The following is a 69,118-nucleotide window of genomic DNA, read 5'->3' on the forward strand; positions in this document are numbered from 1 at the left end:
AGCAACTTCCAAAACTGTCACTTCCACCCAGTCCAGGGCTGGGGCCCATCGTACCTTCTTGAGTCACCTCCACAGGCGGAAGCCCCAGGCCACTTGCCTGACCCCATGGGTTGCCCCAGCGCTGCTCCACACTCAGGACTACATGTTCGGAAGATGGGGAGGAAGGACGGGCTTCCAGAGTCAAGAGACAGGAAGGGAACACTCACAGGTAGGCAGCAGAACTGGGACCAAGCCTGGAGGCCGAGTTCAGCCGGGTGGTACCCTGTCCCCATGTCATTGAAGAGGCATGTGGGAGACCAGAGGAAGGTTGCAGAGCTACAGGAAGAGATGGATGCCAAAGTCAAAACCACTCCAATCTCAGGAAGGTCAGTCTTCCCCTGGATAGGACGCACCCTCACTCCAATCCTCCTATACCCTCAAAGATGGTGTTTCAAGGTATAGATTACAGTTCAGAGTGGGTCATCATTAAAAAAAAAATTGGGGTACTTGGGCGGCTCAGTCAGTTAAGCATCTGGCTCTAGTCTTTGGCTCAGGTCATGATCTCACGGTCTGTGGGTTTGAGCCCCACGTCAGGCTCTGTGCTGGCAGTGCAGAGCCCGCTTGGGATTCTCTTTTAATCCCTCTCATGTGCGCTCTGTCGCTCTCTCAAAATAAATAAACTTTAAAAAAAAAAACATTAAAAACAAATCAGTGGGGTATGGCTAGAATTTTTTTTAATACCTTTTTTTTAACATTTATTTATTGAGAGAGACAGAGACAGAGTGTGAAGAGGGGAAGGGCAGAGAGAGAGAGGAGAATCACAGAATCCGAAGCAGGCTCTAGGGTCTGAGCTGTCAGCACAGATCCCCACGTGGGGCTCGAAATCACGAACTGCGAGATCATGACCTGATCCGAAGAAGGATGCTCAACCAACAGCCACCCAGGCACCCACTTATTTTTTTAAGCAGGCTTTTCCCCCAGGATGGAGCCCAGTGTGAGGCTTGAAATCAAGAGTCAGATGCTTAACCAACTGAGCCACTCAGGTGGTCCTTAAAAAGTAAAATAGAATAAGGAAATACCAGACATTACCACACGTGGTAAGGCTAAGTTCTATTTGGTCAAAATTAAAAAAAAAAATTTTAATGTTTATTTTTGAGAGAGAGAGAGAGAGAGAGAGCACGCGAGCGAGCATGAGAGGGATTAAAAGAGAATCTGAAACAGACTACAGGCTCTATGCTGTCAGAACAGAGCCTGAAGCAGGGCTCAAACCCATGAACTATGAGATCATGACCTAAGCCGAAGTGGACACTTAACCCACTAAGCCACCCAGGCGCCCGTTTGGTCAAATTTTATAGGCATTCAGGTGCGATGTAAGATGCATTTATTTCATTCAAAAAAAAAAAAAAATCTGAAAAATGAGTTTTTTTACGGAATTCATTTCTAGAATGGGACATCTCACATAGTGTTCTGTGTTAACTTTGGCAGAGTTTAAATCAGCAGTCCCATAAAGAAAGAAAACTTTTGCTGCAATTTATTTTAAAAGGGAAGGCCCTTTTTATTAAGCTTGTACATTTTATTCTCTTCCTTTCAGAAGCCTAATAAAAAAAAAAACTTTTGTCACTGCTTGCTTAAAAAACACACATACACACACACACAAATCAAAAAACAAAGGAAGCTATTAAAACATTACTTTCGTGCTGGGAAAGGACACTACAGGATTCAAGGTAAGCAAAGAAAACTAATACCTGGGGCAAAGAACTAAACTGAAGAGCGGCCCACTCTGGTCTGGGGCCAGACCACCGCAACGGGAGACAGAGCCCTCCTGTGAGAGGGACTGCGAAGCAGACCCAGCCGGGAGACCGGGGGTGGGGGCAGGGGGCGGGGAGGGGGGCAGCCCTCTTACCTTCTGGAGAAACAAACAGACCCAATCCCCTAATGATCGCACAAATACAAACCACTCACTCCATTTTAAAAAGCACACCCATTCTATACTCGTCTCCCCTCCCTTCCCAGGTGCTCTTCATCGACAGGGAGACGCGAGGAAGGCGGCCTCTTGCCGGCCGGGCATTCACAGGACGTAGGTGTTCTTCACCAGGTGCTCCTTGTCGTCTCCAGAGCTCCAGACGGTGCGGAGGGTGCGCTCCTGGCTCCTCCGCGCCACGCGCATCAGGCAGACCACGGAGGCCCCCAGCAGGACGATCAGGACCATCACAAACAGCCCCACCAGGACCACCGCTGGGGAGGAGAGAAAGGCCTGAGGACCGCAGGCTGAGGACCACAGCAGGGCAGGGAGGCACACAGCTCACGAGGGGCACGGGCTGTCCACGTGGGCTGAGGGCAGGGACCGGCAGCCCTTGCGCCAGAGCGCCTCCTACTTCCACCTGGGAGCGTCTAGACAAATGACACCGTCTGCCAGGGGAGTCCTCAAGGAATCTCTACAGTCTTGAGAAGCAGGTTACTGAGAGAAGGCGGCGTCGTGCTGTGTGCACACGGAGTGGGTATCTGTGTTCTCTCTGAACAAAACAACCCCACTTCAACTCTGTACGCTCCTACCAGCTCTCAGGGCAACCCATACGGGAGTCCCGAGCCGCACTGTGTACCAGGATGTAAAAAGCACACACCTCCGGCAAGTGTGTAAACATAAAACCCCAAGGTTTTGTGTTCACACAGCACACTGGCCAGCTAGAGAAAGATGTGGCCCTGCAGGTGGCCGGGGTGGCTGGCTGCCTGTGGGATGACGTAAGGGCGGAGGCCAGGGCGTGTTCGGAGTGGTGCCGGGAGGGGACCCTCATGCTAGCTGCCCAGGTAAGTCTAAGTGGTTGCTCCCTCTCAGTCTCACTGGTTGGCGAAGATGCTCTTTTCCAGGTGGGGCTCCACCTAAAGAATGTGGCCTTCGGTGGCAGCTACCTGGCCCCGTCCCCCCATGTGGCTACAGAACCGACGGGGGCAATTCCTTCTCTCTACCCCACCTTCTGCCCCCCATGCCGGGGAAACCAGACTCTAGCCTCGCCCCCCTCAGCAGAGCAGGACTGCAGGCCCGGTCTGGGCTCCTCAACAGGGAAATATGGGAAGAGAGGCCAAACCAGTGTAGCGGGTCCTTGGTGCAAACACTGCCGTCCAGTGACTCAGGCTCACAAGCAGAAACAAAAGTGAAGAGGAGGCCCGGTGTCTGGTCAGACCAGACTGCCTGGGGACAACAGCACTGGCCCTACCTCGCTCTGCCCACACACAGCAAGGGCTCTCCAACTTCCTGTCACCAGGGACCCACTCAGTACACCCCACAGCAGCCAAGTTCCCTCCAGACCTGGACCAGTCTCGGGCCCATGTGCAGCAGACCCCACGAGTCCTACAATAATAGTAAGACTCGCCCCGCAGTCACCCTGGGGCTGCCTGGGCACAGACCGGCTCATTCCAGCCGTTTACCTCACTGCGCGGTGGGACAAATGTCCACAGTATGTTCCAAGCTGCCTGACCATTCTCGTGCAGAAACATGACCCTCAACCAAAAAGATGTCTGCAGTGAAGGACTGTGTGTGAGAGACAACGTGAGCCTGCAAACCCACAGCTGAGCTGGGTCGGGGAAGGCAGGTGGAGGGCCGGAGGCCTCTTACCTTTGGTGCCGCGGGGCAGGACAGGGTACAACCGGTTGCCTGGAAGAGAGTGCACAGCCCTCGGGTCAGCTCAAAGCCCGCCCCTCCAGAGCTGCCAGTGGCGAGGCGTGCCCAGGGGGCCCTCTCTGAGGGGCGTCTTCCTGCTCTTTTGAGGGTTCTGAGGCCTTGCCACCCCAGGTGGGGACCCAGGACAAGTCTGGGCCACAGCCGGGCCCAAAGCCCCCCGGTTCCCTGTACGTGAGCCAGAGAATGGCAGAGTCCAAATGACGGCATTTCCAAGGCCTTCATTTTGGGGATGGGGAAGGGGACCAGCGGCCTCCCCCACCCGTTTCCTGGCTTTAGCGATCAGCCGGGCTCACCAGAGCAGCGCTGCATGCACTCCTCCTCGGAGAGGTAGCTGTTTTTATTGCCCCGGCACCCTCCGTAGATGAAGTTGTCACAGGAGTTCTTCTCCACGTCAAAGTACCAGCGTGGGAAGGACGCACGGCAAGGCCCGGTGACTGCTTTGGCAGTGCAGTATTCTGGGAGCGACACAAGCCCAGGAGAACGGATTAGCAGGGCCCAAACGTGAAACGGAGCTGGGATGCTCCAGAGCAGTCACGCTGCTGCCAACAGAGAAACAGCTCTCTGCTAAAGGGACTTATAAATTACAGACGTGGCCAGTCTGGCCCAACTGACACTCCTCCGTGTTTTCAGATCTCCTTCCTTTACAGCCGGACTCTGCTGCCAGAGATCCCTCTATGTCGGGCACCGTTCTTGGCCTCCAAGAGATCTGTCGTAGGCCCCTCATTTCATACTATGGGGGGTTGGAGGCAGAACTACAGCGACCTGCGCAGAGCCACACGGGTGGTGAGGGCAGAGCCTCAGGCCACCCCGCCTCTCTTAGTCAAAGTCCTGCCTACATGCCCCACCACCTGGGGCAGCCATGGGGCATCCTTGTGAGTTCTACCACCTGGGGAAGGTCAGGAAGCTCTTCTCTACAACCTCCTTAGTGGAAATACTCGTGTGTCTCAATTCCCAACTAAGTAAGAAAATGTTTTTTTCCCCATAAATATTTTTTAAAAGTTATACCTTCATAGTTGAAAATGTCACTGGAGAGGTCATCAGAATCCTGCCTTCTGGGAACTAAAACACAAACATTCAGATCAGGGAGGCCAGGCTGGACACAGGACACGGAGCCTGGCTGGGGCTGAGTCTAGAGGGCCCACTGAGGGAGCACGGTCCCCAGCAGGAATGGAGCCCCCTCCACGGTCAGTTCTGTCACCTCCCATTCCTAAAGGGCTCTGCAGCACTGCAGCACACGCTGGAATGAATGCTGGATGGGGAGACCTGTTTTATGCCTCAGGGGTTACTATGGAAATTAACCCCAGCCACAATTTCTGGGGCGATGAGGAAGAAGGTCTTGTTCATTCTCTGACAGGGAGGCCCCTCCCTCTCCTGGGGATATTTTCTTCTGAAACAGGCTGGAAACCAGAGTTATCATGCCAGTACCTGAGGTTTTGGGTGACCTTGGAGGCCTTCCTGGGAATCAACAGTAAACCCAGGCAAAGCAGTGGCTGGGAGTCACAGGATTCCTGGCTTAGCAAAACTGGAGAATGACTCTACCAAGCCAGCCGACCACTGAACTAAGCAGTACTCACTCGCACGTGAGCACCGATGTCAGAACCAGGGGTGCAAAGCCAAAGCTGTAATCAGTGCCTAGTCACTGGCCCTGGGAGCTGTCTTCAAATGGGGTGGGGGTGGGGGGCAGATTCCCTCCCTCCACAGCAAGTCTCGCCCAGCAGAGCCCACTGCCTGGGACCTGGCCTTCAAGAAAGCTGGGCTGGACTTCCCAGTGCATCTGGACCACTCACCCCAGGCTCCCGATGCACGCAGAGTCCTTTAAGCATAAAGGAGGAATGGGGCAGCTGCTGTCAGCACTACAAAGCAAGCTAACACAAAGCTCGAGATGAAGGACTACAGTGGGAATGGAGGCGGGGGTGTCAGAAGACAGAGGACTCAGCACAGGAGGGGGACAGCGAGGAGGACAGAGAACAAAGGAGACAGATCAGGGAAGGAGAGGTGGGGTGGGGCAGTGAAGGCAGCACAGCAGGCAGAGGCCAGCTCAGAGAGAAGGAAGGGGCCTGGGCTGTAGGCAGCAGCAACATCCACGGTCCCTTGCCCCGTAGGAGGGAGCAGAGGCCAGCTGGACGCACTGTAGAATCCTTAGGCCCTCCTGCCTGCTGGACGATGTGAACTCCCAGCCTAAGGATGTCAGCAAGGAGCCAAAAGCTGGCAGCCCAGGCAGAAACCCTGCTTCCCAATTCTGGATAAACAGACCAGGAGGGGGAAGCCCTTGAATTGTTCCCAAATTACAAATGTCCTTTCATGGTCCAGATGGCCCTCATTGCATCCTCAGTTGTTTTAGGAACCTACCACTTAGGACAGAGGAATCTGCTCCATTCCTGGCGGAGGCCACGTCATCGATGGTGTTCTCTACACGGGGACAAACAACACAGTGAGAAAGTGCACCTCAAGACTGCCTGGTGAGACAAAACAAGCGCAGTCCCTGAGCAGCGATGGTCCCCATGCGCCTCTCATGGTGACTACTGTTTCTCCTTCATGTGGGCCCTTTGATGTACATGCTGGACCACAAGGCTGCTAGAGCTTTGGAAATAAGGAACCAAGACTGCTCTTGTGGGTTGAACTTTAAGATCAACTTCCTGGGAATCAGAGCAAAGATGTATGAAGTGACCTTAAAAAGACAGAATGGCCTCCAAGGCTAAATAACCTGTTTAACTGCATTAATTCACCTAATGAATTAAAAAAGTGAGGTAGGTAGGGGCACCTGAGTGGCTCAGTTGGTTAGGTGTCCAACTTCAGCTCAAGTTATCATTTCACGGCTAGTGAGTTCAAGCCCTGTGTCTGGCTCTGTGCGGACAGCTCAGAGCCCGGGGCCTGCTTCAGTGTGTCTCCTGTTCTTTCTGCCCCTCCTCCCCCCTTTCAAAAATGAATAAATATTAAAAAAAAAAAAAAAAAGTGAGGTAGTGTGAATGTATTTAATGCCACTGCACACTTCATAATGGTTATAATGGGGGCGCCTGGGTGGCTTAGTTGGTTAAGCATCCAACATTGGCCCAGGTCATAATCTCACGTTTTGTGGGTTTGAGCCCTGTGTCAGGCTCTGAGCTGTCGGCACAGAGCCTGGAGCCTGCTTCAGGTTCTGTGTCTCCCTCTCTCTCTGCCCCTCCCCACCCTATACGCTCACTCTCTCTCAAAAATAAACTTTAAAAATTAAAAACAAAAACAAAACAAAACACGGTTATAACAGTAAATGTTATAGTACGCAGGTTTCAGCTCACACATACATATGAAGTTATGGGGCGGGGAGGGGGGTGTTGAGAGGCTAATCCGCTAAGGAAGTACAAGAAAGGAGACGCAGGCAGGGTCCAGGAGGGACAGACCTTGTGTGGAGGCGCGGGGCCGGCCTAACCTGATGCCACTGAACATTCACCTCGCAAAGCAGCTCCCCTTGTTCTGCCTCTCTCCACATCAAGCAATCTCCTGGGAACCCGGCCGGGAGGCTCGCCTACATGGACTCCGGGTGCAGCGGCACAGAGACCCAAGTGTCTGGTCCCCGGGCAGTTCTGGCTCTCATTATAAATTAATAAACGGACATTCTCATTCGGCTTCCCACAGAGCCTAGCTGCCTGGGAGAGAATGTGCTGGCAACAAACTCCATGACTAGCTGCTCTGGCTGCTCCAGCTCTCCTCACAGACTCCCGAGACAGCACCTCAACAAGACCTGCGGTGGAGACACACTCAGGTGCCAACCAATGAGCTTTCTGGGCCCTCAGACTCCGGCCCACTTTGAGGGAAAGAGCTGCCCGCCTTCTCCCAGCAAAACACAACCACCCGTGAGCCCTTGTGGCAACATGGTGAGTGCCCACTGTTCACTGCTTGTGTTCTCATAACTTCAACTGTTCTCCTGAAAAAGTAAAGAGAAACTAGAACAGGAAGGTACATTTGCAACAGTCAACTCTTGACAGACAAGGTAGCAAAAGGACCAAAAAGGTAGCAAAAAAGATTTCCCTTTAAGTCCTGCTCCCATGCAGGATCACAGCTGACCATAAAATACTGTGAGTGATATTTTCATCAGTCACCACCTGGTAAGGTTGCCAGTTGCCCCCCAAAAGGTGAGGGACTAGCCTGTACGATCCAAAGGCAATACCCAGCCACCTCAGCTCTCTAAATACTTGTTGAGTGTCCGCTGGGCAATGACACACAAAGATCAGTAAACTGTTCCTTGAGGTGGTCACTGTGGACATGTGTGCTCACGCACTATGTTTTGAACCTCAGGCCATAGCCAAGGCCACTGTTGTTTATCCCCCTTTAGGCACAACTTTAATAAGCATATTTGATTTCTGAATGCAGAGCTCAAAGCCATAAAACCCAACAACGATGCAGGACCTGCCCCTGGCCCAGGGCGCAGAGGCAGGTGGCAGGTGGGAAGCACTGAGGGCACCGCTGCATCCTCACAGAATCCTGATCCAGGGCCTGAACGGTGATGCCAGGCCAACAAGAAAGGCTGAGAAAAGTCATATAGCAACTTTAGGGAGATCACCAATGACACTTTTTTGGCCAGCCAAATCCTCAGGTCTCTAGAGCCTTTGGAAGCGATCAAGCCCCAGAGGCCCGATGTCTCACTGCCACAGCTCTCAAGGAGGCCCTCAAGGCTCAGTTCAGAGCCGGGGCGCTCTGCTGTGGGGCTTTGGGCTCTTATTTAAACTATGAGGCTCTCAAAGTCAACATTCTCCTGACTCCACCGAGTCCCTCACAGGTAAGGCCTGGGAGAAGGACAGACTCCAGAAAGTATGTTCAGCTTTTAATTGGACTCACAACTTGGCCGGCTGGGTGAGCTCCTCAAGGCATTTGCTCCCAAGGTAAAAAGAACCCAAATGCCCAGGGAACAAGGAGGGCAACCTGTTTGAGTGGCCCTCTCCTATGCCAGGCCTGGTGGGGTACTTGCACTCAGCAGTGGGAACAGGGAAGTCTGGGAGTAGAGGCAGTCATATCCCCCTCCCCCAGCTCAAGCCTATGGCCTACTCTTCTGGGAAGTGAAGGGAGAGTACTACTGTGAAACCACTATGTGGGCAACCTTCAAATTGGGCCCGCTTCTGCTTTTTAAAAATATCTCCCAGGGGCGTCTGGGTGGCTCAGTTGGTTGGGCGTCCAACTTCAACTCAGGTCATGATCTCACGGTTTGTAAGTTCGAGCCCCATGTCGGGCTCTGTGCTGACAGCTAGCTCAGAGCCTGGAGCCTGTTTCAGATTCTGTGTCTCCCTCTCTCTGACCCTCTCCTGCTCATGCTGTCTCTCTCTCTCTCTCAGAAATAAACAATAAAAAAAATAAAAACAAAACTATCCCCCAGGTTCAGCTGTAAGAACTAGCACAATGCAAAAGGCATCGCATCGCAAGTTATGAATGGTCTCTAAGTTATACCATTTCCCCAAGGACCACGGTCTTACCTGTGACACCAGCACATTTCTCAAGACACTGCTTCTTGGTCAAGTAATTATTGTTATTCCCTTCACAGCCGCCATATACAAACTGCTGGCAGGATCCCTCAGTGACATTGTACCACCACCTAGGGAAGGAGGCCCGGCATCTTCCCACTTTCTTCGAAACTCGGCAGAAGTCTAAAACACAAAGCAGAGACCAGTTGGCTTCACAGGGCAATCCTGCCACTGGAGAACGTGCTCAGACCTGTAGGAGGCGGCCCGCTGTTCCCCATAGCCCGAGATCCAGCACAGCTTCTCCGTGAGCTGTTTCTAAAGTGTTGCTATTAGGCTTACTTAGTGATTCCTTCCTTGTACAGGAAAGAAACATCTAATAACAAAGACACCAACCCACGCAACTTAACTATACTTCAGCTGCACGGTGATTTTGTCCCTAACGCCACTTATCAAAGACATACAACATCCAGTGTAGATATATGGCTTTCAAAGGCAAAAGTACATATCAGACTTCAGGATCCTTCCTGATATGTGCCCATCACACCAGGCGTCAAGGGGGAACTTAGCATTGAAAGACCAGAACTGGCAAGGTGAAGTCAGGAAGGACCTGGACCTGTCTTAACCTTCCTTATCCACAGTTCGCCCAAGTCAGCCACTCCACACTCAAATTTCCACAAAAGCCTCAAAAGGAAGCTGCTAACCCTTTTCCCCCCAACTCCAAAGGCGCGGAGGGCCCTCCTCTGCTCCAGCACTTATAATGGCTCGCATCTGAGCTTTCTGAGAGGGGCCTGGGTTTCAAGGTGCCCCCAAATCTGACCCCACTCTAGTACTAAACAAAAATGTTATAGAATTCCGGCCAGCTAGGGGTGCCTGGGTGACTCAGTTGATTAAATGTCCGACTTTGGCTCAGGTCATGATCTCAGTTTGTGGGTCCGAGCCCCACGTCGGGCTCTGTGTTGACAGAGAGCTCAGAGCCTGGAGCCTGCTTCGGATTCTTTGACTCCCCCCCTCTCTCTGACCCTCCCCTGCTCACGCAGCCCTCCTCTCTCTCTCTCAGAAATAAATAAAACATTAAAAAAAAAATTCTTAAAAGAAAAAAAAAATTCCAGCCAGCTACACTTACCTCCAAAAGGCCTAGATAACTGCTCTCTCTTAAAAAGACAGGGATAAGCAAGTGTTGGAGGTATCACCTGCACCAAAATGACTTTTTCCTGGAGAAATCAGGAGGATGGAAAGCAAGCTGAAAAGGGAGTGACCTGACAATGTGATTCAATGTCTGCCTAGTACCACCTATCATCTTGGGATCATGAGTCCAAACCACCTCTCCCCTCCTGGTCTCTGGCAGAAGGGCATCCCAATCTGCAAGGTGCTCAATTAACATCTCAAATAAGTACCTCCGGGCCCACTTGGTTATAAGCTGTCATTTACTCCTCTCTGTTTTCCAGGTTGTTAGGTTTATTTCGCTAACTAGGGGACAGCTTTCGAAAGCAGAGGGCAAGATCTTGTTTCTCCCAAAATGTGTTGCAATAATGGGCGTGAAACTGAATGTTTGACAAAACATCAATCTATGGATATAAAAGGCTGTAGTACTGGGCAAAACAAACACCTCACGGAACTCCCACACACATCACTAAATCACAGGTAACTAGTACAGGAGAAAAAGCATATTCTGAAGAAATTTTGTTAATTTGAAAGCAACCATCCATTAAATCACCAATTAAAAAGTACCTTATCTGGACACTTCCTATGAATAGAATCTTATAATATGTCCAGAAAAGGGCTCAAGAGAAACAGGAAGTGTTTCTGGTTCTGGCGGGGTTAGAGGATGGTGATGACTGCAAATGGGCACAAGGATCTTTTGGGATGATGGAAATATTCTAAAATTAGATTGTGGAGATGATTGTACACTCTAAACGTACTAAAAGTTACTGGATTGTATTCTTAAAACAACTGATTTTATGGCATGTAAATACTTTAAGAAAGCAGTTAAAAAAACTAGGGGCACCTCCAGTCCCTAACACACCAACCAGAATCAGCGGAGTGTGCACCTGGAGCAGATACTTTTGATAAAGTGCCAAAGATCACAAAACATACACAATCAGGGCGCCTCGGTGGCTCGGTTGGTTGAGCATCTGTCTTGATTTCAGCTCAGGTCATGATCTCACAGGTCATGAGTTTGAGCCCTGCGTTGGGCTCTGCACTGATGGCATGAAGCCTGCTGGGGATTATTCTCTCTCCCTCTCTCTCTGCCCCTCCCTGGTTTGCTAGCGCGCTCTCTCCCTCTCTCTCTCTTAAAAAACAAAACAAACAAAACCATACACAATCAACAAAGGCCCAAGGAAAACATGATAGGAAAAGGGTTCTCTGGTGTATGATCCGCTCAGCTTTCATGGCTGTCAAATGTTCGAGGCAACACTGCTATGAACAAGACAAGATGGACAAGAGCCACAGGATCCACTTATAACCCACAACTGAAAATGACATCAAGCCAGGGAGGACCCAACTGCTACAGAAGCAACAGCTTATCTAGTGCCCTGCCAAGCTGAGCACCCTGGAGAGCACTCTGACTGCTTTGTATCCTTGCTTCCTGAGCAGTTTCAGGGACAGTCTTTTTGACAAAACAAACAAACAAACAAACAAACCAAGGGAGGAGTTGCATACTTTGTTTCTAATATTATTTATTTCTATTTCTGAGAGAAAGAGTGCAACCCAGGGTGAGGGGCAGAGGGACAGTGAGAGGGTAGAGGGAGGGGGCGGGAGAGGGAGAGAGAGAATCTCAAGACAACTCCATGCTCAGCTCAGAGCCCAACTCGGAGCTCAATCCCACAACCGTGGGATCATGACCTGAGCTGAAATCAAGAGTGGGACGCTCAACTGAGCCACCCTGGCACCTCAAGAACTGCACACTGTACGGTCCTGGGTGAACTGTACAGGTGAATTACATCTCAATTAAAGCAAAAACATGACATAATGTCGAACCAAACTCAAGGCAGCCAGGTGGGAACCACCAGACACCATAACAGAATACAACGGGGTGACTACTGTACCAAGGGTGGGAACTCAGTAGCTTTTACTAAGCAAAGGTGCCGGATACACACGGTGCAGGTAGAGAAGGCTGAGGGTGTATAAAAAAGAGAAAACAGGGGCGCTTGGGTGGCTCAGTCGGTTGAGCGTTCGACTTTGGCTCAGGTCATAATCTCGCAGTTCGTGGGTTCAAGCCCCGCGTCGGGCTCTGTGCTGACTGCCAGCTCAGAGCCTGGAGACTGTTTCGGATTCTGTGTCTCCCTCTCTCTCTGATCCTCCCCTCCTCACGCTGTCTCTCTCTCTCTTTCCTAGAAATAAATAAAATATTAAAAAAAAACAAGAAGAAGAAGAAGAGAAAACAGCCTATCTAGGGATGGACAGTAGTTACCTACGTGAAATCCCCACTGCGCAGAACCTGGCCCTTATTTTTGTAAGCTCACACACTTGGTGCCCCAGCTGCCGAGATGCAGGGACGCTGACCCTTGCTAGCAAAGTGCACGGGAGGATGCTGACGACCGTCAAGCAGGCTGGATGCACACCTGAACCAGCACACCACCTCGGAAAGCAAGCTGAAATGGAGCAGGTCACTTGGAGCCAGAGTAAGGGCAAGTCTACAGCAGGAATCCCTCAGGACCTACCAGGCAGGCCGCAACCACACAGTAAACAACTCAGGACACACCTCGGTCAAGAGACCCCAGTCACGACATGCCTCTGGGACACTTCCTTTCCTGGCCGCTGCCACTAACTGATGCCTGTCTGACTGGAACATTCTTCCTGTAGATGTAACGGTCCCTTCATAACATAACAAATCTTGCAAGGCTGGGAGGCCATTATGTCCCAGACAGCTGCTCACATCTGCTCTTAATGACCACATATTGACTTCACAGTTTAAGTTTCAGAAAACAGCCTTATTTTTAGGTTCCTTGGGTGGGGTAAGAGGGGATGGGAAGAGGGACTTCACTTTTGCCTTTGCACAGGGTAATTCAGAAATGTGTCTTTATTAAGAGAAAACACAGTAAGCCTGTAAAGACAGAATATGGACAATTACTGAAGCTGAGTGATGGTCCACATGGGCTCACAGAACTGCTTTCACGAGGGGCTCCTGGGTGGTTCAGTCTGTTAAGTGTCTGACTTCAGCTCAGGTCACGATCTCTGGTTTGTGAGTTCAAGCCCTGCATCAGGCGCTGTGCTGGAGCCTGCTTCAGATTCTGTGTCTCCCTCTCTCTCTGCCCCTTCCCCGCTCACACTCTCTCTCTCTCAAAAAATAAACATAAATATATAAACAAATAAATAAAAAGAACTGGTTTCACTATTATGTGTAAATTTGAAAATTTCTTAATAAAAAAAGCTTATCTCTTTTTTACACAAATTTGATTAGAGTAAAACAGCTCAAAGTAGAAGATTAACTGGCTGAAGCCAGGTTCCATTAAGATGACATTTAGCCACACCATACTGTGTTAAGGCAGAGTCCTTTCCAGAATTTGTTTTTCTTTGCTTGTTCTTTTAGGAAGCATAGACCATACATTCTTCACTCTCTTGTTGTTCTCCAAAAGGCTTGTACAACAAGACAGAGTATGGAAGTTCCCTGTCCAAAAGAGAAAATTCTCATTTTGTCACAGGCTTCTACTAACTCAATTGCTTTTAAGCCTCTATGATACAAATTTTTACTCAACAGGCTTAAGAAGTGAACTCATGAGGGATGCCTGGGTGGCTCAGTTGGTTGACTGTCTGACTTTGGCTCACATTATGATCTCATAGTTAATGAGTTCAAGCCCCACGTTGGGGGGGTTCCGTGCTGACAGCTCAGAGCCTGGAGCCTGCTTTGGGTTCTGTGTCTCCCTCACGCCCTGCCCCTCCCCCACTGGCACCTGGTCTCTCTCCCTCAAAATAAATAAACATTAAAAAAAGAAAGTGAACTCACAAAAAAAGAATTTTGGGGGGCATCTGGATAGCTGTCGGTTAGGCACCAATTCTTCATTTTGGCTCAGGTCATGATTTCACAGTTTGTGGAATCAGGCCTGTGTTGGGCTCCACACTGACAGCACAGGGCCTGTTTGGGATTCTCTTTCTCTTTCTCTTTCTCTCTTTCTCTACCTCTGCCCCTCATCTCCTGTCTGCGCACATGCACATCAAAATGAACAAAGAATTTTGTTTTTGTTTGCTTATTTTATTAAAAAAATTTTTTTAAATATTTTTTATTTATTTCTGAGAGAGAGAGAGAGAGCGAGCGAGAGCGCATGAGCAGGGGAGGGTCAAAGAAAGAGGGAGACACAGAATCTGAAACAGGCTCCAGGCCCTGAGCTAGCTGTCAGCACAGAGCCCGACGCAGGGCTCGAAGCTATGAACCGTGAGATCATGACCTGAGCCAAAGTCGGATGCTTAACTGACTGAGCCACCCAGGCACCCCTGTTTGCTTGTTTTAAAGGAGACAATGTTCTTTCAGGAAGCACAGGCCAAACATTCTCCACTCTCTTTTGTTGGTCTCCAAAAGGCTTGTACAAAAAGCCAAAAATACTTATGTAACATGGCCTCCATGACTTATCATCTTCCTTTAAAAAAAAAAAAAAAAGTCCTTTTTAATTAAAGTACTGTACCTTGGTAGATCTAGGTTAAAATCAAAATGAACCAAAATGGGGGTGCCTGCCTGGCTCAGTTGATAGAGCATACGACTCTTGATCTTGTAGTTATGAGGTCAAGGCCCAAGTTTGGTGTAGAGATTACTTTTAACAGCTCAAGTCATGATCTCATGGTTCGTGGGATGGAGCCCCACATCGGGTTGTACTGTCAGCACAGAGCCTGCTTGAGAGTCTCTCTCTCCCCTTCTCTCTGCCCCTCCCCAGCTCATACGCTCTCTCAAAAATAAATAAATGTGTAAAAAAAAAAAGTCTTAAAAGAAAGCAAAAAAAAGAACCAAAATGTAGAGCTTTACTTATTTTCTGAAACTCCGCCTTCTGCCTTCACTAAGCATTATGCCAGGCACATTATGTGCACTATTTTTAACAGTGGTCCAAACAGAGCCTGGGTATTAACATAACCACCCCTCAGAAGGACAGAAAGAAAAAGCCACCATAGTAACAAGCAGTGGAAAAAACATGAAACTGAAGTTGCCTAAAACCCAAAACATTCCTCAGGGCCTTTATCACAATCTGAGGGCTCAAAAGGCCAGGCCCTTTGCTGGGCCTGTTTACAGTCACACTTAATGGCAGGATCACGGACAGCACCACTGGCCAAGGCTGAGAGGAACACGGTGGGACACATTTTCAGGAAGTTATTCTGTAATAAATATTAATATTTTATTAAAATTATTACATAATAAAGATTGGTAATAAAATATTAGTAATAAAATTACTATTAAGAAGTGACAAAACAATAGATTGGTCTTTGAACAGCACTGGAAAACAATCATGGAAAATGTCTCAAGTCCTGTTTGCATGCTTACAAATTCTAGTGCAAAATCAAATACATCCTGTTAGTTTTCAAAATGCAGAGTAAGAACAATGGAGAAAAGCTACAGAGCACCAAATCTGTACATACCCGCTTCAGAACATGTAAAGATGTAATTCCTGTCTTTAGGAAGTAGTAACATTCTCTTGGAAAAGCATCAGAAACAGTTAAAATCTCGTATTTTCTGAAATATGAACTTAAATTACAAAACCCTGGCAGGCATTTTGAACATTAGCTATTATAAAACTGCCAAACAGTCTGCTCTTTGCCATGAAAAACAGGTTCCTCTGGTTCTAAAGTCACTAGAGCTTTAACCAAGACACCTTCACTCCATGTGCAGTGGGCTGGAATAACCCGCTGTCACCTGCTAACAATGACATCACAGGAATTTTAGGCTCCCAGGCACTACCAATTTAACTCTACAGGTTTAAGAAGACAGTATCTAATCATTCTCCAAAAATGTACAATTGCAGCTGTGCCTACTCTAAAAAATTAAGTTATTTTAATAAACCATTTCAAATATTCTGAAAAGTGGAGAACATACTGTAACCCAAGTGTATCTACTTCTCAAGAGTTAACAAATCCTAACCCTCTGTATACGCCTTACTTCAATCCCACCTTCTCTCTCTGCCCTGAGTAAACAACTGCCTTGAATTTGGTGTTTTCTTTTATTCGTGTGTTTATACACAGATTAAGTTTACTTCTAAAACAAGCAAAAAGAATTTTCCTAGGAGTCTAGCCCTTGATACATTTTTTACTCCCATGGGTGCTCAAACTAAAGAACCCTGACTTTTTTTTTTTTCTTAAAATCTACATCTAAGCTAGCATATAGTGCAATAATGATTTCAGTAGATTCCACTGATGCATCCCCTTCGTATAACACCCCGTGCTCATCCCAACAAGTGTCTTCCTTAATGCGCCTCACCCATTTAGCCCATGCCCCTCCCACAACCCCTCCAGCAACCTTCAGTTTGTTCTCTGTATTTAAGATAAATCTCTTATGTTTTGTCCCCCTCCCTGTTTTTATATTATTTTTGGTTCCCTTATGTCCATCTGTTTTGTATCTTAATATTATTTTTTAAAGTTTATTTATTTTTGCGAGAGAGACAGAGCACTAGCAGTGGAGGGGCAGAGAGAGAGGAGAGAGAGAGAGACAGAATCTGAAGCAAACTCAGGCTCCAAGCTGTCAGCACAGAGCCCAACATGGGGCTCGAACTCATGAGCTGTGAGAACATGACCTGAGCCAAAGTCAGACACTTACTTTACCGACTGAGTCACCCAAGTGCCCGTTTTGTATCTTAAATTCCACATGAGTGAAGCCATATGATATTTGTTTTTCTCTAATTTCACTTAGCATAATACACTATATAGTTCCATCCACATTGTTGCAAATGGCAAGATTTCATTCTTTTTGATTGCCAAGTAATACTCCATTACACACACACACACACACACACACACACACACACACACACCATATATTCTTTAGCCATTCATCTGTCAAAGGACATTTGGGGTCTTTCCATACTTTGGTAGCACTGCTATAAACATTGGGGTGCACGTGCCCCTTCAAAACAGCACACATGTATCCTTTGGATAAATACCTAGTAGTGCATTTGCTGGGTCGTAGAGTAGTTCTATTTTTAATTTTTTGAGGAAACTCCACACTGTTTTCCAGAGTGGCTGCTCCAGTTTAGATTCCCACCAGCAGTGCAAAAGGGTTCCTCTTTCTCCAAACCCGCCAACATCTGTTGTTGCCTGAGTTGTTAATTTTAGCCAATCTGACTGGTATGAGACGGTATCTCATTGTGGTTTTGATTGTATTTCCCTGATGATGAGTGATGTTGAGCATCTTTTCATGTGTCTGTCGGCCATCTGGATATCTTTGGAAAAGTGTCTATTCATGTCTTTCGTCCATTTCTTCACTGGATTATTTGTTTTTTGGGTGTTGAGTTTGAAAGCTCTTTATAGATTTTGGATACTAACCCTTTATCTGATATTTCATTTGCAAATACCTTCTCCTATTCTGTTGGCTGCCTTTTAGTTTTGCTGATTGTTTTCTCTGCTGTGCAGCTTTTTATCTTGATGAGGTCCCAATAGTTCATTTTTTATTTTGTTTTCCTTGCCTCCAGAAACATGTTGAGTAAGCAGTTGCTGTAGCCAAGGTCAAAGAGATTTATCCCTGCTTTCTACTCTAGGATTTTGATGGCTTCCTGTCTTACATTTAGTCTTTTATCCAATTTGAATTTATTTTTATCCATTTTGAATCCAAGAAAGTGGTCCAGGATCATTCTTCTGCATATGTCTGTCCAGTTTTCTCAGCATCGTTTGCTGAAGAGACTGTCTTTATTCTATTGGATATTCTTTCCTGCTTTGTCAAAGATCAGTTGGCCATATGTTTGTGGGTCCATTTCTGGGTTCTCTGTTCTGTTCCACTGATCTAAGTCTCTGTTTTTGTGCCAGTACCATACTGTCTTCATGACTGAGCTTTGTATTACATCTTGAAGTCCAGAATTGTGATGCCTCCAGCTTTGTGGACAACCCTGACTTCTTGCTTCACTTGTACGCCTGATAAAAAAGCCCGGGATCATCTCACAAGCCTGAAGTCACTCATAAAATAGTCTTCTTCCTCCCACCCATCTGTTTATCTAGAGCAAAGCTCAGAAAACATTAAAAAAATTTTTTTAATGTCTTTATTTCTGAGCAGCGTGAGCAGGGGAGGGTCAGAGAGAGAGAGGGAGACACAAAATCTGAAGCAGGCTCCAGGCTCTGAGCTAACGACGTGGAAATGGAATCCACAAACCGTGAGATCATGACCTGAGCTGAAGTTAGACGCTTAACCGACTAAGCCACCCAGGTACCCCTCAGAAAACATTTTTTATACCTGGCCAAATAGTGAACATAGCCAGTACTTGCTTTGCATAATAGTGTGGAAACCAAAAGGAAAATCTGTAACTTCTATAACTTTTACATGTTTGTCTAAACATTAAAAATTGTGGGTTAAAAATGTATAATGATTAATAAAATTAATACTTATTTAGTACAATGTAGCTAAAACATTAGAAACTTGAGAATTAAAGTGTTTAAATTTCTTTGTTAAAGAAATTACCAAGAGCAGCTTGAACAGTGCTTGTGATGGTATTTAGTCATATGACTTCTGACATAGAGCAAGTATCTTTTCAATTTGCCTTAATGAACTGTCATACATCTTTCTAGGTTGGGATCAGCTTCCAAGATTTTATCCTTTCCCTTCCAATGTCATAAGTGTTCTGAGAATTGCTTTACTTTTTGTGAGGATTTTTGCTAGTCTTACCTCCACTGGAACATCATTGCTTTTGTCACCACTTTCCTCATTTCTGTTGATAAGTGGACCCTCACTAGGCTTCTCTGGCGAACATCATTGCTTTTGTCACCACTTTCCTCATTTCTGTTGATAAGTGGACCCTCACTAGGCTTCTCTGGCTGCACATCCGGTCCTCTAAATCAAGGCAGTTTCAACTTCCCAAAGTGAGCATGTTCTTCTATCACTCCACTTACGTTCCATTGGAATTTTGTTTTTAATTTTTTAAATGTTTATTTGTTTTTGAGAGAGAGAGAGAGACCAAGCGTGAGCAGGGGAGGAGAAGAAAGAGAGAGAGAATCCAAAGCAGGCTCCAGGCTCTGAGCTGTCAGTACAGAGCCCAAAGCAGGGCTTGAAATGGTGAATGGCAAGATCATGACCTGAGCTTCAGTCAGACGCTCAACTGACTGAGCCACCCAGGAGCTCCCCCCCGCCCCCCCCCCCATTCCACTGGAATTTTGTTCCCAGCATTACCACTTTTTCTCTTTGCTGCACTTTTCATCTTTTTTGGTCAATCCCCTCTACTGATTAGCCACAGGTTAATCACTGTAACACAGGTTTATTACTGGGAAACAAGGAAGCAAGAAAGCTGCATGCTTTGCTGTGTGTGTAAACTGATTAACAGATATGCAGTAATCAATTACCATGCACATATGTCATTACATAGTGATCTGTGACTGAAGAGCTGAAACTTGTACTTTTGTCCACGTATCCAGAGTTAACACACTGTGGTAACCAAACTCTATGCATGTCGAAAACCATGCAAAGCAAGGATTGCCTTTATTTCAGACTTTGTGTGTCACAACTACTCAACTGCATCACTGTAGCAAGAAGGTGACCTTTAACAAACACGTAAATGAATGACCGTATTTACAGGCACTAAGATGTTATTTAACTTTTACTGGTCTTGAAATATTCTTGATTTTTTCAAACATTAAAAAACGTAAAGAGCTCGCAGGCCATACTCAGGCAGCAGCAGCCATGAACTATAGTTTAATCTCTTCTTTAGAGAGTGTTTATAAAAACACCTGGTTCAGATTTTCCAACCCTGTCATTATAGAACTCAGCAAGCCTTATGCGTGCAGTCAGAAGCTATCAAATAGACTCCTAGGGTTCACATTTCTTATAACAACACTGACCGTGCATTCCTCAGGTTTTTCCTTTGCCAAGAACACTGTAGCACACCCTCCCATCACTAAAAACAGCACTACTCTTTCCATTAAAGCAACTTAAAATTCTAAAGACAATGACCAAAGAGAAATTACCTGTTTTAATAATCCTCAGATACTTGAAAATTTTATTTTACACACAAAAAATAAGAGCAGAGTTCACTCTTCAGTAACAAAAAGCAAAGAAAGCAACGAAGTCATTTAATCCAAGTGTTTCAAAGAACAGGGGCAAAGGTTACCACATCCCCAAAGGGCCTGGTGTTCACAGACCTATAACAGCTGACAATTCACCATCAAGACATCTTGTTTGTGCTGGTTAAGTAACTTGTGAGACATGCACATAATCGGTGCTGTCAAAACAGGCAAATGTGTGTGTGCTGGCATAGAAAAATATCTAAGACTAAGAAGGGGAAAAGCAGGAGAATGGTTTACCGTTTACGTATTGTAATTGCTTTCTAAACTTTTAATTTAGACATGAGTATGAATTTACCTTTAGGGAAAGGAACTGAAGGAGAGAGAGGCTTTTCCACATTTTTTTTCCATCCAGAATACACAGCTCAAGCATTCTAATCTTCTGAATACATTACTTTTTTGTTGTTGTTAAGGGTCAGCGATGGTTTTATCAAAATAGTGGAATATGGTCCCTGCTGTTTAAAGTTTTCAGTCAAAAAATTTTAAACTACATGATAAGTAAAATTGAATGTGCTAAACTCCTTAGGATCTTGAGCAGTACTAAGCAACAAGTGTTTGGTGAATAGCTATTGTATGTAAATAGGGTCACCGTACAATGTTCCCTCCAGATGAGGACACTCTCAGAATGAAAGTGGGGCATTCTTAATAGTCACTCTGTGACACACAGTGGCATAAATTGGAACCCTCCAAGGTAAACTGGACTGAGTAGTCATTCAATATAGGCACTGACTAGGGATGTGGTCCTTTGCCCTCCAGGGGTTTATGATTAGAACAAGACCCGCTTGGGCAGAAAAACAAAAGTAAAAAAAAAAAAAAATCATGCAACATAAAATATTTCAATCACATCTGAAATTCAAAGTGTTTGTAAGCCAACACAAGGTACAAAGGAAATGACGAAAGGTTCTCTGGTATAGGGCAGTGACACACAGGAAAGTCATTTGGCAAAAGCGTGAAGCTGTCGACAGATCCTCATTCTGGTAAAGGATCTATGTGTGGAGGGATCCCTGGTTGCCTCCTATTATTCAGTCTTACCTAAGGCACTTTTCCTAACCTCCCTGTGCTTTTTTCCTCATTCATAACATGGGAACAACAGTACCTGCAATAAACACGTACTAACTTAACAATAAAGCTGGAAAATGTATAAACCCTTTTTTTTGAGAGAGAGAAAGACAGAGAGCTTGTGTGTAAGCAGGGGAGAGGGGCAGAGGTGGGGAGGGGAGAAAGGGAGGGAAAGGGAGGGAGAGGGAAGGCGAGGGAGGAAATCCTAAGCAGGCTACACACTCAGTGCAGAGCCTAACCCCACGACCCTGAAATTATGACCTGAGCTGAAATCATGAGTTGAATGCTCAACCAACTAAGCCACCCAGGCACCCCTAAACCCCATATACTTTAATTCAGCAAGCCGCATATTCACTGATTTAGGCCTGGCTGGTTAAAAAAAAAAAAAAAAATCATGCAGATTTTAGAAGCTTGGAGTATGTAAGTGGAAGAATCTTGGGAGGCTCAGGAAGATAAAGCAAAGCTCTGATTACGGATCCAGTGTATCTGTGACATCAAAGAGACACAGATTTGGTCTCTGATCCCCACTGCACCTCCAGACACAGAGTTTCTAAAAATCCTGTGGTTTCTTGAGTGCTAGGAGCACCTTTGTTCTAATAACTGGTCTTTGATCTGGGTTCCTGACACAAGAGCTAAGAACCTGGGAATCCCTGGAGTGATAATGGGAGGACTAGTGGCTGGGGGGCCCCAAGACAAAGGCAAGATTGAAGGGGTGAACTTTCAGCCCCACTCTCATCCTCCAGGAAGGGGAAGGGAAAGGGCGTTTGAGCTACTAATCAATCATGCCCATATGATGAAGTTTCCGTAAAAAGTCCTAACTGGGGGCGCCTGGGTGGCTTAGTCGGTTAAGCGTCCGACTTTCGCTTAGGTCATGATCTCGCAGTTCGTGGGTTCGAGCCCCGCGTCGGGCTCTGTGCTGACTGCCAGCTCGGAGCCTGGAGCCTGTTTCAGTCTGTGACTCCCTCTCTCTCTGACCCTCCCCTGCTCACACTCTCTCTCTCTCTCCTAGAAATAAATAAAACCTTAAAAAAAAAAAAAAAAAAGTCCTAACTGAAGGGGTTAGGAGACGGGTTGGTGAACACATCATGTACCAGGAGGGTGGTTTACCCCAAACTCAATGAGGACAGAAGCTTCTGTACTGGTAACCCTCCCAGACTTTACGTCTTCATCTGTATGTAAACGTATCTCCTTGAGTTCTGTGAGCCATCCTAGCAAATTACTGGACAACCCGAGGGGGTTGTGGGAACCCCTGATTTACAGCAAGTAGGTCCGAAGTACAGGTGACAACCTGGAACTTTCAACTGAAGATGGGGGAGGGGAGTCTTGTGGGACTGTGGGACTAAGCTGGGAATCTGTGGGGTCTGTGCTTACTCTAGAGAGTTGGTGTCAGAAGTGAGGTAAACAGGTGTCCACTTAGAATTGGAAAACTGCTTGATGTGGACAAGCTCATTCCTCTGGTGTCAGAAGTATTCTGTAGTAAACAGGAGAGTTTTCTCTTTAAAATCCATTTAGTTTAGGGTAAAACTAAGAACGGTAGCAAGAGAACTATCTTGAGGACATTATAAATATAACTCAGCTCAAGATGAAGTGAGGGTCTCTCTGTGTGATTTACACATGTTCTGGATATAGTTAGTAAAAAAGTGTTTTTTGGCAAATTTGTTAGCAAAAAGTCCCCTTTTGTGACATCTAGACTTGTGTCGCTGCTTTGGAATGCACTATTTATTAATCTTGAGGCTGCTTGGACAGTGATTTGTCTGGGAAAGGGCATTCACTCACTGTAACTTGAATTCACTGGTGAGTAATAAAGTAAAGAGACTCAGTCAGCTTCTGGTCCACAGGCTCCACAGAGATTACATTCTGCAGGCATGCACAGATGCAGTTCTTAACAACTCAAATGGCAGGAGTATCTTTGACAATTACCAAAAACATAAAGAGTGTTGAAGACTAAAGGAGTTTGGTGTTCCATTATAAGCCTTTAAAACATTTGGCACAAAGCTCCGAATAAGTAGTCGATGCTATATTTTTATGAAGGCCAGACCAATCAAAGGACAGTTGGAATGAAGATAAAAAGGATGATACAGTTCAGTAGAAAGTTAAACCGAATATGATGACTGGTAGGATGCAGGGATAAGGAAGACCAGAAGCATAAGCTCAAGCTGGAGTTGACCAAACCAACTCAACCATCATCACCCCTCCTTTGTTTCTCTGCTGTGTGACCAGTACCATGCCTCAAGTGTCACCGTCCCTTATCTGCACCCACAGCAAGGCAATGGTAAACGATCACACAGATCAAAGGCCTGCGACCCCACATTATCCCCAAATCCCAAATTGAAGAGTTCAGAGTCTGGGGAAAATAAGATAAAAATGCCTTGGTTACCCATTTGCACCTTCAAGTATCTCTTCACCAAGGAAGGAGAGAATCTTTAAAAGTTCTGGGTAAGTGAGGAAGTGGAGTATCAGAGAGGTACTCTTGGCTGTTTTAATTCTATCTACCATGCCAAATTCCAAAGTTGACATTTATTCTATGACAGACCTTATTTGAAAGTGATGTATAAATCCACCTATTTTGGTTAGCTGGGTAGGTTCTACATACTGAAGTACTTCTGTGTTCAGTACCGAAAGCTACTAACTACCATCTGCTCTAGGTTTGGGTGCCCAGAAGTTGCAATTATTAGGATAAGTAATTCGGAAACTTCAAAATACCCCCTAGGTATTTATAAAGAAAGGATATTTACAGTGATAAATCCAACTTAAATTATAAGACTCATAAAATCTTGTTTTCGATATAAAATCCTGGCATTTTAGATACAAAATATTTAGATACAGAAGTTTACATTTTATAAACACCGATAAACCATGCAAACCACCATTCCTACCCACTGTCATCTCATATTCATCACTCAAGACTATAAATTCTACCCTTATCTAAATCTATGACTAGAATCACAGTAGTCCATCTGAATACCTTGGAAGGAAAGTTTCAATGTCTTTCAAGGGTGGGACTGTCCATTAATTCACATTCAGGGATTCTTAACCTTTTCTAAATAGTGGTCCATTTTCACAAATTGTTGAAACTAATGAATCCTCTCCCTAGAACAATGTTTCTCAACTTTTTTTCATTATCACCCCTTAAGGACCTTTCTAGAAATGTGTCCTTAATCACCCCATTAAATTTCAATACCATGGACATACTGTATATCTATTTATGTGCAGTGGCCCTTTGAAAGGTCACTACTGATAAAATCTAGTATTTTTTCACCCACTTGGGGGCATGCTCCAGGCTCTAAATGACCGACCCAGCGACACACACAAAATATGACATATGAACTCAAGAACTTCAGAAGCCACGGACCCAGGACCCTTTTGGTGAGATTCATCTCAAACACTAGTGTGTAAAACAATAGCTTAAATTCTTTTTTTTTTTTTTTTTTAATGTTTTATTTATTTCTAGGAGAGAGAGAGAGACAGCGTGAGCAGGGGAGGGTCAGAGAGAGAGGGAGTCACAGACTGAAACAGGCTCCAGGCTCTGAGCTGGCAGTCAGCACAGAGCCTGACACGGGGCCCGAACCCACGAACCGCGAGATCATGACCTAAGCGAAAGTCGGATGCTTAACCGACTAAGCCACCCAGGCGCCCCACAACAGCTTAAATTCTTGCTCTCATTTCAAAAATGGAATGGAAATAATGGGGGAAAATGAAATAACTAATAATGGAAAATGTACTTCAAATAATTTCAAAGTAACTGAACTTCAAAGTTTACCAAGCCTCAGCATCCATGTTCCAGTGCTCCTTTTCAGTTTTCAAAAGATCTTATTAGAAACAACACGTGAAAAGACATTTGTGACCAGGATTGCACAAAGACACCCATAATCCATATGCTAATACTCCTGGGGTCATCTGTGAAATCTGCCTTAGTCATGTAGCAGTAGGCCACCAGGCTTCCTGGGGTTGATGAAGTCATTTCGGTGTGACCCCACCAGGCTTCCCTCCCTTCTCACATTAATCACAGGCTACCTCACCACTGTCTAGTCATCTAGCCTCAGCACGCAGCAGAGGCTCGGCTGCCTGGCCAACTCCCTCAAGACAAACCTGAGTTGCAGTGACTACTCTGGGGACAGGTGAAATGAAGAATGCTCCAGGAGCCAGGTGAAAGAGAAGTTTGCCTTCTCTATCACAGGCTGAGCTCTCAAACACTGACCAAGGCAAAGGAATGTTTCTGGTGGAAAGGGGCCGCGTTCCCTTGGTGGACCTGAAAGTATGGCCCTCACTGTCTTTAGAGACGGCCACCATTTGTGGACACACAAAAGACACACCAAACCATGTCTTACTGTTCTTATAGTACTCATCACCAGATATATACTCATCATTCGTTTATTTATTGTATTGTCCTCCTCTCGTTACGAGGTAGGTGCCATGGATCAGGAGGTCATTTGTTTCATTCAGTGCTGTTTCCAGAGCCGGAAACTGTACCTGGCATGTTGGTGTTCAATAAATGTGTCTTGAATAAATCAGTGAATAAATATTTCAGACTGTCCTGGAACCAAACTGTCTCGAGAGCAAGCAAAACAAGGGCTTCTTCTGTGAAGGCCAAGAACACAAGATGCTACTTTGGAGAGCCCTCAGCTGATCACCAACACCAACTGCACTTTGGCTCTCATGTGTCCTATCTCTGACCACTCAGTTTACAACCATCCCTGGGGGTGAAGAGAAAGAAGTGATGACTAACAGAGAGGTGCTGGAAAATTGGTCCTTTCATTCAAAGTTCTGGGGGAACTGTAATTAACCCAAGAGGCTGATGGAAACTGAAGCTCACTTTAAAGTGCAGTGGAGGCTCTCAAATGAAGGCTGCTGCACTTCTCTCCAATGGAAATTCCCAAGAACAATCAACAAAGGACTGTGAGCCTAGTAGCCACTAATGCGAGTTCTGATGCCCAAGATCAGGCATAAAGTTATTGGCAGCAAGAACTACACTGAAACTTCCCAGAGGAATTGCTGAGGTTCAATTCTGAAAAGAATATACAGTTGACTTTCCTCTTTATGATTTTCTTAGTAACACTTTCTTTCCTCTAGGTTACTTTATTGCAATAATGCGGTATTTAATACATCTAACATACAGAATATGTGTTGACTATATTATTGATAAAGCTTCCAGTCAACAGCAGGTTACTAGTAGCTTAAGTTTTTGGGGGCTAATCAAAAGTTCCATTATCGATTTTCAACTCCACAGGAGTGCCCCTAAACCCTGTGTTAGACAAGGGTCAAATGTATTACCTGTCCTTGTATTGATCAAAATTAAAATTACATATTTTGGGGCACTCCAAGTAACAGGATTTATCACCCAGGAAGATATTTTAAAAATCACACACGTTTGTGCCCACCTGGTAAGGGCTTTTCCCTCACTAACCACAATGATACACACCCCCCCACACACACACACTGTACAATTTATAAGGAGGTGTTCTGTTTTACCTCCATTTACTAAATGGGGCATATATTTTTCTAATGTTCATTTTTATTTATTTTTGAGAGACAGAGAGTGAGCAAGTGACTCAGAGAGAGGGAGAGAGAGAATCCCAAGCAGGCTTCACACTGTCAGCCCAATGCAGGGTTCAAACTGTGAGATCATGACCAAAAATCAAGAGCCAAAATCAAGAGTTGAACACTTAACCAAATGAGCCACACAGGTGCCCCTAAATTGGGCATATTAAGATGTGTGGGGGGGGGGGTGTCACAACTCAAATGCTTAGAGATACAGTGGGCAGGCCAAGTGCATAAAGACTGAGGGAGAGCAGTTTATGGCCTTTCCAAAAGAGCACTATAGGTGCTACGCGGAAACACTGACCCGGTGCCGCTGATCTTCACATTTTTCAGGCAGAGCCCCAAGACAAATTTTTCCATAAAAAAATTCCCCAGTTCTAGAAACTATACAAGTCACATAGAGCCTGTTTGAGACCCCTTGGGAATGGCCAGTTTATAATCTGTGTCCTTTCCACGGCTGACAGGCACTCTCCCCGAATGCCACAAACACCCAGAGCAGCATCAGCTTTTCCCCCCTTCCATCTGCAGAGATCTAGAGTCAGGACCTCCAAGTGTCACTACATCCCGCGCCCCTTCCTATTGGCCCGCCAACACCCAGCACCTGCCCAACGCTGTCAGTCTTGAAACCACATGACACTCCTATCACTTGCCTATCACATCAACCACAGAGCCCCCTCATCCCCATACATTATTTTGGTCCCCTCTCTCTTCCCCTAACTCCCAGGGGTTTCTGGAAATCACCAACTACCATAAGCAAAACCTTTCATTTCCTCAGTCTCCCTTTTCCACATTCTCATCACCTTCTTACTCTAACCAAACTCTGCCCTCCCGTGACGACATGCCTTCTCTTGTGCCCTTCCAAGCAAGTAGATCTCCTTGCTCCTGGCACTGCTTCTACACAATTCTCCACCTGCCCTCTCAAAACTCTGGCTATCGCCTTGCTAACCCCAATCACTACTCCTCACTTCATGACTTCCGCTCCCAGCTCACTGTCTTCCAAGCAGCTTCTCATCATTCTTAGTGATTTCTATACCCACGTAGGTGACCCTCGGACCATCCTGGCCTCTTGGTTCCTAGACCTCCTCTTCTCCAGCCCCTCTCCCCAATGGTTATGCCTAGACGTTGTCTTATTAAGCACAGCCTTGCAGCTTCCCGCAAGGAAGCTCACTCACCACCCACTGCATCCTATCTTTCCAATTCATACCCTCCAAAACCTCAACTCCAACAGTTAGCTGACCACCACCTTCCCCGCCTTTCCTCTACCCCTCAACCCCATCACGTCCTCACACAGATTTGATTCCTTGACTAATCACGATGATCACCCCTTACAAATTGACGACACAAATCCCCACTTCCTCAGACTGCTCTAGAGGCACCGAGGCAGTTGCAAGTGGCTGGAGAAACACCTGGCTCTAAGTGGAAGACCTAGCTACCTGAGAAAAGTCAAAGCAATCAGAAGAAAGGGTGGTGGGGAATGAAAACCACCTCTCACCTCAAACTAAACTATTGAAAGCTTTCAAACAAATAGAACTTCAGATAAGCAGGGTCATTAGTTCACACAGCCAGACAGAAGTACTTCTGAAAGGTCAGGAGGTCCAGCCAGAAAGGTCACTGGCTAAAGAGAAGGCCTCTGAAGCCGGACGTGGCTGTCAATTACTGTTGTGTGACCTTAGGCAAGGCCTGTAACTTCACCACGAAAACCAGGTCGTTTCAAGGATTAAACAGCACACAGGAGCATAGAGTCAGCACTAGAGGTGAACCCCAAACACAGTTTTGAGCAAGTCCAGGCCAGGAGCGCCTGGGTGGCTCAGTCAGTTAAGCATCCGGCTTCAGCTCAGGTCATGATCTCACGGCTCGTGGGTTCAAGCCCCACGTCGGGCTCTGTGCTGGCAGCTAGCTAAGAGCCTGGAGCCTGCTTCGGATTCTGTGTCTCCCTCTCTCTCTGACCCTCCCCTGCACACGCTGTCTCTCTCTCTCCCTCAAAAACAAATAAAACATTAAAAAAAAAAAAGTCCAGGTCAGGTAACTGGAAGGTACACCCGAACATAATCATGTCACTGAAAAAGTGCAGAAGTACTGTCAAATTCTAGTTCACACTGCAAGAATGATCAACACTTGTATTCTTGACTCCTTGACCTATAGAGCCAATCCTCTCCCACTGACCCCTGACATCCCCATTAGCTCGTTTTTTCCTCTCTGCCTCTGGCTTCGGGAAATTAACAGTCTTCAGAAGCCACCAGGGGTGATGGCTTCGTGTACACACATCCTTTCTCTCCTTCCACCCAAAATGCTGGCTGATAAAGCCACCTGACTCTTGACTACTTCTCCCACCTCCTGCTATGATAGTTCTGTCTTTCCCTTGAATACCACCAGGCTCGCCCCGGCCTCAAAGCCTCTGTACTCCGTTACCTCCGATGGGACCCTCATCCTCAAGGCTCTGGTGTGGTGTGCCTCATTGTTGTGAGGGCTCAGCAAGACTTCCCCTGACCACCTGAGCTAAGCGGCCCCCATCATCTTACATCATCCTGTTTGTGTACTTCACCTTGTTCATGTACTTCTTAGTAATTTAATACCGTGGTGACTGCTCTTTATCTAAATGTTTACCTACTCACTGTCTTAGTCCCTCCCACTAAAATATAAGCTCTTCAAGTGCTGGGACCTGGCCAGTCAGGGGAGTTACAACTGTTATCAGCGGTGCCAGCGCCATCCCTGACACATAGCAGGGTCTCAATAAGTTTTGTTGAATCAGTGAATTCTTCTTTCAAATGGGTCTTTTTTTCCCCCCACCCCAAAGCCTCGCTGTGCTCGTCTGAAGCAGCTGAGGTTGTAACATTTGTTCAAAACGACGTTTCAGGCCAAACTTCCGTAAAACGTAGAGGTTTCCATTGGGCCTTATCTTCTCCACCGGCTTCTAAGGCCCAGTTTCACAAACCCAACCCCCGCTGCTCAAGGCCATTACTCTTCTTATACGAAAAGGCCCCCCCTCCCGCTCTTGCACCCCGGTAACGTTTCTCCCCTCCAACACTTTTGCTTTGCTTCTCCTTCCTTTGGAGACCACAGTGAAACGCCTTTCTTTTTGGAAGCGCTCTACCTCAAATTTCTCGGGGGGTCGGGGGGGACTGTCGTCTAGTATCCAAAGAGGTGGGCCAGGGGGCTTTTTCTCAGAGGCTGAAACTGCGTCACCTACTCCCACCCCCACCCTCTCAAGCTTGGCCTCCCTGGGCCATGGAACTTTCCTCTGCCAGGAAGAGGCTGGTCTTCTGTCGCGCCTCTCACCCCCTTCCTGTGGGCCAATGCCACTCCTTCTTGGTCAATAGCCCTAGTCTCCTCCCTCACCCTCAGGAAACTTTACCAACGCAGGCACCGCCGCCCGTCCTCACTCCCAAAGGCTCCCAAATCTCTTCCCCATTCTCAATCTCCCACAGCCGGCTCCGCCACACCCCCGCTTCACCGGGTCGCCCCCAATTTCCTCTTCCGCCAATTCGCCCTGTCCACACCTTACCCCTCGCACCCCAACGCAGCCCCCAGACCCTAATGCCCCGCCCTCGGCCTCTCAGCCTCCCACCCCTCCCAGGAGACCCTCCCGGGCCCTCACCGTGGACGCTAGGTTCTCCGTCGGCAGCCTCAGCCCCGAGGAGGAGCAGCGAGGCCAGCAGGGCGAGGAGCGCCCCGCACCGCCTTGGACCACACAGCTGCGCCATGACGGGCTCCACCCGGCCGCGCAGGCGAAGCCTGGAGCCGCTGGCCGTTAGGGTCTCGCGATCAGGTGCGGGAAGACCCTTGCCGCGCACGCGCACTGGGGAGCCTCGCGTTCAGGTGCCGGCGCTCCCAGAGGGTCTGCGGAGTGTCGCGCTGGCGCTCCCGCCGGAGTCTCTGGCGGACCTTCGGTGTGCGGACGCTCTGTCTGGCACGCCCGCGATGTTCTGTCCGCCCCTCACTCGTTCCTTGCCCTCGGCGACACTTAGAGACCCTTCCACCGTTCAGACCCCCACCACACCTACACGCGCTCGGTGGGCGGTAGGGCCAATAGCGGGCGCCTCGAAGCAGCCGCCGAAGGTGGCCGGCCAGGGAGGGGGCGGGGCGCACCTGCCGAGGAGGAGCACGCAGAGCGCAGGCGCAGGGAGCAGGCACCTGGGCGGCAATCCTCCCTCGGAGCACCTGGGCTGGACCCAGGGTTGGGGGAAAGGGGCAGGGCTTGCGTTGGCTCCGCCCGGAGCAGGATTTAGCCGGTGAGGAAACGCAAGCCTGCGGAGCCCCAAGGCTGTTGTTACCGTGCTCCGCGGCTTGGTGACGTCCGAGTACCCTCGCTCTTGGGCTGGGCCTCGGGGTGGGAGCACAGGGTGCAGATATGCTCATCTTGGGACCCCATGGTTCCCGGCTTGGAAGCCCGCCTCATTTCAGCTCCTCTTCGAGGGCGAGGGATTTGCTTCTTCCTAAATTCAGCGTTCACTGAGCGCCTACTTGGCGCGTTGCTGGAGGAAATCCAGCAGTGCCCACGTCAGACTGGCACCTTCCTCACCAGCCAGGAACAGCCTAGAGTAGTGATGACCGAAGCATAGGACAGAGTGATTGGGGGAGTAACAGGGAAGCACAGACTGAATGATCAGGGACTGGGGCGGTGGAAGTGAGGAGGCAGCTTTGATAATAAACCGAAGGATAAGAAGGGCTGATAGGCGAACATTCCACATTCCCCAAGCTACAGGAACATTCCCCAAGCTACAGGAACAGCGAACACAACAGGCAAGAAAGACAACAACAGTGCCTTAAGGGATCCAGGGCTACTCCCACTATTCAGCCTCCCTCCTGTCATAATAATATGTGAAAAGCCTTAATTAGGTTATCAAAATGGTGTTTACCTTACGCAACTAAAGTTTTGTGCATTTCTTTCTATAGATTTTGTTTTTAAGTAATTATACCCAACATGGGATTGGAACTCATTAAGATCAAGAGTTGCAGGTTCTACTGACTAAGCCAGCCAGGCACCCCCCCCCCCCGTTTTATTTTATTTTTTTAAATGTTTATTTGCATTTGAGAGAGAGAGGGTGCATGGGAGAGACGGTGCGTGAGCAGGGGAGGGGCAAAGAGAGCCAGAGACAGAATCTGAAGCAGGCTCCAGGCTGTTGAACCCCTTTTCTTTATTTTAAAAAAATTTGGCGGGTGGGGGTGCCTGGGTGACTCAGTCAGTTAAACGGCCAACTTCAGCTCAGGTCATGATCTCACCGTTCTTGGGTTTGAACCCCGCGTCAGGCTCTGTGCTGACAGCTCAGAGCGTGGGGCCTGCTTCAGATTCTGTGGCTCCTCTCCCTGCCCTTCCCCTGCTCATGCTTTGTCTCTCTGTCTCTCATAAATAAACACTAAAAAAAAAAAAATGTGGTTGGGGGGGCACCTGGCTGGCTCAGCTTGTTAGGCATCTGAATCTTGATTTCCGCTCAGGTCATGATCTCATGGTTCATAGGTTTAAGCCCCACATTGGGCTCTGCACTTACATTGCAGAGCTTGCTTGGGATTCTCTCTCATCCCTGTCTCTCTGCCCCTCCCTGCTTGTGTACATACACACACACACTTTCTCTCTCTCAAAATAAATAAACTTTAAAAAAGAGAAAAAAATCAAAAAAATTCTTTGTCCACCATCTTTAATCTTGCAGTGAGGTCCTAGCACCCAGCGTCAAGAATCTGAATGTGAGGACAGAGGTCTCTCTAGCACCCAAATCTCCCACCCCCATCCCATCCCACTAAGCCAGAGCTTGAGCCTGAAGACAGGGCATTGGTGAGAGTTGAGGCCAGAGAGGAGTCACAGGTTCATTCATCCATTCATTCACGCATCTGTCCATTCAGCATATGCATTGAGCACCCACATGAGCCAGGTGCTGTTGTAAATGCTGGAGAAGATACAACAGTGAACAAAGCAAATTTCCTGCCCTGTTGAAACTCACTTTGTAATGTTGGAAACAGCAGTAGAACTAGCATATTTGACACCTGGAGTGGGTAACTTAAAAATATTTTTTTAGGGGCGCCTGGGTGGCTTAGTCGGTTAAGCGTCCGACTTTCGCTTAGGTCATGATCTTGCGGTTGATGGGTTTGAGCCCCGCGTCGGGCTCTGTGCTGACTGCCAGCTCAGAGCCTGGAGCCTGTTTCAGTCTGTGACTCCCTCTCTCTCTGACCCTCCCCTGCTCACGCTCTCTCTCTCTCCTAGAAATAAATAAAAATATTTTTAAAAAATATTTTTTTAATATTTATTTTTGAGAGAGAGAGAAAGCATGAGTGGGAGAAGGGGCAGAGAGAGACACACAAAATCTGAAGCAGGCTCCAAGCTCAGAGCCGACACAGGGCTCTAACCCACAAACCCTGAGATCGTGACCTGAGCCGAAGTCAGATGCTTTAACCAACTGAGCCACCCAGGCGCCCCATGGATAACTTTTTTATACCTCTTCTGCTCTACCAGAAAGTTCTTTTCTTTTCTTTTTTTTAATGTTTTATTTATTTCTAGGAGAGAGAGAGAGACAGCGTGAGCAGGGGAGGGTCAGAGAGAGAGGGAGTCACAGACTGAAACAGGCTCCAGGCTCTGAGCTGGCAGTCAGCACAGAGCCCGACGCGGGGCCCGAACCCACGAACCGCGAGATCATGACCTAAGCGAAAGTCGGACGCTTAACCGACTAAGCCACCCAGGCGCCCCCAGAAAGTTATTTTCAATAAGAATCACATAAGAATCATTTTTAATTTTAAAATTAGTTTTAGTTTTAAAATTAACAATTGAGGGGTGCCTGGGTGGCTCAGTCGGTTGAGCGTCCGACTTTGGCTCAGGTCATGATCTCATAGTTTGTGAGTTCAAGCCCCGTGTCGGGCTCTGTGCTGACAACTAGCTCAGAGCCTGGAGCCTGCTTCAGATTCTGTGTCTCCCTCTCTCTCTGACCCTCCCCTGCTTACGCTGTCGCTGTCTCTCTCTCTCTCTCTCTCAGAAAAATAAAAATTAAAAAAAGAAAAAAATGAATAAATCTTAATTTCAAAGATATTACTCAATTCAGTAAAATATTTCACGTATGAATGAACATTTTCACTTACCAAATAAAAATATTGCATTTTGCAGTTCATACCCTGATTCACTATTTCAAACAAAAATTTCAAAAGAATATATACAATTACATAATAATTCCTTCATCTTTACAATCCTTGTGTTATTATTTTAGCTTCTAATCTATTATTACTTAAATGAAAAAGTAAGTAGAATCACTGAGATTGGAGACTCAAACTGCACAAGTCCAAATGATACCAAATTGTTATGAACTTACTATCAAAATGAACCTGAGTCTTTATGTGTCAGAGGTATACCTGGGAGTTCTCTCTCTATATTTTTTAATTATTCTTTTTAATTAATTAATTAATTATTAAGGAATCTCTACCCCCTACATGGAGCTCAAACTCATGACCCTGAGATCAAGAGTCCACATGTTTGACTGACTGAGCCAGCCAGGCACCCTGGGCGTTCTCTATATAACCTTGCCTAGAATTTTGTAGCAAACAGATGTTGGGTAGCCCCCATGCTCATGGCCTGTATAATCCTCCTCCCCTCAAGTGTGAGCAGGACCTGGGATTTGCTTCTCCTCAATAGAATGTTTCAAAGGAAGTTCATGATTACATTATATTATGTAAAACTCCTTTTTTAAAATATTTATTTTTGAAAGTGGGGGAAGAAGACAGGGGATCCCCGAAGAGATGAAGTCGGACACTTAACTGAGCCACCCAGGCACCCCAAGACTCATTCTTAGTGGACTGGAGAGAGAAACTCTCTATTGCTGGCTTTGAAACAAATAAGCTGCCACATATGGAGAAAGTTATATGGCAAGGATTTCACTTCTAGGAGCTGAGAGCAGCCCCCACTGATAACCAGCAGGAAAATGAAGACCTCATCCTTCAAGGTCAAGCAATTGGAAGCAGATCTTTCCGCAGCTGAGCCTCTATTGAGCCAGCAGCCCTGGCTGGCAGGCTGGCACCTGGATTACAGCTTAGTGACACCATGCAGCAGAGGGCTCAGCTAACCCATGTTTGGCCAGGATCCACGGAAACCATGAAACAGTAAGTTTTAAGCTACAAAGTTTCTGGTAGTTTATTATGTAACAATAGAAAGCTATTATAAATACAATGTGTACTAAAGGACAGTAATAAAAATATCTTCACTGGAAGGCTTTTATTAAAACTCAATATGGGGCACCTGGGTGGCTTAGTCGGTTGAGCGTCCCACTTTCGCTTAGGTCGTGATCTCGCGGTTCGTGGGTTTGAGCCCCGCGTTGGGCTCTGTACTGACTGCCAGCTCAGAGCCTGGAGCCCGTTTCAGTCTGTGATTCCCTCTCTCTCTGACCCTCCCCTGCTCATGCTGACTCTCTCTCTCTCTCTCTCCTAGAAATAAATAAAACATTAAAAAATAAAAATTAAAAAAATTAAAACTCAACAGTAATTGCATCATTTACAAGTAAACCAATGAAAGATTTTTGGATTATTTTGGAGGATTATTTTATCACTGATATTGCTTAGAATTTGTCAGTGCATGGTTGAAAAAAAACTGGACTGACTTTTGGCCAGGTTTTATTTATTTTTTAAATTCTCTATGGACAGCACACCCCCTTTTTGCCTGTACTCTGGTAAACCATACCTATTGCCCTTTGGCACATCAGTTGGAAAACAGACTGTAAATAAAACGAGTAAATTGTATACAATGTTAAAAGGTAATGTTATGGATGAAACAAAGAGCCAGGTGAGGGGCATGGGAGTTACAATATGAGGCAGGGTGTCAGACAAGATCCTACTGCATAGGCGACATTTGAGGGAGCTGGAGGAATGAACCCTGATGATATCACGCTCAGGAAGAGCTTCCCTGATGGAAGGAACTATTAGGGCAAGGTGTGAGATGGGACCACGCTTTATAGAGGCTGCTTTTAGGGGCACCTGCGAGGCTCAGTCGGTTAAGCGGTTAAGTGGCCGACTTTGGCTCACGTCATGATCTCGTGATTCATGGGTTTGAGCCCTGCATGGGGCTCCGTGCTGATAGCTCAGAGCCTAGAGCCTGTTTCGGATTCTGTGTCTCCTCTCTCTCTCTACCCCTCCCCCGCTCCAGCTCTGCCTCTCTCTCTCTCAAAATTAAATAAATATTAAAAAAAAATTTAGAAGCTGCTTTTAGATAATGGGCTTGAGCAATGGAAACTTGATCAAGGCACAAGGGCCCAGGGCGGCCACCTGGCTGAACACAGAAGGGCCCATCGGGAGACCCACCTCAGAACATCCATAGGCCCCACCTGACCAAATGGGCTACTTAGAAGGGGAAAAGTCCCCATACCTCCCCACCTTCTCACTGTAACTATGGCTCCACCCCCCAACCCGTTGCCTCCTTGCAATCTCCCCTCTGCTGTCCAGACCTGCTATTCCCTTGGCGCATTCAGTAAACTTCTCTCTCCTTTGTTCTGCCTCAGATGAACACTGGCTTTCACCTCCATGCCACTGGCTTCCACCTGATCCTTGCCCCACATTTGGGGACCCCCCTCTGGTCAAGAGAGACGCCCCAGGCTTGGCAGAGTTTTGAATGCCCCAGGACAATGGGGAGCTAGGGATAGTTCCTTGTTTTTAATATAACAGCTTCATTAGGATATGAACCACATACCATACAATTTACCCTTTTTTTTAAATGTTTTATTTATTTCTAGGAGAGAGAGAGAGAAAGACAGCGTGAGCAGGGGAGGGTCAGAGAGAGAGGGAGTCACAGACTGAAACAGGCTCCAGGCTCTGAGCTGGCAGTCAGCACAGAGCCCGACGCGAGGCTCGAACCCACAAACCGCGAGATCATGACCTAAGCGAAAGTCGGACGCTTAACCGACTAAGCCACCCAGGTGCCCCCAATTTACCCTTTTAAAATGTACAATTCAGTGGTTTTTAGTATATTAATAAAGTTATGCGACCATCACTGCAGTCAATTTAGAAAATTGGATCATCCTCAACAGAGACCCTATGTTCATCATCAGCCACTCCCCCTCCCCCCAATTCTCTCATCCTCAGGCAGCCACCGATTTACTTCCTGTCTATGGATCTGCCTCTTCTGGACATTTCAGAGAAGTGGAATCATACAACATGTGGCCTTTTGAATCCAGTCTCTCTCAGTGTGTTTTGAAGGTTCATCTATACTGTGTCATAGCACGTGTCAGTACTTAATTTCTTTTTAAAATGCTTATGTATTTTGAGAGAGCACACAAGAGAGAGCATGGGGAAGGGGCAGAGAGAGAGAGAGAGAGAGAGAGGGAATCCCAAGCAGGCTCTGTGCTGTAAGCACTAAACCAGATGTGGGGTTCAGTCTCACAAACTGAGAAATCATGAGCTGAGCCAAAATCAGAAGTTAGGTGCTTAACTGACTGAGTCACCCAGTCACCCCAGTACTTGTTTCTGTTTATTGCCAAATATCAGTCCATTGTATGGATATCCCACATTTTATTTATCCATTCATCAATTGATGGGCTGTGTTGTTTCCACCTTTTGACTATCATGAACAATGCTGCTGTGAACATTCATGTACAAGTTTTTTTTTTTTTGTAATTTTTTTTTGTATTTTTATTTATTTCTAGGAGAGAGAGAGAGAGACAGCGTGAGCAGGGGAGGGTCAGAGAGAGAGGGAGTCACAGACTGAAACAGGCTCCAGGCTCCGAGCTGGCAGTCAGCACAGAGCCCGACGCGGGGCTCGAACCCACGAACCGTGAGATCATGACCTAAGCGAAAGTCGGACGCTTAACCGACTAAGCCACCCAGGCACCCCTCATGTACAAGTTTTTGCATGAACGTATGATGCTTGCAGTTCTCTGGCATAGTCCTAGGAGTAGAACTGCTCAGTCATGTAGTATCTCTAAGTTTTACCTGTTGAGGAACCGCCAGACTGCTTTCCAAAGTGGCTGCACCATTTTACATTCCCATCATCAACGTATGAAGGTTCTTATTTCTCTGCACCTTTGCCAACACATGATATTTTCTTTCTATCTATCTATCTATCTATCTATCTATCTATCTATTTATCTCTTTTGAGAGAGAGAGAGGTGGGGAGGAGCAGAGAGAGAGGGATAGAGAAAATCCCAAGTAGGCTCTGAGCTGTCAGCATGAAGCCCAATATGGGGCTCCAACTCACGAATCGTGAGATCATGACCTGAGCTGAAATCAAGAGTTGGATGCTTAACTGACTGAGCCACCCAGGTGCCTTTAATTTTTTTTTTTTTTAACTTGAGTGAGAGACACTGAGAGAGAGAGAGAGAGAGAGAGAGAGAGAGACTGAGCTGGAGAGGAGCAGAGGGAGAAAGAGAGAGAATCTTAAGCAGGCTTTATGCTCAGCACAGAGCTTGACATAGGGCAGAATCCCACAACCTTGGGATCATGACCTGAGCCGAAATCAAGAGTGGGACGCTCAACCAGCTGAGCCCCCCAGAGGCCCCTTAAATGTTTTAAAGTAGTCTCTACACTGAACATGAGGCCCAAACTCACAACCCTGAGATCAAGTCACTCACTCCACTGACTGAGCCAGCCAGGTGCCCCACCACTTATTTTAGATACAAGTCAGGGGCACCTGGGTGGCCCATTCGGTTGAGGATCCAACTTCCGCACATGTGTTCAAGCCCTACATCGGGCTCTGTGCTGACTGCTCAGAGCCGGGACCCTGCTTCAGATTCTGTCTCTTTCTCTCTCTTTCTGCCCCTCCCCTGCTCACACTCTGCCTCTTGCTCTCTCAAAAATAAACATTTAAAAAAATTTTTAGATACCAAGTACCTTATGAGAAACATGATTTGTAATTTTCCCCCATTCTGTGGGTTGTCTCTTCACTTCTTGATTATGTCCTTTGAAACATAAAATGTTTAAATTTTGATGATATTCAATTCATCTATTTTTTCTCTTGTTGCTTGTGCTTCTGGTGTCATATCTAAGGGACCATTGCCTACTTATGGATAGTTTTAAGCAGGGATGCGGTGGCCAAACTTAAGTTTTAAAGTATCGTTTTTGCTGCTTACAGTTAGAAGTGGCAATCATGGGTGACTCAGTCAGTTAAGCTTCCGACTCGGTTCAGGTCATGATCTCATGGTTCATGAGTTCAAGACCCACATCAGACTCTGCACTGATGGTGTGGAGCCTGCTTGCGATTCTTTCTCTCCTTCTCTCTGCCTCTCACCTGCTTGTCCTCCCTCTCTCTCAAAATAAATAAATAAACTTAAAAAAAAAACTTTAAAGGAAGTGGGAATACTGGTGGGGCGCCTGGGTGGCTCAGTTGTTTGAACATCCGACCTTAGCTGACTTTAGTTCAGGTCATGATCTCACAGTTCATGAGTTCAAGCCCTGCATCTGGCTCTCTGCTACCAGCACAGAACTCACCTCAGGTCCACTGTTACTCCCCTTCTCGCTGCCCTTCCCCCACTCATGCTCTCTTTCTCTCTCTTAAAAATAAACATTTCAAAAAAAATTTTTAAAAAGAAGTGAGCATATTGTGAAAGAACAGACTTCTGTGATCGCCCTTGTTAAAATTGCAACCCCGCCCTCACTTTATTACTCCTTTTCTACTTCATATTTCTCCATAGAGCTTAGCATACTCTAATAAGCTGTATAATAGTGCTTACTTATGTATTTACTGCCTGTCTCCACCACAAGGATATCAGCTCCTTGAGGACTGGGCTTGTCTTCTGTTCTTTATCTCTAGTGCCTAGAACAGAGCCTGGTGTGTGTGTGTGTGTGTGTGTGTGTACTGTGTTACTGAGATTTTGCATATATATATATAAAGCTGAGAGGACTGAAGGGAGCAGATGCCTTCTCCCTCTGCACAGGTCACCAAGAAACCCGTGGGGAAGGGTGTCAGGGAGGAGGAGCCTGGTAATAACCAGGGTGGTTAGTACCGGATGCTATGGGGCTTAAGGAGTCTGATATGAGAGAGAGGCTAACAGATGACGTGATGTCAAATGAACACATACGTGTTGAGTAGAGTGAGTGAATAAATGAATGAAAGGCTGCATGAATGAATAAATGAAAGACGAACAAATGATGTACTGTGGGTCCTCTAGTTCCATCTTCCTTGGCAGAGAAAGATGGCACACGCGCTCCTGCACTGTCCCTGGCAACCGCCAGGGGGCGCAGAAAGGCCGGGTCCCCAAGAGCCTGCCCCAGGACCCCGCCCCTCGGGAGCCCCAGCCGCTGGAGCCCCAGGCGCAGGGCTCTGCCCTGGGACTCCGGGATCGCGCCGGTACCTAGACCTGTGCACGGCTGCGGGCTTTACTCGGTGCAGAGACCAGGCCCCGCGCTGCAGGCGGGGAAACTGAGGCCCGGGCGGCTGGGGCGGAGCTGGGCCCCGGGTGAGCCCGAGCCCCCGCCCCCGGCCGGCCCCGCCCCGTCCCGTAAGAGGCCCCTTGGGCGCCTGGCGAAAGCGCACAGCGCTGCGCGGAGGCCGGGGCCAGGACGGCGATGGCAGCTCAGCGGCTGGGCAAGCGGGTGCTGAGCAAGCTGCAGTCCCCGTCGCGTGCCCGCGGGCCAGGGGGAAGCCCCGGGGGGCTGCAGAAACGACACGCGCGTGTCACCGTCAAGTATGACCGGCGGGAGCTGCAGCGGCGGCTGGACGTGGAGAAGTGGATCGACGGGCGCTTGGAGGAGCTGTACCGCGGCAGGGTGAGGCAGGGAGGGGTATGGAGGCGTAGTGGGGGAGGGGGACGACAGACCCCGGGCCTGCACACCCTACGCCCTTCGGGTCTCCGGTTGCTTGGGCTGGCCTCGGTCACACAAGAGAACGCACTCCCCGGAACCAGGCACTCAGGGGACTCATTGACCCTACTGTCCCTCCTCCATGGCACTAGCTTGTGGGCACAGACACACACTTGCGCCTCCAGAGATGTGTCCAGACACCTGCTGAAGGCCGGTGACTGAGCATGTGGGGGGTGAGGAGGCAGAGCTGCAGGGCCAGAGCGGCCATATCTGGAGAAAAGTTGTGGGAAGGGGAGGTCTTAAAGCCAAACATAGATGTGGTGACCGGGAAGATACAGAGACACAGAGACCACAGCAAAGGAAGCAACAGCGTTTACAGACGCGCACGGTGACAAGTTAGAGCCACTACCAGACACAGCAACAGAAGCGACAGCCACGTACAGACTCAAGGACACAAGCTGTGCTCACCTACAGATCAACGTGTGCCACAGGCCCCCACAGACACCATAGCACAGGCCCCAGCCCGACGCACACACACAGCACAGCTACAGCTACACAAAAGGGCTCCGGTTACCGCTCTTCCTAGATACACAGGGTAGCAATTCACAGCCGGGCCAAGCTTCAGCGACCCCCGACACCTAACGATTCAAGTAACAGCCACCCGTTATCTTCTAAAAGCAAAACCAATAACCACATGGCAAACACAATGGCAGATGCTACAGCCACTTAACAGACGTAAAATCACAGGAATGACAGCGACACCCGGACGGAAAACCGCACAAGCTCTGCAGGTAGAAACAGGTGCCACCACCGGCGGGCACCCGGGGCCCAAGCTGCGGCCTGAGGCGTTGACGCAGAGGCTGCGGACAGACGCTTCACACGGTGGGCTGGGGTCTCTGCTTGAAGTCACCCTGTACAACACGCAAAAACGTGGTCCCGGGGACCTGATGGTTGTGTCGCTGTACAGGCAGGACGCACAAGTGCTCCACAGCACAGCTTGGCGGTGAAAGAAGCCGTGGGCCCTTTTGTGCTCAGACACACGGGTTGGCTCCTGGAAGTGGACAGAGAAGTCCAGTTGCCAGTGGTAGGTGACATCCTCAGACGGGAGGGGCACTACAGCCGCCCTGACACATTGACGGTGACACAACTAAGCCGGAGCCACATGCCTCCCAGTCACAGGACTGGCCGCCGTGCAGTACACGCGTGCGGACACACACGAGGCTGCACACCTCTCCCTCTTGCGCCGGCCCCAGGCCCTTGGCATCGGGCTGAGCTCACGACAGAGCCCCCAGCAGGCTGTGTGGCACACCTATAGACTCTCCCTGCTTTCGCCCCTTCTCCGCACACAAAGCCGGGACCACCCAGCCCTGAGGCCCACAGTGAAGTCAAAAGGGCTCTGGGTGGGGAAGGAAAATCTTGTACCTCAGGCGTCTCTTGCCTTGACAGCTGGATTCCGTCCCCCACAGGGACAGTGAGCCTGCATTCTGCCCTTTGCCCCTAGAGGCTATTCGAGAGCTTACCCCCCCTCTTGGCTGCTCACAGTTGGGCTCCTGGCTCATCCCGCCCACCCAGCCCGGGGGCTTTGGTGGCCGTCTCTGTGGACTGACCAGGGCACACTACTGACGCTGGGGGCTGGCCTGAGCCCTACGCTCCCTCCCCGTCCTCTTGGGCAAGGGGCTGCCCCCCGGCAGGAGGCTCCGGCCCGCCTGCTCCCCTCCCCCACACCTAGTGCTTAGACTTTTCCTTGAAAGGGCAGAGCCAGCCCCTCTCCCGAATCCCAGAATCTTGACATTCCAAGACTCGACCAGGCCTGTTTCCCACTATGGGGACTGGGGCCAAGAGGAGAGACCTGTGCCAGCCCCAAGGCTCGCTGGGCCCTGGGGCCCAGGCGTCTGAGCTGGTACAGGCCCCTGGGTCTCTGTCAGCCCATCTGTCACCCCTCCCCCTCTCCCCCCAGCACCCAGATGTCCCGCCTTGGCGGTGCTGTCCCTGACTGCCACATTGTTGCTCCAGAACCCGCCAGCTGGGCCCTGGGGCCGGTGGGGCTCCTCCCGAGCGCTGGACAAAGGCCGGGGGGGGGGGCAGCCAGGGAGGGACCGGAGAGGGACCCTGACCGCCCCTCCCTCCCTGCCTTAGGAGGCCGACATGCCAGACGAGGTCAACATTGATGAATTGTTGGAATTAGAGAGTGAGGAGGAGAGAAGCCGGAAAGTCCAGGTAGGTGGGGGTGGGGCGGGGTGGGGGGAAAGCCGCCACCCTTGCACCTTCCTAAAAAAATCACAGCAATAGTTAACATGTTTATTGAGCACCTAGTATGTGCCAGGCACTGTTTCAGTTGTTTTCCACTTGACTCCTTTTAGCCTCACAAACTCTGCCAAGGGTTTATCATCTCCCTTCTGTTATTATCACTGTAATTATCTCCCATTTTCCAGATGAGGAAAATGAGGCCCCGAGAGATTTGACCACTTGCTCGGGGGCCCAGCTCAGAAGGAGCAGAGCTGGGAGTCGAAGCCAAGCCGTCTGAGAGCCCTGTTCTTGCTGTCAGGGCCTGTGCTCTCCCAGAGACAGGAAAGGCTGTGTGACCTTCTGGCCCTCTCTGGATTCAGAGCTGGTCCCGGTGCTGAGTTTCTTGACTCTGCCCCTGCCCTCCGCCCCTTGCTCTGTAAGACCCTTGGGCCAGGTTCCTCCCTTGAAACCAGATGGGAAGTCCACCCGGAGTCTGACTTCCTTCTGTCTTGTTGCCTCGGGGCTTTGCTGGGAAAGAAGGGGCTGGAGGGGATTAGGCGCTGGCCATTTACTGTTTTCTCTTTTTGCGGGGGGGCCGGGGTGTCTAGGGACTCCTGAAGTCGTGCAAGAGCCCCACAGAGGTGAGTTGTGCCTCCCACGCCGCAGGCCCTGTTCTGGCCCCTGCATCCGGGGGGAGAAGAAGGGGGTCCCTGGGGAGGAGGGAAGGCGCTGCCTTGCCCAGGTCGCAAGCGGGAACTCTGGGGAGCCCTCTGTGTCACTCAGCCCTTCTCTCTTCTCCACGGGTGTCTTTGTCCTCCTCACCTCGGCTCCTGTCTCCCCATCTGCCACCCCATTATCTCCTCCCCAGCGAGACGCTCCCCATCTGTCTCCTCTGCTGTTCTCTCCTTGGGGCCTCGGGTCTTTGGGCTCAGCCTCTCCGGGTGGCCCCTACTCCCCTCCCAGGGCTGCTTCTCCCTTCCCCACCTCTGCCCCCCCCCCCCCTTCACTCCAGAATCTGGAACTGAGCGGCCCAACCCCTCCCACTTCCTTCCCTGCTTTAAAAGGGAAAAATATTCATGTTTCTCTAAATGGCTCTGTGCTGCCTGAGGGACAAACGTCATTGTGTGTCTGTCTGCCCTGGAGCGAAGGCCTCCGTCCCTGGGGACCCTCCTGGTGATCTCTTGCCCTGAGAAACATCTTGATGTCTCTGTGGCTATTCTCTGCCCTTTCGTCTCTCCCTCTGCGTCTGTCTCTGTCTCCGCACCTATGTCTTACTCCTAGTTTCTGGGGCTCTGTCTCTGTTTCTTTCTCTCTGGCTCTATCTCCCCGTCTTTCTCTGTGTGTCCCCCCCCCCCACCGCGCTCTGCCTTTTGTCGCCCTCCCTAAGCCCCCCCACGCCCTCTCACTGACCAGGTCAGAGGGGCCGGGGGCTGGGGGGGGGCCCACCCCTCCCCGTGTTCTCAGGATCCCCGCCTTGTCCTCAGGACTTCGTCCAGGAGCTGCTGGCGAAGCTTCGAGGCCTCCACAAGCAGCCAGGTCTCCGCCAGCCCAGCCCTTCCGGCGACAGCAGCCTGAGCCCCCTCCAGGACCCTGCCCGGACCGTGCCACCCTGACCTTCTCGCCTCTGTGCCCCCCTCCCTTCCCCCCTCCCCTCCTGGCTTGTTTATAAGTTGTATGTAATGGTTCTGTAATGACACGGCGTGCCTGTTTTTCCTCTCCCTGATCACTGGGCTTTCCCGAGCCGCCCCCCCCTCGTCTCCCAGCACCCGCAGCTGGCCCGACAGATGGAGGATCACTCCTCAGCCAGAGAGCATGAGAACAGGCCCTGCTGACCTTGCACTCCCCTGCCCCTGGGACTCATCTTGGCCCCCACCCCCCCAGCCTTGGCCCAGCCCAAGCCAGCAGGGCCACTGTAGGTGTCATTCAGGGGTCCTGTGGGAATGACGGCCTGAGGTCCTCCATGGGAGACGTGCAGAACCAAACGTGCCCAACGCCACAGCACACCATGAACAAACCAACGGAAGGGGGCTTCCTGGAGAAAGTGACACTGAGGCGAGGCTTTGAAGGATGCATAGGAGTTTGCATGAAATGGGAACCCATATCTGAGGACTCTGAACCTTGTGGGTGAAGGGATCGACATGGAGACTAGGCCAGGGAGGATACCAAATATTGGCAGGGCCGCCCACCAGTCAGGATGCATAGCCCCCCCCCCCCCCAGCTGGATCCGGGAGGGCCCTGGGCTGGGGCAGAGGGAGGCCAGAGGGGTTCCAGGGGCGGGGCTGGGGGAGGGACTAGAGCATCAGAAGTGGTAGCTGTTTAACCCATACAGTCAGGAGCCAGAGCCGAGCCGGAGCAGGGCCAGAGCCAGGGGGTCTTCCCCCCCCCCCCCCCCCCCCCCCCCCCCGCCCAGGGCAAAGCACACTTCACATCTTGCCTCTACTACTAACTGGAGTTGGGGTCCCAGCCCTGTCCTTACCCTGCGCCACCCTGCAGCCCAGCTAGGATGGGCCACCCACCCCAGGGGGTCTGAGCTCTAGTCTGGCAGGAAGCTGAAGAAGGGGAACGCAGGGGCCCCCTGCAGCCAGCCCTTCAGGTGGCCTTGCTGTCCCTGCACAGATGGACTTCAGGCTTCAGGGTCTCCTTTCCTCCACCTAATTGTGTAGAGAGTGAAGGTGTGGAGGCCGGAGGTAGCCTGGGCCCATCTCCCAGCACATCCTCTGGGGCCTGCTTCGAACTTCACTCTCACAACCTGTTTTTGGTTCCTCATTTTGTGGAGATGGTCGTTCTCAAAACTCAGGTTCAAAAGTCCTGGGTGTGCCATGTGTTGAGCTTCTCAGTTTCCTCATCTGGAAAAAGGGGGCTGCACAGATGAGGAAACTGAGGCCCGGTTTAGTGCTATCACCTGCCCAAAGTCACACACCTGGAAAGTGGCGCTGGGCTTCAATCCCAGACACCTGACTCCAGAGCCCAGCTATTTAACTCCTACCCTATTGTCCTATAAACCATAGCGGTGGTTGTGACACTTTAGTGTCAGGAAGGGGTTGACTAACTCATACTAAAGTGTTAGTGATTGTCCCTACTCCTGAGCTATTTTATTTAATTATTTTTAAATGTTTATTTTTGAGAGAGAGAATGTGAGCAGAGGAGGGGCAGAGAGAGAAGGGGACAGAGGATCTGAAGGGGGCTCCACGCCGACAGCAGAGTCCAATGTGGGGCTCCATCTCATGAACCATGAGATCATGACCCGAGCCAAAGCCAGATGCTTAACTGACAGCCACCCAGGTGCCCCTGTATTGCCCTTTATTTATTTATTTATTTATTTAAATGTTTTATTTATTTCTAGGAGAGAGAGAGAGACAGCGTGAGCAAGGGAGGGTCAGAGAGAGAGGGAGTCACAGACTGAAACAGGCTCCAGGCTCCGAGCTGGCAGTCAGCACAGAGCCCGACGCGGGGCTCGAACCCACGAACCGCGAGATCATGACCTAAGCGAAAGTCGGACGCTCAACCGACTAAGCCACCCAGGTGCCCCCTGTATTGCCCTTTAGATAGGCTATCTCAGGGTGTGCCTGGGTGGCTCAGTTGGCTAAGCATCATCACTGGCTAGCAAAGATGTACTTTGGGGACACTGATTTTCAAGCCCTCTGATGTGACAGAGCCCCCAGAGGACACCATGCACCTGACCTTCTACCCTTGCACTGCCTCACTTGCCTCCTCACTGGTCTCCCTGCCTCCCAGGGTCTGTCTGTTTCCCACTCGGCAGCCAGTGATGCCTTTCCCTCTCTGGCCTTTGTCTCCATCCACTCCGTTCCTCCTCCCTCCAATTCATCATTTTAAAAATCAACTTCTAGGTATTGTTCTAGGATTTCTTTCTGCAAATATAAACGAGTGGGAACCTGGATTCTATTCTATGCTTAAGGCAAACATTAAACACTGCCCTAACCTTGCTCTTTTTCATGAAACAACCTATCGGGACATCTTTCATATCACAACCCCTCCTTAGGCTTCCCCTGCTCTCAGAACAAAAACCAAAGTCCTCCCTAAACACTCCTCCCTGCACTCGCCACTTCCCACCTCACTCCCTCAGGACCACAGATAGACAAGCTTCCTCTGCCCAGAGCACTCTTCTCTCAGGGTCCCTCCTCCTCCCTTAATGTAATCTCAGAGCGTTTCTGTGAGCCCCTTAGGTAACTAAGGAGCCACGCCTTATGTCACCACCCTGTCACCCTGATTTAGTTTCTCCGTAGAATTTATTACACCCTGACATAATCGTTAGCTTATTTTATTGTCTGGCTACACTCCCCGACCTTCCTCCTGGCCTGCCTTAGGTATGGCTGTCCTCATGTGTGGAAAAAGGGCTGGCACACAGTAGGTGCTTGCCACAAATAGTGCCCCCTGGTGGCCACATTCTCTCTGCGCACAGAAAGCCTCCTCGTATAGACGTAGGGTCTCAGCGCCCCCTCGTGGCTATGTGAGTTGGTTTTAAACTGCACCCCAGAGGTTAGTTACTCCCCAGGTGGGGAGGGCACGGAGGGGGGGGGGGGTGTCAGATGGATTTTAATTAAAAGAGCAGGCTCCAGCCGCAGCTGCCACAAGGCACTCATCCATCTCTGATCAACACTAGAGGCTTTGCTAATTAGGATGATAAATATCAGAAAAGGGCTTTTATCAATGATTTGGCTGGTATCCACAATTGACTAAGATGTTTTAGAAATGCTTTTCATCCTCAAACAGGGCAGCAAAAAAGCAAAGAGATTATCATGGGTGATATAAGATCAACCTACAAAAATCATGATCATTTAGGGGCGCCTGGGTGGCTCAGTCGGCTGAGTGTCGGACTTCGGCTCAGGTCATGATCTTGTGGTTCATGGGGTCGAGCCCTGTGTTGGGCTCTGTGCTGACAGCTAGCTCAGAGCCTGGAGCCTGTCTTCAGGTTCTTTTTTTTTTTTTTTTAATGTTTTGTTTATTGAGAGAGACAGAGAGAGAGAGAGAGAGACAGCGTGAGCAGGGGAGGGTCAGAGAGAGAGGGAGTCACAGACTCTGAAACAGGCTCCAGGATCTGAGCTGGCAGTCAGCACAGAGCCCGACGTGGGGCTCAAACCCACGAATCGCTAGATCATGACCTAAGCGAAAGTCGGACGCTTAACCGACTAAGCCACCCAGGCACCCCATCTGTCTTCAGATTCTGTATTTCCCTCTCTGACCCTCCCCTGTTCACGCTGTCTTTATCTCTCTCTCAAAAATAAATAAAAAGACTTTTAAAAATCACGATCATTTCAGTAACAGTGCAATAACCAATTCATGTTTATTTTTTAAATATATTTTTAAATCTATTTTTAGGAGAGAGAAAGACAGCGTGAGCAGGGGAAGGTCAGAGAGAGAGGGAGACACAGACTCTGAAATAGGCTCCAGGTTCTGAGCTGGCAGTCAGCACAGAGCCCGACGCGGGGCTCGAACCCACGAACCGCGAGATCATGACCTAAGCGAAAGTCGGACACTTAACCAACTAAGCCACCCAGGTGCCCCAACTCATGTTTATTTTTGAGAGAGAGAGTGAGGGTGTGCTGGGGAGGAGTAAAGGGAGGAGGGAGGGAGAGAGAGAGAGAGAGAGAGAGAGAGAGAGAGAATCCTAAGCAGGCTCCATGCTGTCAGCATAGAGTCCCCCACTCAGGGCTTGAGCTCACAAACAGTGAGATCATGACCTGAGCTGAAATCAAGAGTCAGAAGCTCAACCAACTGAGCCACTCAGGTTCCCCTGTAATAACCAATTCAAACAAAGTTTTTGGGGGTGTCTGACTGGCTCAATCCATAGAGCATGCAGCTCTTTTTTTTTTTTAATGTTTATTTTTGCGAGAGAGAGAGTATGAGCGGTGGAGTAATAGAGAGAGAGGGAGACACAGAATCAGAAGCAGGCTCCAGCTGCCAGCACAGAGCCCAATGTGGAGCTCGAACTCACAAACCATGAAATCATGACCCGAACCCAAATCAGATGCTTAACTGACTGAGCCACTGAGGTGCCCCATGCAACTCTTAATCTCAGGGTCATCAGTTGGGGCCCCACGTCAGGCACAGAGATTGTTTTTAAAAAATTAAAATGTCAATAAAGGATACATAAAAATATCTGAAAAAAATGAAACCATCCATGTCCTTCGATAGGATATCTTAATATCCACATGTCAATTCTCTTAAAATGAGCCCATACACTTAAAGCAATCTTAATCAAAATGGTTTTTTTTAAGTACTTAGTAAACCAATTCTAAAATTTATATGGAGGCACAGGGCACCTGGGTGGCTTGGTTGGTTGAGCGTCTGACTTTGGCTCAGGTCATGATCTCATGGCTTGTGAGTTTGAGCCCCGCGTCGAGCTTGCTGCTGTCAGTGCAAGGCCTGCTTTGGATCCTCTGTTCCCTTCTGTCTCTGCACCTCCCCCACTCATGCTCTCTCTCTCAAAAATAAATAACATTTAAAAAATTATATGGAGGAAAAAGGTATATAAATAGCTAAGTCAATATTAAAAAGGAAGGGAGGGTCTGGGGTGCCCGGGTGGCTCAGGAGTTTAAGCGTACAACTTTTGATTTCAGCTCAGGTCATGATCTCACAGTTTGTGGGTTCTAGCCCCACATCGGGATTTGCGCTGTCAGCTCAGAGCCTGCTTGAGATCCTCTCTCTCCCTCTTTCTCTGCCCCTCCGCTGAAGGACAAAAAAACAACAACAAGGAAGAGGGTATTTTGTGTTACCAAATACTAAGACAAACTGCAAAGCCACTGTTACAAAAACAGTGAGATACAAGAACAGATGAATGCACCAAAGGAACAGAGCAGACTCGCAGGCAGACCCAGGCACGTTTAGGGACATAAGATGAGAGAGGTTGTGCGGCCATTCCATGGAGGAAAGGATGGATTGTTCATTGTGGCTTTAGGAAAACTTGCGCACTCTACGGAGAAAAAGAAAGCGGATCCTTACCTCACAACACATATGAAGACTCCACATTAAGTAAAGACCTAAATGTAAAGAATTAAACTATGGAGGGACGCCTGGTGGCTCAGTCGGTTAAGCATCCAACTTCGGCTCAGGTCATGATGTCGTGGTTTGTGAGTTTGAGCCCCGAGTCAGGCTCTGTGCTGACAGCTCAGAGCCTGGAGCCTGCTTCAGATTCTGCGTCTCCCTCTCTCTCTGCCTCTTCCCTGCTCACGCTCTGTCTCCCTCTCTTTTTCTCTCTCTCAAAAATAAATAAACCTTGGGGCGCCTGGGTGACTCAGTCAGTTAAGCTTCTGATTTTGGCTCAGGTCATGATCTCACAGTTCGTGGGTTCAAGCCCTGCGCTGGGCTCTGTGCTGACAGTTAGCTCAGAGCCTGGAGGCTGCATCGGATTCTGTATCTTCCTCTCTCTCTGACCCTCCCCTGCTCACACTGCCTCTCTCTCTCTCTCTCTCTCAGAAATAAATAAAAATAAAACATTAAGAAACAATTTTTTAAATTAATAAACATTAAAATAAAATAACAAAACAAAACTTTAAAGATTTTAGCCTTACGTAATCTCTATACCCAACATGAGGCTCAAACTCATAATTCTAAGACCAAGAGTCACATGCTCCACTGACTGAGCCAGCCAGGTGCCCCGGTTTCATCCACCTTTCTAATTTTTGCTTGATCAGTAGGTGTTAACTGATATCTCATTGTTCTTTTATTTTTTTGTTAATATTTTTGTTTTTAAATAATCCCTACGCCCAATGTGGGGCTTGAACTTACAGACCTGCTCTGTACCAACCAGTACAGAGCCCGACGCGGGGCTTGAGCCCACGAACTGTGAGATCATGACCTGAGCTGAAGTCAGATGCTTAACCGACTGAGCCACCCAGGCACCCCTGTTTATTCATTTTTGAGAGAGAGAGGGAGATAGAGACAGAGTATGCAAGTGGAAAAGGGGAGAGAGAAAGCGGGGTACATAGAATCCGAAGCAGGCTCCAGGTCCCGAATTATCAACGCACAGCCTGACTTGGCACTCGAACTCATGAGCCATGAGATTGTGACCTAAGCCGAAGTTGGATGCTCAAGTGAATCAGCCACACAGGCGCCCTAACTTTTTATTTTATTTTGGAGTATGTGAGCAGGGGAGAGAGGCAGAGGGAGAGAGAGAAGCTTCAGCAGTCTCCATACTCAGCTTGGAGCCTGACACGGGGCTCGATCCCACTATCCTGGGATCATGACCTGAGACGAAATCAAGAGTTGGACACAACCAATTGAGCCACACAGGAGCCCCATTAAAGGTAAGATATTTAAAGAGAGAGAGAGAGAGAGAAGGAAAGGAAGGAAGAAAGGAAGGAAGGAAGGAAGGAAGGAAGGAAGGAAAGAAAGAAAAGAAAGAAAGAAAGAAAGAAAGAAAGAAAGAAAGAAAGAAAGAAAGAGAGAAAGAGAGAAAGAGAGAAAGAGAGAAAGAGAGAAAGAGAGAAAGAGAAAGAAAGAGAGAAAGAGAGAAAGAAAAAGAAAGAGAACTGGATGATACCAAGTGTTGACAGTGGCATTGACCAACAAAACAGACCAGTAAGCATGCGTGGAGCGCCTGGTAACACTCAGTAAGTGAACTGGACACACACCTCGGCCACGCCTGGGGAATAGCGCCCCCCATGCACTGCAGGCATCTGGAGAGTAACCCTCATTCAGTCTCAGATATTTCTGAGCACCTATTCTATGTCTGACAATGTTCCAGGTGCCAGGTTACAGCAAGGGCTTACATTCTAACAGGGCAAAACAGATAATAAATATTATAAATGAGTGAATTATATAAGAGAAGGTGATAGAATTATGGGAAAAATTAAACAAAAAGAAAAAAAAGTAACAACAGCAAAGAGATTGGAAGTGCTAGGGAGGGGAAGACTGTGATTTTCTTTCTTTAAAAAAGTTGTTTTTAAATAAAAAAATATTTATTTTTGAGAGAGAGTGAGAGAGCATGCACACAAGTTGGGGAGGGTCAGAGAGGAGAGGGAGACACAGAATCCGAAGCAGGCTCCAGGCTCTGAGCTGTCAGCACAGAGCCCGATGCAGGACTCGAACTCACAGACTGCAAGATCATGACCTGAGCTGAAGTCGGATGCCCAACCGACTGAGCCACCCAGGCGCCCCAAGATAGTGATTTTCAATAGGGTAGTGTGGTAGACAGAGAAATGGCCCCCAAATGTCTGTGTCCTAATCCCTAGAACCTGTGACTATGTTTCCTCACATGGCGGAAGGGCGTCCGAAGATGTGATAAAGTTAAGGGTCTTGAGGTAGGGGAGGCGATCCTGGCAGGCCCAATGCCATCACAAGGGCCCGTGTAAGAGAAGCAGAGGGGGATCTGACCCCCACAAAGAAGAGAACGTGATGTGAAGACAAGCGGAGGAAGATTGAAGACATGGGCTGGGGGCGGGGGTGGGGGTGGGGGTGGTCACAAGCCCAGGAAAGCCATCAGCCACCAGATGCTGGCAGAGGCGCCACCTGATTCTCTTCTAGCGCTTCTGGAAGGAGTGAGGCCCTGTCAACGCCTTGATTTCAACCCCGTGATACTGATCCCAGACTCCTGGCCTCTGACACTGAAGGGCAAGGAATTTCTGTTATTTATTTACTGTTTATTTATTTTTTGAGAGAGAGGGAAGAGTTCAAGTTGGGGGAGGGGCGGAGAGAGAGGAAGAGAGAGAGAATCCGTGCTGCCAACACAGAGCCCCATGCGGGGCTTGAACCCACGAACCGTGAGATCATGAAGTGAGCTGAAACCAAGAGTTGCAGGCTTCACTGACCGAGCCCCCAGGTGCCCTGAAATTTCTGTTGTAATAAAAGCCACTGAGTGTATAGTCGTTTGTCACAGCAGCCACTTCTCATCTCCTCCCCTCCCCCACCCTGCCCCTTCCTCATGCGAGAACCACCCCAGCCTCCTCCCTCTCTGTGCTCCCGCTGTGCTGTGTGTTTGGCCCACACGTGCGACCATGGGGATCCTTCTGAAGCCGCATTCTATCGGCCTTAGAACCCTCCACGGGACGGGCTTCTCTCCCTTTCTTCTCTACCTGACGTGGTCTCACCTCTTCAGGGTCTGAGGATTTGCTGTAAGGGTCATGTGAGCATGCGCAGTTGGCAGGTTAGCGTGCTCCGGGACCTCCCACAGCCACCCCATCCGGGCAGCGCAGAGGGTGCTTTGGGGTCGGCGCACCCGAGTTCAAGTCCAGCCTTCGAGATGTCTTTGTGATCTCCGACCAGAGAACGGGGGAGCGGCTGGAGTGACGCCATCCGCCAGGCTGCTGCGATTCAGATCCTGCGTGTGTAACACCTGAGCCCAGGGGAGGTGCACAGTAGGTGTTCAGCCTACTGTGAGCACAGTAGGTGTTTATTCCTACAGGAATTTGTGGCGTAAGAACCATAGAGGGTATTTACTGCGTGAAGTGTGCCAGGCGTTGTTCTAAGTGTGGACCCACAGCGTCCTCAGCACAAACCGGTGAAGCTAGAATAAACTCCAGTTTACAGATGAGAAAATTGAAGTTCCAGAAAGGTTGAGGAAGTTCCTGCAGAGCCGCAGGGGCGCACAGGATGCTGGCCCGCAGAGCCCGTGCCACCCACTCTTGGGTCTGTGGCTTGTGCTGTACCCTCTTCCCTGTGCCTCCGCGCAGCCCAGGGCCTGACAACCATCTCTTCCTCTGTATTTTGTGTCTTCTATCTTTGTCCTCAAACTTTAACCCAGTGGTTCTCATGCCACCAGGTCATTGGAAAGATGTGGGGGCTTGTTAAAGATAGATTCTGGGGTCTCTTGGCAGAGACCCTGGATCTCTAGGACCAGAGGGGTGGGTTGGGGGGTTGGGCAGGGATGGCATTTTCACCGAACGCCCGAGTGGATTCTAACACAGGGAGTCAGTGAGCCTCCCGGCTTGGAGTGGCACAGGGAAGAAAGGTGAGTTTAGCTTCTGAGTCAGACCTGGGTTCAAAGCCTGGCTTTCCCTGTCACTGCCTCGCTCTTGGCAAGAGTATGGTCTCTCTGAGCCCAGACTGCCTGTCTGATGCTGAGGCGGTGAGCCCAGCTCCCTAAGGGTGGTTGGTGTGTTTCAGTGACGTAAAACCTGTAAAAAACCCCTCAGTACAGGCCCTGACACACAGGAAGAGCTAAACCAGTGAGACTGTGCCTATCATTGTCGTTATTATTATTGATCATTATTGTTGCTGCTCTGGTATTGTGTGACCCCCCAACCTCACCTGTACTTCAAAAGTTTTTTTCAAAGTTGATTTATTTATTTAGAAAGAGACAGAAACAGCACAAGTGGGGGAGGGACAGACAGAGAGAGAGAAAGAGAGAATCCCAAGCAGGTCCCGAGATGCCAGCACAGAGCCCGATGCAGGGCTCGAATTCACAAAGTGTGAGATCATGACCTGAACCCAAGTGGGACGCGTAGCGAGCTGAACCACCCAGGCGCCCCGCCTCTGTACTTCGATAACCCCATCTGGTCAGGAGACTGCTGAAGGGCATGTCTGAACATCCCAAGGGAGGCTTAGGGGAGGGCTGGATACTCTGAAGATTAGTGAGGAAGAGAGGGATGTGGGGCGGGAGGTTAGCAATAGTGTCTTCCTCAGAGACCCAGGTGAGGCCCTCAGGGGTCTGGAACAGAGGGCCTCCTAGCCATTTTTGGGCTAGGGTGTCAGAAACCAGTGGCCAGGTGCTGGACAGGGTCTGAGGCTCAGGGTGGACCATGTCTCCACTAGTGGCCTCACTGCCAGCAGGTATCTGTCCCAGGTCTGAGGCTTCAGAACAACCTGTGTGGACAAAGCCTGGAGCCACAGTGCCCTCTGGTGGCCAGATGCTTGGGCTCCAGCGTTAAGAGAAGTGATCAAAGTTTGGGACTTCCAGGGACAGTGTTTGTCCCCAAAACTCTGGTGACAGGAAGATTAGGCATCAGGACCCCAAGGTGTCAGGACAGACACTTACCCTGTGAGAGGGCAGGGGGTCAGGACTTGGAAAGGATGCCCATGGAATCTTCTACAAAAAGCACCATCCCTCACCCCCTCCAGGGCACCTGCTTGTCTCAGTCTGTAGAGCATGTGACTCTTTTTAAAAAAAAAAATTGAATGTTTGTTTAGTTTTGAGAGAGGGAGAGAGAGTGTGAGCGGGGAAGGGGCAGAGAGAGAAGGAGACACAGATCCGAAGCAGGCTTCAGGCTCTGAGCTGTCAGCACAGAGCCCGATGCAGGGCTCAAGCTGTTGAACCATGAGACCTGAGCTGAAGTCAGATGCTCAACAGACTGAGCCATTCAGGTGCCCTGAGCTTATGACTCTCTGTGTCTGGGTCATGAGTTCAAGCCCCACGTTGGGTCAGGAGGCTCCTCTGGGCTCTCACAGCTCCTGTGCTTCTCTATCCCAGCCTCCACCCCTCTGCCTGGGTTTCCTCCACTCTTGCCTGCCATTGAGTGGTGATGGGTCTGCTATCCCACTGGACTCTGAGCTTAAGAGCCCAGGGCAGAGGCAGCACCAATGCGTCCAGCCTGCCCCCGCAGAGCTGGGGGCCATAATGCTCTAGAAAGGAGCAGGTGTGCCTGTTAACCTCTCCTCTTTGCCTTTAGCTCTAGATCCTCTGATGGGAAGGTTTCCTTAATGCAGCACCCCCACCCCCCCACTCAGGTTGTCCAAGGGTCTGTGTGGGGCACCTTCTGGAGCCCGTCTTACTCTCTGTCCCTGCTGGTCGTGTGCCTCAGAGCTAAATGGTGGGGACAGCCACGGAGCATAGCAACTAGTTGCTTCACTTATGTATTCAACGAATAATTATTGAGCACCTACTATTTTCCAGGCACTCCCCGTTCTAGGCACTGGGGAGACAGCAGTGGATGGAGCAACAATCCCTGCCCTCACAGAGCTGTTATTCTAATGGGTGGAAACAGACAATAAGTCAAATAATGAAATCGATCCGGTGCATGATGACAAACTATGAATACGTATTGAAAGAAAAGGCATTTCAGAGGACAGAGTTATGGGGGATGCTACTTTAGCTGAGATTGGATCTGAGGAGGTAACCTTTAATCAGAAACCTGCATAAAGTGAGGGATGGAGCCCTGTGAATATCAGGAGGAGGAAAATTCTAGGCAGAGAGAACAGTAAGTGCAAAGATCCTGCAGCAGACATGGGATTGAAATGTTCCAGGAATGGGGAGAAGGCCAGTGTGGCTGGAGCAAAGTCAGCCAGTGGAAGGAAAGAGGGAGATGAGGTTAGAAATGTGACGAGGGTTGGAGAGGGAATCACCTGGAGCGTTGAGGGCAGAGTGAGGACTTTGCATTTTATTCCAATTATGAAAGAAGCCACTGGAAGTTTTGAGCCCGAGAGCATTGTGAGGCCATATGTTTTAGACAGTGCACCTGGCTGCCATGGGGAGAACACACATGGGGCTGTCCAGGTGGACACCATGGTGGACAGTACCAGGTGGAGGGTGTGAAGGGAGAAGAGTGGGTAGACCCTAGATCTGTTTTCTGAGTGCAGAGATAACACGATTTGCTGATGGGCTTGGGGTCTGTGTGTGTGAAAAAGAAGAGAGTCAATGATTGATTGCACTGAGAACAAAATCTATTTTCTTTGTAATGTCCTACAAGGCTCTACATGATCTGGGTCCTTGCCCTCTCCCCAGCCGTGTCTCTCCCCTCACTCCTGCTCCAGTCACACCAGCCTTCGTACTGATCTTCGCGCTTGTCACAGCTTGTTCCCTTTCCCCTCCTGTCGCATGGCTGGAACTTCTCAGGTCTAAGCTCAAATGTCATCACCTCAGAGAAGCCGCTTTGTAGCGTTCATAATTGTCTAAAATGATTTTGTCTATGCGTTTATTTTCTTCTTTGTCATCTTGTCTTTCTCCATTAGAAGGTCAGCTGCTTGAGGGACGCGACTTTGGTCGCTGCTCTATGTCCCAGTGCCTAGAAAAGTGCCTGGCACCTGTCAAGCTCTGAGTAAGTGAACAAAGGCATTGATTAACCTCTGTGCTCCTTTACAAGCTGGCTTACACAGAAGAGACACCCAGGCAAGCAGGCAGAGGCAAGAATACACAACAGATCCTAGGGTCATCCGCGTTCCCTGGGGAGAGCCAGAAGCCAGGGGCCACCTGCTCCCGCGCCCGCGGTTCCTGGCGGATGGAGAGCCCGAGATGGGAATAGAGCACCCCCAGGGAGGCGGAAAGGATGCTCTGGGACGAGCCCAGCCCCGCCCTGTATCCCCAGCAGCCAATGGGCGTGTGGTCCTCCCGGCGCCCCCTGGGACGTGTAGTCCGGTCGGGGGCGCCCTCGGGCGCCGCTGTGCGCCCCTAGACTCCACGTCCCGTCGTGCGCCGGGAGGTGCGGGGATTGGCCGAGCCCCGCCCCCGGCCCGCCCCGCTCAGCTCGCGCCGCAGCCCCAAGAATGAATGAAATCGTAGCGCGCTGGGCGGCAGAGCGGGCGGCGCAGGCCGGGCTGGGCCCGCGCGCGGCGGCAGCAGCGCCCCGGGCCGGAGGCGGCCCAGCCGAGCGGGCCATGGCCACCGCCATTCAGAACCCGCTCAAGTCGTGAGTGTCCCCGCCGTTCACGTCCCTCCATCCCGCCCCCCACCCCCGGCCCTTCCCCCGCCTCTCTGGGGAGGGGGACGCAGCGCGCGGAAGGTAGTTTAGCGGGGGCCCCCCAGCGCGGCCCCCCCATCCCTGGGGGACCCGCCGCCCCTTGTTGCCCCCTGGGGTTGGGGGCGGGGGCCCCTTCAGGGTCGCGGGGGCGTCTCTTCTTTGTCGCTGTCAGTGAAGGAATGTGGCGCGGGCTGGGGGGTGGCGGAGGCCGTTTCCCCACCCAGAGTGGGGGTAGGGGCTTCCCTCTCCTCCTCCTCCATCTCTCCTTCTCCGTGTGTCCGGGGGCGCCGGGCCTGCCCCGGCACAGGGCTGGGAGTACCAAGGACCAAGTCCAGACCTCCGTCTCCGGGTCTTCACCACCCTCCTTCCCTCCAGCAGAGCACCTTTCTCTTCCCCTCTCTTTCTCCGGGGACCTCGGCTCGCGTGGCCCCGGGGGCGGGGGGAGCTGAGGCGTTGGGGTTCCCGGTCCAATCCCTGCTGGCTCCCCTCTTTCCTCCCCGGGTCTTCAGGACCTAGAAGCTCCGACACCCAGGTCAGTTTAGACCGTGGGATCCCTCCCTCTCCCCACCCATACACATCTAACCGGAGCATCTGGGACCGGATGCCTCGGGAGAGGATGCTGGCAGCACCCTCACTCTCGGGGGATTCCCTCCCTCCCTCCCTGTCCGCGTCCCTCCTCCGAGCGCTAGCTTCCTCCTGGGCCCCGAGGCTGGGATCCTGGACGCCTGGGTTCAAGCCTAGCTCGGTCCCATCCCTCTCCTCTCCTCGCCATCCCTGGATCTCTCCGCCTCTCTTCTCTCTCTTTCCGTCTCTCTCTCGCTCCCTCTTCGGGATCCTGGACTCCCGGGTCCCAGCGCTCCCCACCCCCTTTCCTCCGGCGGTGACAGCGGGCTCAGAGTGACAGGCGCGCGGCCGTTCCCGCCCTCCCTCCCCGGCTGGCGAGCGCGGCACTCCCCTCCCCCTCCTCCCGGGCCTGGGGGAGGAGGCGGAGGGCGAACGCCCGCGGCGCCGCACAAAGGGGCTGGGGCGACCTCCCCCCCTTCCCCCAACCTCTTGCTCTCGCCGCCTTGACCTTGAGCAGCGTGTGTTGCTGGGTGGGGAGGGGGAAGGGGCCGGGAGCGCTCCCCCACCCTCCCAAAGGCTGCTCCTGATGGCTGGACCTTAGGCCCCCAGTTGTTTCTGATTTCTGGGGGGGGGGGGGCGCTGTCGGGAGAGGAGGGGGACCGGGGTTAATAGGCACCAGCCTACACGTGTGGCTTTGCGGTGAGCACGAGAGCTTGCAGGGCAGGTGCGGAGCTGGGGTCACTGTGAGGAGGTGTGTGACGGTGACACCCTTCTGCTTCCCTCTCACTCTGTCTTATACACACATAGACAGATGTGTGCCCTGTGAGCAACACCCTCAAGCTGGCTGGGACAGGGTCCCTGTGCAGGTTGATGGATCTACAGGCATTCTGGCCTCTTCACTCTGACCCTGGCGGGACCTCTCGGAGGAGGCAGAGGAGGCGCTGGGGTGGGTGTGCCAGCGCCCTTCTTTGCCCTTCTTTGCTCTCATCTTCAGACAGCTCCTCGAGGGCAGGCACTGGCTCCTGAAAGAATGGGAGTCAAATCCCCTTGGGAGTGGGAGGCTGGAGAGAGTGGGAAGCTGGGGGTCCTGACTACCTGGTTCAAACTTCATCTTGAGCCCTGAATTCTCTGCCTCCCTTCTCCCTCTCCTCCCGAGCCTCAGTGTTACCAGCTGTGTACTGGGGACTCATAACAGTGCCTATTACCTCATGGGGCTGTTGGGATCTTTGCAAAGCGCTTAGTACAGAGCCTGACCCTGACTGCGTGTAGTGATTATTATTAGTAGTATCCATATTGGTTTTTCTTGTGGTCTAGTTTCCACATAGGGCATTGCAGGGGCCTGGAAGCCAGAGTGAGGTTAGGGTGAGGGCACCAGTGCCCTTTTCTGCTCTCATCTTCTGAGGCATCTGCAGGGATGAGGGTAGGGGGTGGAACTGCCCTGCTTGGGCAGGGGAATTCAAGTATGGGAGGGGGATCTGTGACAGTTACTAGCGGTTACTAGTGGTAGGGAAAGGGAGGCAAGTTTCAGCTTGGGTCTGGGGGTTGATCGTTCTGGTGGACAAGGGCCTCCAGGGAGGTGATGGAGTTTTCTACACTCAGCCTCTAAACCAATCAAACTGATGCAAACGTTCCAAGGTGGGGCAGGAGTGAGCTGGGGTGTCTGAGGCTGGAGGTGTGGGGAACAAGTGCAAGCGTGTGTGGGTGGTGGGAGGTGAGAGAGGAAGGTGGCAAGGGCACTCTCTGAGCTGAGCTGATTGGCGGAGCGGGAGGGGTTACTGTGGATGAGATATGGGGTGGCCAGGGGAGGGGCCCGAAGACCAGAGGGAGAATGCGTGTACCATTCCAGGCAAGCATCCCCGACTTACTCCCTTTGCCACCTACTCTCAGCCGGATATGAAGCAGAGACCTACTCTGTCCTGTTGGGGGTAGGGGAAGGGGACTGTCAAGGCCTTACCTGGGGGAGATGGGGGAGAGTTTGTGGTTTGTAGAAGGTGTCTAAGATTAGAGGTGTGTGTGTGTGTGTGTTTAGAAGTGATAAGTGTGGAAGACCTTGGGGGTGTCTCTTACCAGAGCGTAGGTGGGGGCATCAAGCGACAAAAGAGGTGAAGGCTCGTATGCTGTCTGTCTGCTGGAGAGCCCTCTGGTGGACAAGGACATTTGTGGGCGTTTTGTATCCACGCAGGGGCTCAAACTTGAACACAAACTTTGGAGGGGGGGATGTTCCAGGTGAGAGCTGGTGTAGTTTGATGGGTCAGCTCACTGTCTGGGGATCCCTTAGGGTACAGTCCGTGTAGGTGATAGTGGGAGAAAGAAGGAAGGAAAACTCACTTGGGTACAGATATCTAGGTGAGTGAGTCCCACCTTTAAAGAACCGCCAGGGGCTCAGATTCCTCATCTGAAAAATGGGGGTAAAATAGCATCACCCCAGAAGGTTTTTATGAGGATTGCACCAGTGAATCTCTGTTAAAGGACTTAGAACTGTGTCTGACACATGATGGATACTCAGTATATTTACTTGTTATGTACTTACTGAGCATTTTTTATGTACCAGGCATTCTTCTCCTTCTTCTTCTCTTTCTCCTCCTCCTCCTCCTCCCCTTCCTCCGCCTCTTCCTCCTCCTCCTTCGTCTTCTTTTTTTAATGCTTATTTATTTTTGAGAGGGAGAGAGAGAGAGAGGAGAGAGAGCGCGCGAGTGCGCACACGTGGCCGTGTAGGGGGAGGGGCAGAGAGGGAGACTGAGAATCGAAGCCGGATCAGCGCAAAGCCCAACACGTAGGGCTTCACCCCACAAAGTGTCAGATTCTGACCCCAGCCGCAGTCTGGATGCTTAATCCACCGAGCCACCCAGGCGCCCTAAGGTATTATTCTTTCTAGTAATGGTTGGCTATTTTACATCTTAACTACATATCAGATCCTCTTTGTGGAATGAGCGAATTTTTACTGAACACCTACGACCTGCCAGGTACCTTTTAAAAACACATTACACATATTTACTCATTTAATCCTTACAACAATCCAATGAGGTGTCATCCTCATTTTACACACGAGGAAACTGCGGCCCAGAAAGGTTAAGTCATTTGCCCAAGGCCACACGGCCACCAAATGGCAGAGCCAGGATTTGAATCCACAAGGTGTGGCTACCGCTCCTAAATAGCAGTGTGCAGTCTAGCCGGCGGAAGGATGGGATAGAGCGGGGAGGGGTCACTGTGAGAGTGACAGCCCTGGGGGGACTAGACAAGGCTCTCTGGAGCTGGGAGGGTCTGGGGAGGGAGGAGGGGGTGTCAGTGAGCCAAGTGCAGGCTTGCCGGTGGACGTTTGTGTGGGCACCTCTTAGGTATCTCTAAGTCTCCGGGCGTTGAAGTGTTTGTGTGTGTAAATGTACGTGAATCTGTAAAGGTGTGGGAGTGAAGTGTGCGTGAGTCTACGTGGGAGGCTGTGAGTATACGTGTGAATGTGTGTGTAAACTGCCGTATGTGGGTGTGTGCGAGTCCAGGTGTGCATGTGCGAGTGTCTGCCCGGGAGACTAGATGTGCGTCCGGGCGAGCGCGTGTGAGTGACTGCGCGCTCCCTGCGCCCCACCTCTGCACCCGCTTCCCCGCGGGGTCCCGCCGGTCCCCGGGCCCGGGACTACCACTCCCAGCATGGCCCGGGCGGGCCCGCCCCGCCGTCGTGATTGGCTTTGGCCCGGGTGCTCCCGCCCCGCGGGAATGAATGGATGGGCGGCCTCAGCGCCCGCCCGAGCGCTGGGAGGACCGACCCGGCGGGGACCTGCTGGGGGCAGGACCCGGGGAGCAAGATGGCCACGGTCATCCCCGGCCCCCTGAGGTGCTGCGGGCCGGCGGGAGGTGGGGGAGGGCGCGCGGGCGGGTCTGCGCGGGCGTGTGTGTGTGGCGGCCGGGGGTGGGGCCGCTGGGGTGTCTGGGGGGCTGTCACCGTGGGCCGTGCTGCGCGGGGGTGCGAATGTGTGCGATTATGGGTCTGTGGCAAGAACGGTGTCCGATACGCTGCCCCTGGAGGAGCGGAGGGTGTGGGGAACTCCGAGTCCTCTTCGGGTCCTTTTCAGGGAAGGGGGTCATGTCCCGCCCGGCGCCCCCCGGGGTTGGGGAGAGAGTGAAATGGACTGGAGGTGCAAGAGCCTTGGTAAACTCGAGTGAAGCCCACATTACCTTTGTCTTGACGTGTGGAGTGTGTGTCACTTGTTTGTACTATTTTGTGTGTGTGTGTGTGTGTGTGTTTGGATATGTGTTTAATATCTTTCAGTCTACCAGGTATCTTGAGATATTTGGGTCTTTGAGTGTGTGTACATGTGTTTTGAAACGGCATCATTTGTGTTCTGTGTCTGGATTTGTAGTTGTGCGTGTATTTATGTGTACATTTTTGTGTGAATATGGGTGGATATGTCTATTTCTATGTTGTATATGTGTGTATCTTTGTGTTTGAATATGTGGTGTTTTAGATGTCAGTTTCTATACTGTGTATCTTATTGATTGTGTGTGTGTGTCCTGTGTGAATCTGTGCGATTTCTTTGTATAGCGTGTCTGGATATTGTGTGTGTGTGTGTGTGTGTGTGTATGATTTGTTTGTGTTGTGTCTTTAGATATGTGTGTAGGTGCACATGTGGGTAGTTTGTTTTAACATTTCTTCAAACATTTGTGTATCTGTGTGTCTTCGGATGCATGAGTGAGTGTGTGTGAAGTGTGGTGTCTGTGATCTGTTTGCATGTTGTGTGTCTTTGTGTGAGTGCTTTGTTTATATTGTGTGTCTTTGGATATGTGATGTGTATTTGTGCATGGATATATGTGTTGTGTCTGTTTCCACACTATGTGACTGCGATGTTTGTGTTTTTTTAAGTAGATACTTGTATGTGCATATGTGGGAGATTTGTCTGTTTCTCCTTTGTGAGTTTTGGGATATGTCTCTCTTTGTGTGTGAATCCTGTGTGATTTGTTTTTGTCCTGTATTTTGATATGTCCATGTATGGATGGGTCTTGGTATATTTTTGTCTGTTTCTATATTATGTGTGTGTATCTACCCATTGGCTCCAGGCCTGCTTGGGCCTCAGGTTGGGGGCTCCTGAGTCCAGGAGCGACAAGAGGGGAGAGGTGAGGTTGGAGGAGTCGGCCCACTCATTCCCAACAGCCGCGTTGAGGGAGGGGTGCGGGGCGAACGGGCGCGCCTGTCCTTGCTGACAGCCACTCGCCCGCTTGCTCGCCCTCACAGCCTAGGCGAGGACTTCTACCGCGAGGCCATTGAGCACTGTCGCAGCTACAACGCGCGCCTGTGCGCGGAGCGCAGCCTGCGCCTGCCCTTCCTCGACTCGCAGACCGGCGTGGCCCAGAACAACTGCTACATCTGGATGGAAAAGACCCACCGTGGCCCTGGTACCTGCTGGGAGGGCGGGGGCGGGGGCGGGGCCGGGCCGCCCGGGTCGGGTGGGGGGGGCAGGGTCGGGCGGGGGGGGGGGGCAGCGGCTTTGGGGCCAAGGCATTCACGGTCTCACCGCCCTCCTCACCTGCAGGTTTGGCCCCGGGACAGATCTACACGTACCCTGCGCGCTGTTGGAGAAAGAAACGGAGACTCAACATCCTGGAGGACCCCAGACTCCGGCCCTGCGAGTACAAGATTGGTGGGTGGAGGTCCATCCTGCGCCTGGGGTGGCCCCAGCCGTGTCCCCCCGGGCACACGCTGCTACATGTGTGGTGACGCCAGTGTGGTTCTGAGCATTTGCCCTTATTTCTCTTCTAGCGAGTATCTGCGGGTGTGTGTCTGGGTGTCGTCGACAGTCTCCCGTTTTCCCTGAGTGACTGCTTTGGACTTGGACTGTGTCTTCTCCTACTTGGGCCCAGGTGTATTTCCGGGCCAAGTGCTGTCTGTCATGTGTGTCTAGGTGGATCTTCCCTGTGAGCCGGGGTGTATCGGTGTCTGGCTGTATTTCTTCCTGCAGGTGCTTGAGTGTGTGAGGGTGTCTGGTTGTAAGTCTTTGCATTGGTAGTGGAGTGTCTGTAAGTGTCTGTGTCTCTTTCTAGGTGTTTCCAAGGACATTCGAGGGTTTATTTCATCTTGTGTGTGTGTCCGGTGGTCTATCAGAGTTTCTGAGTGTGTCTGAGCGTATCAGGGGGTCTGGTGTCTCTTCTTTTGGGTGTCCAGATGCTTCGGAATGTCTGGGAGACTCTCGTCCCCGAGCCACTGGTGTATTAGGTGTATCGCTGCCCACGTGTGCTGGGCCAACCAGACCAGGTGGCCTTCTTGAATGTGACCAGTACTACCAGAGTTACTGGCTCTTTCTCTTCCCTTGTCCTCTGTGTGGGTCCAGGCCTATTGAAGTGTCCATCTGTGTAGACTTTTTTAAGTTTGTTTGTTTATTTATTTATTTATTTAGAGAGTGCCCGCACAGGCTGGGGAGGGGCAGAGAGAAAGGGGACAGAATCCCAAGCAGGCTCTCTGCCATCGGCGCAGAGCCTGCTGACCTGAGCCGAGATCAAGAGTGGGACGCTTAACCAGCGGAGCCACCCAGGCGCCACGGAGTGTCCATCCGACTGTCTTTCTGGGTGTGTCTGATTGCCTCAGGGGGACTGTGTGTGGCTCCCCTTTGTATGGCCATGTGTATGCATCTGAGTGTTTCTCTCTAGGAATGTCTGTGTCTCTCCCCTGTGTTGTGTCCATGAGTATGGTAGGGTCTGGCTTTGTGTGTCTGGCTGTCTCAAGATGGTCTGTCTGTATCTCCCGTGTATCCTGTGTGAGCATCTGGATTTCTCCACGTGCATCCAGGTGTAAGTGAAGGAGGGTCTGGTGTGTCTCCTTCTTTTTTTAATTTTTTTAAATTCTTAAAATATTTTTATTTATTTGTGTGTGTGTGTTAGAGAGAGAGACAGCGTGAGCAGGAGAGGGTCAGAGAGAGAGGGAGATACAGAATCCGAAGCAGGCTCCAGGCTCTGAGCTACCTGTCAGCACAGAGCCCAGTGCGGGGCTCGAACCCACAAACCGTGAGATCATGACCTGAGCCGAAGTCAGGCGCTTAACCGACTGAGCCACCCGGGTGCCCCAGGTGTGTCTCCTTCTGAGTGTGTGTGAGCGGATCTGCGGGTCTGGCCGTGTCTTTCCCAGGCTCTCGCATCCTTCCTGCTATGTGTGATTGAATCTTTAAGTCTGTTGCTGGTCTTAAAGTGTGGGAGCGCCTCGTTCCTGAAGCAAAGGGCATGGGTTCCAACCTGGGCAGGTTGGGGAATCCTCCAAGGACAACTTCCCCACGTGACCCCCCACCATGGCCTTGTCCCCAGATTGTGAGGCACCCTTGAAGAAGGAGGGCGGCCTCCCCGAAGGGCCAGTCCTTGAGGCGCTACTGTGTGCTGAGACAGGGGAGAAGAAGATTGAATTGAAGGAGGAGGAGACCATTATGGACTGCCAGGTGGGACCACCCTCAGGGGCCCCAGCTGCCTTCTCACCCCCGCCGCCACTGCCCTGGCACAGCCTCTTCCTGCTCTCCAACCCCCCGCGGCTCCCTGGGGCCTCTGGGCGTCCTAAGTCTCGTCCTTCCACACCGCGACTCTTTCTGGAAGACCTCCCCGCTTGCCCCGCACCCCCAGTCTCCGGCTGTGTCCAGAATGGCCGCAAAGGGGGACGGCATCCCCCACTTCCTTGACCTCGGTCCCCCTTCTCCTGGTGCCCAGAAACAGCAGCTGCTGGAGTTTCCTCATGATCTCGAGGTGGAAGACTTGGAGGATGACATTCCCAGGAGGAAGAACAGGGCTAAAGGAAAGGTACCCCCCCCTTCTCCACTCCTCTCTCCTCCGCGACGGGTCCCGTAAGCCGAGCGTTTACAGTGGTCAGACACTGCCCCAGTTTGGCCTCGTTTAATTCCCAGAGCAGCCTGCAAGGGTAGAGGAGTTTATACCCATTTTACAGACGAGGAAGCTGAGGCTCAGATATATTAAACCGTTTGCAAAACAGAGATTGTATAGTGGGTTAGAGCCGTCTTCATGCCCACGAGGAAGCCTCGGAGAGGTCAAGGGAGTTACTCGAGGCCCCCAGTTAGGAAGTGGCAGAGCTGCGGTTCAGCCCCCGGTGCCCCTTCCCCGGCCCCTCATCCCGACTCTTCCCCCAGGCATATGGCATCGGGGGTCTCCGGAAGCGCCAGGACACCGCATCCCTGGAGGATCGAGACAAGCCGTATGTCTGTGATAGTGAGTCATTCTGAAGAGGGGGAAAGAGAGAGCGGGGCCTAGGGACCTCTCCCCTGCTGGCCCCCTCCCTCCCGTTCTAGAGCCCGGTGGGAGGGGATGCTCAGGCCTCTGGCAGAGGGGGGGCGGTGTGATCCCCGAGGCCAGGGTGGAGGCCGCATGGGCTGGGAGGGCTGACCGGCCCTCCCTGCTCGCTCTCCAGTCTGTGGGAAACGGTATAAGAACCGGCCAGGGCTCAGCTACCACTACACCCACACCCACCTGGCTGAGGAGGAGGGGGAGGAGAACGCCGAGCGCCACGCCCTGCCCTTCCACCGGAAAAACAACCATAAACGTGAGCAGGCAGGCGGGCTGTGGGGTAGTGAGGGGCCCTGGGAATGGGGGCTGAGGAGCCTGGGCGGGAGGGGGCACATTAGACATTTCTGGAAAATCTCCAGCTCAGCGGTCCCCTCCCCCCACCGACCATGGGGATGCTGGCTCTGGGGTTGCCATGGCAACCAACCATCTCTCCCTCGCTCCCGGCCGGGCGTAATATTTCTGGGTCTGATTTATTGTTTCAATTAGAGCTCGGGGAGGGGGGTGATAGATGACTCCCCTCCCTCCCGGCCTCCCGTTCTCCCTTCTCTGCTGGGCTTTGGCGGAGGGGCAGAGGCTGTGGCCTGGGAGCCCTTGGCGCCTGCCCGTGCCAACCCCATGGGCGCGCTGACAGCTGAGGGGTGGGAGAGGGCTCGGGAGAGGCACCGTCTTCCCACCCACTTCTTGGAGGGAGAGGGCAGTCTCTTCACCCCGTCCCCGCCTCGCACCCAGGCACCTCTGTGTGCGGATTTTTTCTTGTGAACGTCCGTCCGTTTCTAAAGCGGCTCTTGGCCAGTGGTGTCCCCGGTTTTTACCTAGTCGGGGCTTAGCTGGCACTGGTTGTGTGGCAGGAGTGTGGATGAAAGGGGAAGCAGGGGGCTCTTCCTAAAGCTGTTATTTGCCAGTTTTACCTAATAAAGAGGATGCGTGCGTTGTCCTCAAAGAGTTTGGGGCTCCTGATGAGAATTATTTGGGCCCCCGTCCCTGTTCTGCTGTGGCCGCAACTTGGGGTAGCTGCTCTCCCTCCTTACCTCCCCCATGCCTGGATAAAGGGGTCCACCCCGGGGCCGGGGCTGAGGCTGGGGGCAGGGTGGAGCCTTGCCTATGGTGAGAGCCCCTCTCTCTGTCCCCCCAACCCCAGAGTTTTACAAAGAATTGGCCTGGGTCCCTGAGGCACAGAGGAAACACACAGGTAGGGACGCCTCCCTCTCCCCCTGCTCGTGCGGCAGCCTTTGACCAGGTGCCCTTGCCTGCCTGCGGCAACCCTCTGCCTTGCTGTCTTTCAGCCAAGAAGGCGCCCGACGGCACTGTCATCCCCAACGGCTACTGTGACTTCTGCCTGGGGGGCTCCAAGAAGACGGGGTGTCCCGAGGACCTCATCTCCTGTGCTGACTGTGGGCGATCAGGTGATACCCCCACCTGAGCTTGCCGGGGGCCTGGGTAGAGGGGACCCCAGGAGTCCAGATCGGGAGGCTGGGAGGCAGAGAAGTGCGGCCCGGGCCCGGGAGGGGGGATGTCCAGAGCTGGTGGGACGGACTCAACTGGTGAGGACCTTGGGAGACCAGGGGGGTGGGTCAGAGAGGCTCTGGGAATCATGGGATGGGGCTGTCACGGCGCTGCTGGTAGTGGCATGTGCTTAGCATGGCGTGAGGGGTGGTGAAAGGCCGTTGCCAGGGCAATGTGGGTAGTGAACTGTGATAGTAACGGATGGCCGTTGCCTGGGTACTGTGGATAACCGAGGGCGCCTGCCACGGAGTTGTGGTTAATAGGATGTGGTTTCCCAGGGTGGGCTTGTAGGTAATAGACTGTGGTCGCCTCAGCACGGCGGGTAATGAATTGTGGTTGTCATGGCATCACGGGTAGTGCAATATGGTTGTCATGGCAACAGGGTATCGTGGAATGTAACTTGTGGCACTGGGTGGTGGCTGAGGGGGTGTCTGTACTGGGGTAGCGCGGTGGCTGTGGGATTGGCATCACACGGTGTCGACGGAAACACTTTGGCTGCTGGCGCCTCCTGGGGAACCAGGCTGTGGGGACCCCCCTCCCCCCGCGGAAGGTGGTTGCCGTGGCACTGTGGCTGGGGGAACGTGGCTGCTGTGTTTCTGTGGTTAACGGAACCTGTTGGCCATTATGCTGTGGGTAGTGGAATGTGGCCGCCTCAGCACAGTGGTTAACAGAATGTGGCGGCCCGGGTGTTGTGGGTGGTAGAAAGTGGTTGCCACAGCACTGTGGGTAATGGAATGCGGTTGCCATGGTATTCTGGGGAGCAGAATGTGGTTACCATGGTGGCTGGTAGGAGACTGGTGGCCACGATCGCGGCAGTGCTGCTTGCGGTCCGGTCGCTGGGCACCGTGAGCGGGGTGGGGTCGGGCTGTGGGCCACGGGAGCTCATCCGGCCTTCGCAGCCAGGGGTGGGGGCTGAGCCATTTCCTCCCCAGCGGTCAGTAGTCACCGGGGGCGTGATGAGCCCTAACTGCATCCCTGCCCCTTGGCCCCCAGGACACCCCTCATGTTTACAGTTTACGGTGAACATGACGGCGGCCGTGCGGACCTACCGCTGGCAGTGCATCGAGTGCAAGTCCTGCAGCCTGTGTGGCACCTCGGAGAACGACGTGAGTGCCCGCCCGCCTCCCCTGGGACATGCCCCCAGGGGGCCTCCCCGCCTGGCACCTCTGCCTTTGCCAGCCGGGCCTAAAGCCTTTCCCTGGAGCCTCTCCCTGGTGAACACTAGTAACCTGTATTATTATTATTGCTAGTGTCCATTAACTGAGCCTGGCACTTAGTGCTCCTCATCTCCCTGACTCCTCCTCCCAACCACCCTCCGAGGTAGGTGCTCTCGTTCACTCCGCAGAGACGATACTGAGCTCAGAGAGGGGAAATGACTTGCTCGAGGTCACCCTTCTAGGACGTTAGTAGAGCTGGGATCTGACCCCGCGCCCGTGGCTTCCAGAGCTGGTGTCAGACCATCT

General features: G+C 50.6%; 3 protein-coding genes across 12 annotated transcripts in view; 2 read left to right on the top strand and 1 right to left on the bottom strand.

The window, feature by feature from the left end:
- Window positions 1-1,488: 1,488 nt before the first annotated feature.
- Window positions 1,489-30,994, bottom strand: SPINT2 (serine peptidase inhibitor, Kunitz type 2). The gene is made up of 7 exons (XM_039217754.1): window positions 30,446-30,994; window positions 9,097-9,267; window positions 6,005-6,064; window positions 4,661-4,714; window positions 3,949-4,110; window positions 3,590-3,628; window positions 1,489-2,214 (listed from the first exon to the last, which is right to left on the bottom strand). Exons 1-7 carry the CDS (start codon window positions 30,549-30,551, stop codon window positions 2,048-2,050), a joined length of 759 nt encoding a protein of 252 aa, XP_039073685.1. The 5' UTR covers window positions 30,552-30,994; the 3' UTR covers window positions 1,489-2,047.
- Window positions 30,995-40,064: 9,070 nt separating this feature from the next.
- PPP1R14A (protein phosphatase 1 regulatory inhibitor subunit 14A) lies at window positions 40,065-44,461 on the top strand. Of its 2 annotated transcripts, none has more exons than XM_039217728.1 (4): window positions 40,065-40,521; window positions 42,676-42,756; window positions 43,374-43,406; window positions 44,250-44,461. In XM_039217728.1, exons 1-4 carry the CDS (start codon window positions 40,306-40,308, stop codon window positions 44,376-44,378), a joined length of 459 nt encoding a protein of 152 aa, XP_039073659.1. In that variant the 5' UTR covers window positions 40,065-40,305; the 3' UTR covers window positions 44,379-44,461. The 2 variants fall into 2 exon arrangements, with proteins under 2 accessions (XP_039073659.1, XP_039073660.1); XM_039217729.1 differs by having other exon boundaries at window positions 40,070-40,506.
- Window positions 44,462-57,224: 12,763 nt separating this feature from the next.
- The window catches only part of DPF1 (double PHD fingers 1), a 13,569-nt gene continuing 1,675 nt past the window's right edge, over window positions 57,225-69,118 (top strand). For 4 of the 9 annotated variants that reach the window (XM_039217718.1, XM_039217720.1, XM_039217722.1 and 1 more), the window contains exons 1-10: window positions 57,225-57,281; window positions 63,118-63,278; window positions 63,416-63,523; window positions 65,175-65,302; window positions 65,565-65,654; window positions 65,999-66,077; window positions 66,277-66,408; window positions 67,291-67,341; window positions 67,436-67,555; window positions 68,649-68,761. In XM_039217718.1, the coding sequence (XP_039073649.1) occupies window positions 57,250-57,281; window positions 63,118-63,278; window positions 63,416-63,523; window positions 65,175-65,302; window positions 65,565-65,654; window positions 65,999-66,077; window positions 66,277-66,408; window positions 67,291-67,341; window positions 67,436-67,555; window positions 68,649-68,761 (1,014 nt within the window). In that variant the 5' untranslated portion in view covers window positions 57,225-57,249. Of the gene's footprint in view, window positions 57,282-61,649; window positions 61,723-63,117; window positions 63,279-63,415; window positions 63,524-65,174; window positions 65,303-65,564; window positions 65,655-65,998; window positions 66,078-66,276; window positions 66,409-67,290; window positions 67,342-67,435; window positions 67,556-68,648; window positions 68,762-69,118 lie in introns of those variants that run through there. The other 5 variants (XM_039217719.1, XM_039217721.1, XM_039217725.1 and 2 more) reach the window with 2 other exon arrangements.

This window comes from Hyaena hyaena, unplaced genomic scaffold, assembly GCF_003009895.1.
Source record: "Hyaena hyaena isolate Hyena2069 unplaced genomic scaffold, ASM300989v1 scaffold_721, whole genome shotgun sequence".
Lineage (NCBI taxonomy): Eukaryota > Metazoa > Chordata > Mammalia > Carnivora > Hyaenidae > Hyaena > Hyaena hyaena.

Coding starts and splice junctions, on each gene's coding strand:
- SPINT2 (XM_039217754.1), bottom strand. CDS start 30,551: ATGGCGCAGCTGTGTGGTCCAAGGCGGTGCGGGGCGCTCCTCGCCCTG. Junction 4,715..6,004: donor AGATTCCTCTGTCCTAAGTG/GTAGGTTCCTAA, acceptor TTTGTGTTTTAG/TTCCCAGAAGGCAGGATTCT. Junction 2,215..3,589: donor CCTGCCCCGCGGCACCAAAG/GTAAGAGGCCTC, acceptor TCTCCTCCCCAG/CGGTGGTCCTGGTGGGGCTG.
- PPP1R14A (XM_039217728.1), top strand. CDS start 40,306: ATGGCAGCTCAGCGGCTGGGCAAGCGGGTGCTGAGCAAGCTGCAGTCC. Junction 40,522..42,675: donor GCAGGGTGAGGCAGGGAGGG/GTATGGAGGCGT, acceptor TCCCTGCCTTAG/GAGGCCGACATGCCAGACGA. Junction 42,757..43,373: donor AGAGAAGCCGGAAAGTCCAG/GTAGGTGGGGGT, acceptor CGGGGTGTCTAG/GGACTCCTGAAGTCGTGCAA.